The sequence below is a fragment of the Otolemur garnettii genome, unplaced genomic scaffold (genome assembly GCF_000181295.1).
Source record: "Otolemur garnettii isolate 467f Iridium unplaced genomic scaffold, OtoGar3 scaffold00026, whole genome shotgun sequence".
Lineage (NCBI taxonomy): Eukaryota > Metazoa > Chordata > Mammalia > Primates > Galagidae > Otolemur > Otolemur garnettii.
Genome location: NW_003852421.1, coordinates 17,994,056 through 18,066,144, shown reverse-complemented (window position 1 = coordinate 18,066,144; position 72,089 = coordinate 17,994,056). Strand labels below are relative to the sequence as shown.

General features: G+C 37.7%; 1 protein-coding gene across 2 annotated transcripts; it reads left to right on the top strand.

The window, feature by feature from the left end:
- The first annotated feature begins 22,099 nt into the window (after positions 1-22,099).
- PRL (prolactin) lies at positions 22,100-31,392 on the top strand. Of its 2 annotated transcripts, none has more exons than XM_003788379.2 (5): positions 22,100-22,171; positions 24,628-24,812; positions 26,263-26,370; positions 28,509-28,688; positions 31,192-31,392. In XM_003788379.2, exons 1-5 carry the CDS (start codon positions 22,144-22,146, stop codon positions 31,381-31,383), a joined length of 693 nt encoding a protein of 230 aa, XP_003788427.1. In that variant the 5' UTR covers positions 22,100-22,143; the 3' UTR covers positions 31,384-31,392. The 2 variants fall into 2 exon arrangements, with proteins under 2 accessions (XP_003788427.1, XP_023368100.1); XM_023512332.1 differs by having other exon boundaries at positions 24,625-24,812.
- Positions 31,393-72,089: the final 40,697 nt, after the last annotated feature.

Below are 72,089 nucleotides of genomic sequence, written 5' to 3'. Positions count from 1 at the left end.
TTTTCCAGCTGACTGTTCCATTTACCCCTTCATAAGCAACCAATAGACTGATGTAGGATGACAATAAGATCTAGGACAACAGCAAGCATCAACCAATCACAACCAAGGAAATTTGTGACACGCTCATTATTTGCATAAGTAAACCAGAGTGAGAACCAAGGCAAGAATTTTCTCTATAAAAGACAAAACAGAGGCTCAGCGCATATGGCTCAAGTGGCTAAGGCACCAGCCACATACACCTAAAGTGGCGGTTTTGAATCCAGCTCACCGGCCAAACAACAATGATGGCTACAACCAAAAAAAAATAACCAGGCGTTGTGGTGGGCGCCTTTGGCCCCAGCTACTTGGGAGGTGGAGGCAGGAGACTCGCTTGAGCCCAGGAATTGGAGGTTGCTGTGAGCTGTGATGTCACAGCACTCTACCCAGGGGGACAGCTTGAGGCTCTGTCTCAAGAAAAAAAAAAAAAAAGACAAAACAGAACTTCTGGGTAGCACCTGTGGCTCAGTGGGTAGGGCGCCAACCCCATGTACCAAGGGTGGCGGGTTCAAACCCGGCCCCGCCAAACTGCAACCAAAATAAAATAGCTGGGCATTGTGGTGGGCACCTGTAGTCCCAGCTACTACAGAGACTGAGGAGAGAGAATTGCCTAAGCCAAAGAACTGGAGAGATTAAGATTTCTGTCCATCCTTGGAGTCAGATAACAGAGTTAGCCCTAACCAAAACATGGACTTGAGTGAGGAATCAATGACTCCTGAAATAAAAACAAGAGAAACTTGCTGTGAGCTGTGATACCACAGCACTTTAAAACAAAAAACCAAAAAACAAAACTTCTTTTGTTCTCTCAGAATGTACCTTTGTTTTTTACTGAAGAAAATGTTGCCCCAGTTTGCAAATTATTCTCTAGAATGCAATCTCTTTCTTTTTTTAAAAGAAAATCTTTTCCAATGAATATATTGACACTAGTACTTGATTCATAAGGTTTAGAGGGAAGGCCAAATGTGTTAACTTGAAAAACTAACTCGAATTTGTTTTTGTACTTTCTTGATAAAAAAAAAAAAAAAGAAATCATTGCCAGGCATGGTGGTTCATGCCTGTAATACTAGCACTTTGGGAGGCTGAGGCAGGTGGATTGCTTGAGCTCACTAGTTTGAGACCAGCCTGAACAAAAGAGAGACTCTGTCTCTACTAAAACTAGAAAAAAAACTGAAGCAAGAGGCTCACTTGAGCCCAAGAGTTGGAAGTTACTGTGAGCTATGATGCTAGGGCACTCTACCCAGGGGGACAGCTTGAGACTGTCTCAAAAAAAGAGAGAGAGACAAAATTTAAAAACTAACTAAATAAAAAGATTTAACACAAATAACTATATATATGGTTTTATATGTATATACATCCATGTTTGAATTGTGCTTAAATACATATATGTGTATATATGCACCACAATTTCAGAGCTAAATCTCTGAGTCAGGATTCTGAGGAGCTACCTAACTCTACAATGTGATTTTTTTTTAAAGTGCCTTTCTCAAAAAATCTATAGCAATCACTGATCAAACCCAATCAGCAGACAAAAGTATAGTAATGCCCAAGACAGAGTGTATTTGCTGCTGTTCATTAGATCAACTGAAGTTAATACTTCTGTCAAAACTCTTTTTTTTTTTTTTCCAAGACCAGAGTCTCAGTCTTTTACCCAGGCTAGATTGCTGTGGCATCACTGTAGCTCATAGCAATCTCAAACTCTTGGGCTCTACCTGCCTCAGCCTCCTGAGTAGCTGGACTACAGGCATCCACCACAATGCATGGATAATTTCTCTATTTTTAGTAGACCAAGTCTCACTCTTGCTCAGGCTGGTCTAGAACTCCAGAGCTCAAGCAATCCACCTGCCTTCGCCTCCCAGAGTGCTAGGATTACAGGGGTGAGCCGCCACACCCGGCCAAAACTCAAAAATATTTTTATAACACTTTATATGAGAAACAAGTGAAAATCTCTGTCTACTGGAAGAAAAATCTTAGAGAACTAATGACAGATAGGATGCAGGGATAAAAAGGGAAGAATGAGTAAAAGGCAAGCTCAAAGTCCGGAGCTCTTGTATATTCACTCAATAATGTTTAAACAGCTCTTTTCTTTTGTACCAGTAGCAAAATGATAGGAAAGAAAGCAGTCCAAGTTGATCTGCATTTTACACCGATCAGTTCCTGAGCAGTGTAAGAAGGAACCATTTCAGGGTTGAAATTTCATTTTTTAGGAGTTGGGAAGCACACTTCAGTCTATATGCTGCATCTGCAGCAATTATCTAAAAGTAAACTTAAAAGAACTTGATCCAAAAAAAAAAAAGAACTTGATCCAAATCTTTGGTGCATTCCTGAAATTTAAGTTGAAATGAAGTGCAGTTCTGGTAAGTATGATTCAGCCAGAGATTAGTCAGCTCCAGGATCAATTTAGACAAATATCTGAGAGTACCATATCTGGTCAACCTGGATTCTCCCCATTCTCTAAACGAATGACTGTTTAGTATCATTTAAAACCCACAATTCAAACAGTTTCATCTCAGTTCTTTATATTAATTTTGACATGTTAATACTGTCTAGTGTTGGAAAAAGCTTGCAAACAAGTAAATTTATCAGACATTAAGAGGCAAAATCGCTATTGCTCTGGAAAGAATAATATTGTCTTGACTTGCCTGATTTTTGACTTGATGTCTAACAGGTAACAACAAAATTAAGAAAAAGATCAGATGTCAAGATTCAACCTCTGGGTCTCTCTTTCTGAGTTTTAAATTCTGAACATGAGCACCACAATATTATAGTTCACTGTTACATTTTAGGAAAGAAACACAGAGGAGAAAAAAACAAAAGATTAGGCTAGCAAGCTGATTTTATCCAATCCTTCCATCAAAACACAGTAAATATTTACTTTCCAAGAATGTGTGTATGACACAGGTGTCAAGTAAGTACTGATATTAAACACTAAATGGTCAATGTACAAAATGACACACGCACATACCACTACATGTTCTAATATTATCATAAAGCATATTCAATATGCTAAAAAAATTGATCTGGTCTCCCCCAAAATTTTATAATTTAAAGATATAATCAGACTGTACCTCAGATAGTAAGAGACAGCCAAAAAAATCGAACCTCAGCAAATATTGTAACTAAGAATGGAAAAAAAAATAAAGCCTATCAATACAAAAGAGTTTTCTAGGAATATACGGATCTAAAAGGTTAATCTCTACATTATCTTTGTGTTTCTCATTTTACATTCTCCGCTAAAATGCTACTCCTCCAATAAACTGTAAATAATTTGCATTCCAAAGCGTGGGGTGTAAGAAAATTCGCCACTCTCGTAACTGAAGTGTGCAAGATTATCACAGGTGCAGGCAATTAATAAGCAGATTGTCCTACACCCAGAGTCCTTGGGGACCCGTCGGAAAGCAGTAAAGAGACATTCGAGATCTCAGCTCAGTTACAAATAGAATTAAGCAGAGAAAACTTATGCACCCTGTTCTCATTTTCTCCATTTTCTTTTGAAATTGAGAACACACATAGGATTCACTTTGAAGTGAGGGCTGCCTGAATATGATATTATTGATTTCCATAACATGTTTTTGCTCTGTGATGCGGATGTGCATTTTTCAAACATATTAAGCAAGGCTTTGATCTGATTTGTTCCACCAGAACACTGTAGAGAGGCTGAAAACCATTTCTATATAAGGGTTTGCTGTGCTGAGGCGAAGATTGCTGTAGCTTGAAAGAGGTTGGAAATATCCCATCTGAAAGCTCTTTTCAGTCTTCCTCAGCCTAAACATTTTACTCAGAGGAGTCAAAGGTCACCAACTGTCAAAACAAAACCAAAATTACACAGCGCTCCTGCAAGGGAGCTAAGCAGAGTGGAAACTCAAGAGTTCAGAAACTGGACTCCTTAATGCAGCATGTAACGAACAGTAAAACTGCCCTTTAAAAGTAACAGGTATATTATACTAAATCCTACTGATTTTTATAAGCTGTCGAATACATTTAAAAGACTAGCCTCTTAGGGATCAACAGAGAGACAGAATCAAACTTTCCTAGAAGGAGGCGTGGGGGATCTGTCCAAACCCCAAAGGGGGAACTGTCAGAGCAACTGGCCTGCACGCTCCAAAGCACCATCTGGTGCTTTCGGGTTTCATGAACCTGAAGGTTCATAAATCTTCCTTTAAAGTTTCCAATTTCAAAAAGAGATGGGATTTTTTGTGGAAATGAGGAGTGGGGGAAATTTTAGCCACTGACTGAAAAACCCTAACACCCTTTTAGGCTTTCTTGCTCCTTGAGGTGCGGGCAACCAGACAGTCACCAGAAAGCTCAAAGCACAACATTACCTGAGGCCTACCTCGCTGCAGAGAGAAGACCTGATTGTTTTTCAGCTGGGTCTCATCACGGTGTAGGGAGGTTCTAAGGGTTTAAACATTCAGGGACGGTTTAAACAGAGTGTTTAGCTGTTCATTCTTCAGTAAGGACTGATGCAAATAATTTTTTTTTAATTTAACAAAAACATCCAGCTTTTAAATTATGTTCAACATTGCTCAGAAAAAACAAATTACAAAATGGCTTCTCTGAGGTCTACCTAAATGGAGGTCACTTCAGCTTTTTGTAAGCCAGCTTGATCCTGGAGCTCTTCATACACAGATGTGATTGATTCTCTCTCTCCTCTGTCTGCCCAAGGGAAGGGGGAGTGGACAAGCAGGAAGGGGACAGAGAATTGGAAGGAAGCCGGGAAGAACAGAGACCAACCGGTACACACAATGTGGATAACTGACTTGTTTCATGAATGAAGACCTGTGTATCTACACAGCGTGCTTTCCATTTGTGTCCATCCAACCAGAGCAGAGTCTGAAAAATGAGGGGCTTTGATTTTGCTATGAAAAGGAATGAATTTGAAAAGGAAACTATCCTAAGCAGACACATCTACCATATATTGCTTAGCGATTGAAATACAGAAACATCATGGTATTCTATGTTAGTGTATCCATCTTGTCTCTGTGTCGTCCTTCATTTAACATTAGAATAACTTCACCCTCCTCTCAGATTCATTCTTTCCTGACCTAAGCCTATGAGCGAAAAATCTCCTTAGGCATCACGAGGTTCTTGGAAAGATCAAATAACAGACAGCATGGATACGAAAGTGCCTTGTAAACTGTGAAGGTTTATAATAATTTTGATTTTAATGATTGATTCCTGTGCACACAAGGTAGAGTGATAAAATTCATACGATTGCTTACCTTCCAAAAATTAGATCCAATCTCATTTAGTAATGACCTTCAAGTATATAGAGAATTATTAGAATAAGTAGACTGACAAATTGTGGAAAACAAGGGGAAAAAGCCATATAGAATGAGTTCAAACTTCAAGGTGTGTATAATAAGAAATTCCAGCAGTCTGCTTTGCTGAGCACTGGAGTGGATGAATCATTCAAAAAGACTGTGGTCTGATCTTCCCAAGAACTGTAGAAGGGCAGAATGGTCACCGTTTGATGTGGTTCATACTTTGGGACTAAGCAAAAGAAATCAGAGAGATTAGGTCACCCCAGTTGTATTTTCCAGCTCCAAAATGGTCAAAGGATTATTTTTTCTGAAAACCTTATGTGAATTCTTTATAACCTTAATGTATAGTCCACATTAAGGTAGTAATACATTTCCTACTACTGGCATATTATTTTTAAATTCCATCTATTATGCTGTCAAACAATAAAGTTATTTTTTAAACAAAAGATGCACCACACAATAAACAGAAACTTTCATGGCAGCCATTAAAGATGAAACTTCTGTTTACAAGACACCCTAAGGGGTTCAAAACTATATTAGAGAGATGCTAATAATAAGACAAGAGCAAGGTTATCTGTTTTTATTTGTAGTTCCCCAAAGCCTTTAGAATATGAGATACCCAAGAAAAAAATATTCCTGCCAAATCAAAAACTTTCATCTTTTCAGTGACTGGCTGTCATAAATGCAATCACAGCCCTGGCAGACTGGAGTTAAGGGCATCGTTAGTAGGAGATCCCTCAGCTACACTTTCTGTACATATGTATGTGTATACTTGGGCATTTTTATTTATATATGTATTTTTTCAGAGAACAAAGGGAACATTACAATTCTCTTCTTGATTTTGAGTTTTTGTGATGTGGTATTTTTACTTCTCTCATTCAAATTTTACTCGGAAAAGAAGAAAATCTGGGTAACAATGACTGGTCGCTTTGTACACAGGAAAGTGGGAGCCTCTCTTTCAGTTCCATGTCAATAGCTTTATTGTGGGCCATGTGTGTGTGTGTGTGTGTGTAAGTAACACACATCTACATGCATGTAACCTCCACCACTACTCAAGAAGCTTGACAAAGTCTTATACACCACCTGCCTAGTCCCAACAGGAGAAGCCCCTAAGCTTGGCAAACAAAACCCTTTCTCAGTATTTTGTCAGGCTTTTTGATCTCCTCAAAAACACAAGGGAGAGGCAAGGCTGGGTGCAGTGGCTCACACCTGTAATCCCAGGACTCTGGGAGGCCAAGGCCAGTGGATGTCCTGAGCAAAAGCAAGACACGTTTCTACTGGAAATAGAAAATCTAGTGTGGTGCTATTGTCAGCACTACTTAGGAGGTTGAGGCAAGAGGATCATTTGAGCCCAAGAGTTTGAGGTTGCTGTGAGCTATGACATCATAGCACTCTACCCAGGACAACAGAGTGAGAGTCTGCCTCAAAAAAAATCATAAAAAAAAAAACCACAAATGACAGAGAGAAAGAGAGAGAGGGGTTTTATTTCACACAAACTGTTCAAAATCATAAGGAACTTGGAGACTTCTGAGGATCAGTCATTCAGTAATACCAATGACCTTTTTTTTTTTTTTAGTCACCCTCACTTTGTCACCCTCAATAGAGTGTGGTGGCATCACAGGTCACAACAACCTCCAGTTCTTGGGCTTAGGCAATTCTCTTGCCTCAGCTTCCTGAGTAGATGGGACTATAGGCACCCGCCACACCACCTGGCTTTTTTTTTGTTGCAGTTTGTCTGGGGTTGGGTTTGAACCTGCCACCTTCAGTATATGGGGCCAGTGCCCCACTCACTGAGCCATAGGTGCCACCCATACCAATGACCATTTTTATGCATGCTGGACCATTGATTGGTCATGAAAGAGATAGCACCTACCAAGATTTGGAAAGACAAAAAATAGGGTCTAACTTAAACCAAAGCAGATTTCCAGGGAAGGATTTTTTATTCACTCTTATTCACCACTAACTACTTAAAACATGAATCTTTTAACTTAAATGATACTTAAACCATCTTACAGCTTCTCCATTCTGTCTCTCAGAAGATATTGCCAGAACAAGTTCTTTATTTCCTACACAGATACCAACACTAATATAGCTAATGTCACAAATAATGAACAGAAAAAGAACAAGAATTTTGATAAGTCTGAAGATTAAATCCCAGACAGGAGGCATGGAGAGCTCTTCCTTCCAAAGCAGCAAAGGACTTTGCTGCCTGCCTGCCACTGCTTTCTTGCATTTTGACCCATTGATTTGGTGATGCAGCCAGCAGTGTACCTCCTTCAGTCAGGAGGAGTACCCCATAGTGAACTGTAAGATAGGCCCCAGAGTAGCCAAATGAAACAATAACCAATAATCATTTATTAATGTGACAAATGGAAAGCAAAGTAATTTCAACATTTAACAACTAATTGTTCTCTAGGTTTTGTTTCAAAACTGAACCAAATAAGTAGTCATAAATAATAAACTAGGAAAATTCAATAATATGGGAGTAGATATATAATCATGAAAAGAATGATAGCAAATGGATTATAAGATGCTGGAGGCATTTATTAATACTGTTATGTTCTTATTTCTTCTAATTCTCCAGTCCATCAGATTAATGATATATCATGAAGATTAATACCAAAATAGAATCAGATGATACTGAAATTATAGTGCATAGAGAAAGACAAAGACAGAATATGAGAAGCAAGAAAGGAAATCAGAGAGAGACAGCAGTAAGATCAAGATGAGAGATGAGAACAGCACCGACTAAAGAAAGAACAGTTATCAATGTTGCTTATGAGGCTGAGAACAAGCCAGACACTAAAAAGGAGTGAAGAACAAGGTTAGGGTGTATAACAGAAACTGCACCAGAAGAAAAAGTAAGATCAGAAAATGTATAGTGAAGCTGAAAGGCAAAATTTAGATGAGTAACATAAGCTGAGTAGGGACAGAGATACTGAAATTCAGGAGCAGAGGTAGATCTGAGACCCATTAAACTCATGAGTATCAAGAAAACCAAAGTACAAAAGGTGAACTGTAAGTAAACCCTCAGTAGGCTTATTAGTATGATCAAAAGAACAAGAGGAAACAAAGAGATGAGCTGGTGCAAATGGTCAGAAATAGAGGATACTCAAAAGCAGGGGACTTGGTGGACCAGAGAACAGAAGAGGTTCCAACACCCAAAGGAGAGTCTCAGAAGAACTCTATACACTCCTTTTGGATTTACCACAATTTTAACACTCTTCACTATGGCACCTAAAGGCAGGCAGGAATTAAATCTTGCTGTTACTGAATCAAAAACAACAGTATTTTTTCAGTGTATTTGTCTCTTTGAACTTAAAAATCATGCATACTTATCCAATAATTATTGAGGTCTTCTGTTTATAGTCTGGATAACCCACTGAGTCCCTCTTGGGTGATAATATTAGATATTCAGGTATATAATCTAGTCATAAAATAACATTTTCATGAAACAAAATTATACTTCTACTCATCTACCATTAAATGATTGACAACATTAGGATTTGAGATATTCTGCTATCCTAAGAGTCATATATAAATTCTAATTCAGTTAAAACTCAAAGTGTTATATGGGAAGATTATCATGCCTCTTTGCTTGCCACAATAAGCTCTTATCTTAGTATGTCAAGAGATATAATCACATATTTCCATAAGTCAGTCTTTCTTGTTCAAGGCCATTTCTTTTGGTTTTATCACCTAATTATAAATAGCAATATTGTTCTTAAATACCATGCCAATTCTCAGTTGACTAAGAGTAAGGAAAACCTGTAAGGTGCTGATATCTTATCCCTAATTTAATTACTACTCTTCTAATAAATTAAAAAGCAATCACATTCAGGATGATATCTCTTTCATTCATCAGTCTTTGCCCAGGTAAATTCTTGCTCACTTAAGTCTTGAATTCTGTTTATTTTTTAAGTCACTAGCTACATTATTCTTCCAAATTCTCAACATCTTTCTTCCCATTTTAGGGGCAAAAAAAAAAAATCAAGGTTTATTAAAACCTCGTGACAGCTTGAAAACTAGAAGCAGCCTTGGCAAGCAAGCCTAAGCAAGACTTATTTTTTAAAATTCCCTTTTCAGAGATATTTTTAAAGCAAGGATAGATAAAACTAATAAGAATAGTAAATACTTCAGATAGAAAAGGAAATAGGCTGTCCTCTGGTATCCTTTTTATAAAAAGGAAAATGAGTAAATGGCTCAGGAAAAATATCAGAAATTATTTTTTACCCAACTGCAACACATTTTATCACTTTATAGGAAATAGATCAGTTTAGCTTGCAATTGTGGGAACTATAACTATGGGAATGTTTGTATTGTTCAACATAGGATACCAAAATATTTCTGGTTTGTAAGATTTCAGAGGAGGATTTATCATCATTCTAAAATTTACATGGTCTTCAATTTCCTACTATACTCTAACTTTCTACTGATCACATAATGAAGTCTGGGAAAAGAAGTGGGTGGGGAGAGAGAGAAAGGGAAAGACAGAAAAAGGGAGAGAGGAAGAAATGAGTAAAGGAGAAAGGAGATTGGAAGGAAGAAGCAAAGAAAGAAGGAAGCAGGAGAGCAAGAAAGAGAGGGTGAAAGGGGAAAAAAACAAAGGGAAACTAGCAAAAGCCTACTTGAACATAAAGAAGAGTAACACCAAAATCAGATAATTTCTGGAGTACAGTTACTATTCACAGAAAGCAATGGTAGGGGTGATTTACCTCTGTTGTATGGCTTTTAGCCTGAAGGAAGCAGTAACACTATGCTGAGTGGCTAAAACATGGCTAGAAACTTCAGAGTTATTCTGGGCAATTATAGCCACTGGAAAAGAGAGTTTAATAAAGAAAAGAAGAGGAGCTGAAAATTCTGTGTATAAACACAGTGCACGTTTCTGGCTGACAACTGTGTAGGAGCAGACTCCAAGCAGCACAGCAAAGGGTTAAAGAACTCAACTGAGATTCCCACCCAAGAAAAGAAGTTTGAAGTTTGAGATGTGATAATTGTCAATGAAAACAAGCAAATGAGTATCAATGCTCTTCAGTAGGCTCTAATAAAATCTAATCACAATCTTTCCTTTACAATAACAAGAGTGCAATCCAAAATTATTTAACATATGAGGGAACAGGAAAAAGTAACTCATTATTAAAAGAAAAGACAATTAACATACTTCAACCTTGAAATGTTCAGAGATATTAGACTGAGGTATCTCCTGGAGAAAGGAATTTTAAAACAAATATCATAATTATGATCAAATGATATGAAGAAAAGATGCTCATAATGAATGTAAAGGTAGGAATCGCATCAGTGAAACAGAATGTAAAAGAACAAAACAAAAATTTCCATGATTTTAAAATTCATAGAAAGAGCTTAGTAATAGAATGGGAATACCAGAATAAAGATTTGGTAAATTTGAAGATAGGATAATGAAAATTATTCAATCTGAAGAACAAAGAAAATTGAAGGAAAATATAAAGCCAATAACAAAATAACAAAAATATAAATATAAAGCCAATAACAAGATATTACAAAAAGAGAGGGAATTAAAAGAGCAAAAGTTCAAATAAGTAGTAAAAAAAAAGTTACAAAATTAGAGAAAATAAGTGCATAGATATAATCTCAATAAAACTCAAGCAATAAATTCAAAGACAAGTATGCCCAAAAACATAATGGTCAGACTATTTGAAACTAAAAATAGAAAAACTCTCTGAATACATAAAGAAGGAAACGATCTATTACCCTTAAAGGAATCATGGTAGGTTACAACTAACTTCTCATCTAAAATTATGGATGTCAGAAGCCATTGGAATAATATATCTGAAATGCTGAAGAGAAAAAATACGAACTAAGAATTTTATATCTAGCAAAGCTATCATTCAAAAACAAAGACAAAATATATCTTAGATTTTTAAAACTGAGACTTTTTGTAAGTAAACCTGTAATATAAGAAATGGTAAAGAAAGGTTTTCAGCCTAATAGAAAATGATACCGGGGTAAACTTAAACCTGTAAAAAAGAATGGAGAACACCAGAAATGGTAAATATGCAAGACCATTTTCTCTTTTAAGTTCTATACAATACACATGACCTGTGTAGTGCAACAGTAACGTTGTTTTGTGAGTTCATAACATATGTACACGTACTACATATGATAACTGCAGTACAGGTATAAAGAAGGCAGAGAAGTAAATGGACCAATATAGTGGCAAAGTTTTTATATTTTATGTGAAATAGAGCATTATTAATATTAACTAGCCTGGGAAAATTACAGGTATATATTATAAACTCTCAAACAACTACTAAAAATTTTAAAACATTTCAAATACATTAATACTCATTTTCAAGACAGTAACTCTCACCTCAATCAAATTCAAATAAATGAATAAATTTCATTCCAATAGAGTAATGTTGGCATTGTGCTCTTAATGGAATCCTTTGGGATTATTTCTTTTCAGTATATTCATGGTGTTATTTCTCTGTTATTTATTATAATAGTTCAAGGGGATCTGTAAAGTGCTGATTTATTCACAAGTGTCACTGGACCACCACCGCCCCCAATTTCATTTCCATTCTTATGAGAATTTTCTGTCACTGTTTCATATGACAGCATATACAAAAACATTTATCATAAAATCGTTTATATTGGTATGAGGAGCAGATGCGACCTAGCAGAATAGATAACTACAATGTGAATGCATCTACTGAAGTATTATAGAGGAGTTAGAAACAGCAAACTAGGTGTGCACATGGCAACATGAAGGCATCCTCTACAAATAACTGAGTGAAGAAAATCAAGACCAAAATCAGATTGAGATCCCTAATGGATTTGAGGTAAATTAAAAATGCACATACACTCAAAAACAATCTCAGAAGAGCACACATGAACAAATTTTTATGAATGTATGAGAATGTTTGTTTACAGAAAAAGGAGAGGAAATGGACTTCAGAAGGGAATAAGAATAGATGATGATAGGAATAAGGGAAGAAGGAAAAAAGGAGATTAATTTTGCACAATACAGTAATTATCATGTACCATAGATATAATGAATGAATAACCCTACCTCTGTACCTAAGATCCACCCAAAAGAGAAAATAAAAAAGAAAAATATTGAATTTCTTTAATGATCTCTTCCTCCTGTTCTGGGTATCTAGAGATATATTTCCACACTAGTTTTATCCTGACTAATGGAGAAATTTAATGAAAAACTCATCGAATAATGCTGCAATGATTCTTTGCAATTAAAATTCAAAGCATTAACAGAATATTTATTATGTCCACTATAGGTGTAGAGTTAAATTTTCAACATCTACACACAAATTAAACCAAACGAAAAAGGCCTTAAAGAATTCAATTTGTACCATTGACTAATAACCTAAGCCAGAGGTTGACAAACTATAGTTGGCAAGCCAAAGGCAGCCCTTCAAAAGTTTTGTCCCTAAGCTTAGAGTAGTAATTATTTGTATGTTTTTAAATGTTACATTTTAAGTAGTTGTAAGTACCTACATACTACTCTTAATTTCACCTCTAGGCTAGCAAAGACTAAATATTTATAATCTAACCCCTGAACTAGAAAGAAGTTGAGCACCCAAGGGACTGTAACTAACTGGTCAACATATGGAGGTGGTCCACATAAGGAATTAGGTCTACTGTAATGATACATACATGTGGTGCATGTACAGTCTGTGAAAATTAGATCAACTTAAGGAGGTAGTCAATGTAGGGAAGTGATCAACTATGGTGGTTCCATGTAATTAATTTTTCCCTTTGGGTCCCAGATTATAAGAAATGGTTTTGGAAACAGTTTGGGGACCAAAAGAAAAATCTTCCACTGTCTGGCAACCCCCTGAAGTAGAATAGGAGGAATTGCAACTCCTGTTTAAAAAAATATTAATTAGATTATAGATACTATGTATCAAAGGTCATTTGCATAATAATTGTAGAAATAAAGAATGATAATATTAGCACTGCAATATAAGGATTATTGTAGATTATGTTGTTCAAGGTGGATAGGACAAATCTTCCATTCCATAATTTTCTTACCATGTGATGATGACACCTCTCCCAAGAAGAGATGGGGTCAATTTTGTCCCTTGAATTTGGGCATGTTAGTGATTATGAAGGAAATGATGTTATGTAATTCCCAACGCTGGTTCATAAAAGGTGGTAAAGTTTCTATCCACTCTTCTTGGCTTGGTGGCTCTTGGAATTACTCTCTATCTGTGAGCAAGCCCAGAAGGTATGGAGAGCAAAGAATAGGGAGTTCTGCTGGACGAGCTGAACTCCCAGATGACAGCCAATATCAACTACCAGCCAACTAAGAGCCAAGGCCTCCCACAGGCCTTTAGTCTTGCCTACCATTTGGCTGCCATGTACATGAAAGATCCCAAGCAAGAACCCTGAAAGATAATAGCATCTCCATCATTGTTGTCTTAGGCCACTACACTCTAGAGTCATTTTGGGTTTTTTTTCCATCAAAACAATTAATTATTGTCTTTTTATTGAAGATTAAAAAAATAGTCTGAACACTTATTTATTTTTTTCATTTTTTTTGTTAAATCATAGCTGTGTACATTAATGCAGTCATGGGGTACAATATGCTGGGTTTATATACAATCTGAAATATTCTTATCAAACTGGTTAACATAGTCTTCACAGCATTTTCTTAGTTATTATGTTAAGATATATACTCTACACTCTTACATGTGAAAGATAAATTTCACATGTACCTTGTAAGATGCACCATAAGTGTGGTCCCACCAATTACTCTCCTTCCACCCATCCTTCCTCTCTCTTGCCCTTTCCTCTTGGGCTATAATTGGGCTATAACTTTCATATGAAAGCTATAAATTGGTTTCATAGTAGGGTTGAGTACAAGTTTCATAGTAGGGTTGAGTACACTGGATATTTTTTCTTCCATTCTTGAGATATTTTGCCAAGAAGAATACGTTCCAGCTCCATCCATGTAAACATGAAAGAGGTAAAGTCTCCATCTTTCTTTAAGGCTGCATAATATTCCATGGTGTACATATACCACAATTTATTAATCTATTCATGGGTCGATGGGCACTTGGGCTTCTTCCATGACTTAGCAATTATGAATTGGGCTGCAATAACTATTCTGGTACAAATACATTTGTTGTAATGTGATTTTTGGTCTTCTGGATATATACCTAGTAGAGGAATTGCAGGATTGAATGGCAGTTCTATATTTTATATACTATCAAATCAGGACTGTGCAGAGAGGCTGCTGTTGCAGAAGAATAAATACTTGACCTATCAGGTTTCATAATACCTTGCCAGGATGTCACTGGAAGTTTCTAGCCATATCTGAATTACACAGCTTCATGAGCAGAAGGAAATGTGGAGGAATCAGGAATTTCCACAAACCATAACTAATCATATCATCAAATTTCTTAATAAAGTAACTATTATGTCATCATCATGTAGTATAGCCCATGTTAAACCAGAAATAAAGCAAATAATATAATTCAAACCTTCCTTCTCTTGTGCAATAATTGGTATTTAAGTCCACATAACACCTTACCAAACAGTAAGTGTAAGTAAGACATACAGTGTGTTTTGAAGAATAAGCATATTTCTTCATTCAAAATATTAGTATTTACTTTCACATAACCTTTTCTAAAAAGATAAGGCTTAAGATATAAACTTGTAAATTGGGATTATAATGAAAATAAAACTATTTTAATGTCATCTTTATGAACTCTGCTAAAATGCCCGTCCAAAAAGAGAGTATACATAGTAAAGACCTTCATAACATTATAAAATGATATTTTTTTATTTTACATCTGAGATGATAAAGTTTCTTATGCTTGAAATGACATTGAAGTAAACTGCAGGGAAAGACAATTTAGATCTTTTTTTTTGGACAAGGACAAACCCGTGACATTTTCACAAAGCCTTTGGTCTTAACCTTGGAAATCTGGCTGCTTAGGATAAAGGCAGAGAAAATGAGCAGGAAAGCCCTAAAGGTGGGATGCTGTTATTAAATGCAAATATATTCATTAAGGAATTGGCCAAACAAGAAGGTATATTCCACTTTTAATGAATTTTTTAAACATACAAATATTCTGCAGGTGTGTATTTTAACTTAACCTTTGAAGCAGTAGCTATCATTGGAAATGGGCCATGTGATAAGATGCTACCTGAAATTTAGGTTTTTACCTTTTGTTTTATATGCTTGTTACATAAAATTTTTAAGTCCATCAAAAGCTGCCTTATTTTCACTTTCTTATCTCCAATCTTCCTGTAGTCACTGACATGACCCTGGCATCATTTGGGGGATTTTTTATTTTGAGTTATATTTCTCAAAATAGCTCACGTAATGGAAATACTGTAAGTAGTTTGTTGAAAGAGACATCTTCTAAAAATTTTCAAATACTGATAAAGAATTAAAGTATATTTTGCATGTAGTAAATTTTTGTGATGCCCGGTGAGATTGCGACAACTACCTGAGTAATTAGGAACTGACATATACATACAACTACCAGCCCCCAGCACGCACACAGTGTCAGGAAAGTGACTTGTAAAATTTTTTGAATTAAAATATTCAGGCAACACTGATAAATTCTACACATCAGTGTACCTGTTAAAGGATTCTGATCAGAGCACCAAGAAAAAGATTTTCATTCTTCTAATCATCATTGTTTAGGTAATTTAGGAATTTGAAAAGTAAAAATTATTGAGGAGTTCACTAACAATTGCTTAGGACCTACAAATCCCACCAAATAATTTGGTTTCTTTAATTTACTTATAAATTAAATTTACAAATTATAAAGTTTATTTATAATTTTTTATTTATTTGATTAATTTGCATACCAATAAATAAAAATATAAAAGGTCCTGAACAAAAGTAGGATACAGATCTACACAAACAAAAGTCATGAATACTTAAAACTTCTGCCTTGACATTTGGGAGTAAAGTTCTCTTTATATTGGATCATAGAATAATTATTTATTTGTTAAATTTTGTTTATGTAGACAAGAGTTTAGAAGATAGCTCTTCACATACTTATTTTTTATTTTATTTTATTTATTTTTTTTTTTTGAAACGGAGCCTCAAGCTATCCCCCTGGCTAGAGTGCCATGGCATCACGCTCACAACAACCTCCAACTCCTGGGCTCAAGTGAGTCTCCTGCCTCAGCCTCCCAAGTAGCTGGGACTACAGGCACCCACCACAATGCCTGGCCATTTTTTGGTTGCAGCCATCACTGTTGTTTGGAGGGCCCGGGCTGGGGATTCGAACCCACCACCCCAGGTGTATGTGGCTGGCGCCTTAGCCGCTTGAGCCACAGGCGCCGAGCCCACATACTTATCTTAAAAAATATTCTTAAATGGGCTTGGTGCCTATAGTTCAGTGAGTAGGGCGCCGGCCACATAAACCAAAGGTGGTGGGTTCAAGCCTGGCCCAGGCCTGCTAAACAATGACAATTGCAACCAAAAAACAGCTGGTCATTGTGGCAGGCACCTATAGTCCCAGCTACTTGGTAGGCTAAGGCAAAAGAATTGCTTAAGCCCAAGAGTTTGAGGTTGCTATGAGCTGTGATGCCATAGCACTCTACCAAGGGTGACATGGCGAGACTTTGTATCAAAAAAAAAAAAAAAATTCTTAAATGATAAAATACGTATTCTTCTATATTTTATATGGCCTTAATGAGAAAGATTTTTATACACCAAACATGAAAACTTTCTCATAATTTCATAGCTATTTCCTAAATATCTACCATGTTTGGTAGATACCATGGACGTTACCTCTGCTTTCAAATGTAGCTGAAAGTAAAGGCTATCTCTTATTCTGCAGTTATTACCAGAAACCTATACCTTATATTCATTCTCTTTCTCTTTGAAATCAATGCCCTTTTTCTAGAAGAAATACCCTATTTCTTATCTATTAAGCTAAACTTATAAAGTATGAGCACAAAATGGCCTGTAGAAGGGAGAACATTCAAATGTCACATCACCTATAAGGGTAATAATAGTATTGCTTCCTTCAAGTGGTCGACAGATAACCTTTTATCTTTTTTTAATTTACAAGAATTCTTTGACTTTCATTCCACTAATGATATAGAAGTGACAAGTGAAAAAGTTAAATGAAGATTTTATGACATATGCAAGACTCATATTAGTGAAATAATTCTTAGAGAACGAAATGGCAGATAAATCAAAGACCAATTTGAATAAGAAAAAAAATTAATAGCTTCTCATTCTTTGTCTACTTCATTCATTAAGAAATAGTCTAACAAACGTATTGTTTTTATAACATGATTTAGAATCACACTTAAATTCTCTTTGACAATGGCAATGTTTCCTCAAAGGCCCCAAATTCCTTAAAACATTCCATTTCTCTCTCTTCTGTCTTTGAGAATCAAATTACCTTGACATTTTTCCTTGAAATAATAATGTGTTTCTCAGTGTGCCTTCAAGGTCACACCTTCATCTCCTCACCAAGACTTGCCATCAGCTGCGTAAGTTCAGTGGGCACAATAGGATGAGCATAGAAGGCAAGCATAAATATTACCAGAATGGCCGGCAAAAGAGCTATAATACCCGTTCTTACAATAATTAAATATGCTTATCTCATTTTCTTCATTTCCAAAACATGACATTTGGTGAAACATACCCCATGATTCCTCTGACTCTCAAATACTGCAATTTAGAAGAATGAGAGATTTCCCAGAAGTTGACCTTTAGATGGATTAATCGTCTTGATGGATAAACAGATTGAAACTGAATTTGACATAGGCAGGAGAAAATGGAAGAGACACTATTATAAAAACTCAGGTCAAGCTAACCTGGAGAGCGTAGGAAAGAAAATTTCATGGAGTTAAGAAAAAACAATGGCAACGGACCAACTGGTTGAATGTGATGCAAAGGAGACAAAAGAAAAGGAAGTAAGCCCACATCTAAGTGTGGGTGGCTGAGGAGTTATTAGTCTGAAAGAAAATAAAAAGAATCGTTAAGAATTGTCTTCAATAATCCAATAAATTGTACCTGGAGACATATATGTTGAAATGCCCAGTAGGTGGGTGGCAGCTCAGAAGAGAAGTTAAGGGAAGATACAGTCAGGATAATCTTCATGGGCATGTCAGTAAGGTCAGGACATTGACTACTCCAGCCAAAGGGGAAAGAATGCTGTATCAGGCTGAATGCCTAAAAAGTAAGCCCAGGTGAGAACTCGAGGACTGATTTAGAGTCAGCAATTAAATAATCATCAGTGGCCACTGACAGAATGCAAAACAAGCTGAACTTAACTCATCTATTCTTATTGCTATGTGTTCTATTTTTTTAAGAAAACATTTCCTTTATGGCCAAGTATAATGTCGTTCATGGCACATATTTGTAAGATGCTTGAAATACAGGCACGCATATTATCCTCTTCTTCTTGTGTTTTGGTTAATTTCCCCTTAAATTTTCCTAACAGATGGTTTACGTTTTTTATCTTATTACTGAACACAAAAAGACTGCTGACAGCCTTATCTCCATTGCGGATTACATACAAGATCACACGGTACTGCACTTAACGCTTTACCTATTAACACGTTTGTTACTCCAGCGATGTTAAATAATTTCCTTGACGTGGTTTTCAGGCACTTCATTGTAGATCAGGGTTTCTTGACAGCAGCACTGCTGACATCTGGATGGTGGGATATTGTACCATATTCCAACATGAGGACTGCGCTGTATGTTGTCAAATGTCCAGCAGTGTATCCGGTTTCTCCCTACCAGAGGCCAGGAGCACTCCCACCTTCAGTATGACAATCAAAACTGTCTTCAGGCATTGGCAAATATCCCCTGGGAGGCAAACCCCACTAACTGCCAGCCTTGTGAACACAGCTCTTCTAGGCTGGTGGTATCCAGGACACATCATCCCAAATATGGCATTTTGGTGTTTTGAGAAAACCGCTGAAGCAGGTCACTCTGCTGCTGTGATTGGCTAAAATTCAGCTACTTTAACAAAAATCTGCTCTTCCTTAGGTTACAGTTCACTCACAAAGTAAGTTAGGTTGCAATTCGATACACATGGAGGGAGCTCTAGGACAAAATTAACTTAATGATACCCATGAATTTGATTGAAATATTAGGGTATAATTAAATCTCTACATTTTGCTCTCCTGAAAACAATGCCATTGCAGAAAAGCCCTTTCCTCCACCATTTCTTTCCATTTTCTAATATTTTATATTGAAAACAACATATGTTCTTCTGATCGTTTAGCCCAAGTCTTGGAAGAAGACTACTTGGAATTTCTAAATCCACAAACAATGTACCTGTCATCATTTGCAAATTTCATTTTATTAAAGATAATTCACTCCTACTATACTATGCATTGAAAACCCCTTTTGACACATTTATTCTGAGGATTATTTTTTTAACTCTTAATTTCTTTCACTCTTCAATACCTCCAACCATATCTTGCATTGCATTAGATCCTTTTAAGTTACGTGAATCATTTTAAATACATTTTGCATCATACACGACAGAAAAAATTTATTCTAAACTTAAAAATAGATGAGATAATACAAAGAAAAGACAAGTTTGGGTCCTAATTAGAAATGGAGTTCTTCAGAAAAGATGGCAAACTTATTCATTAGTTTCAGGTACTAAAAATAGCATGGGGCTTAGGCATCATTCGAACTATTTATTCAGCTACTTGACAGAAATCCATCATCAGCTCTTAGCTTAATCACAAGCCCTCATACCAAAAATGGTGAACACATAAAATTTTGTAAATAAAAGCAGACAGGTCCATTCTTTGCAAACTTTTTTATTGCTATAAATTAAGGAAAGGCACTGTCTGATAAAGAGAAAGGCCTGCAAAAGAGCTCATATAAAACTCAAGGTGACAGAGGGTGATATACACAGCAGTTAGAAAAAAATAAAACTATGACTTTTTGCATAAAATATGCCTTTTGCATTATTTAGATATTGCAATATCTTGTTCACAGGAAACACGGGGCTGTAGAGCAGCCAGGAAGCACACAATAAATTTATGAAAAACATGTACCTCTTTGCAGTCAAATAGATCGATTGGCCTCCACTGAATAAACACTGCTTAGGTTTCTTTAGATTACTCTTATCCTGGCCATCTACAAAAGTTGCAGCACCTTTACATTTTAAGATTAAGCTGTCATTGTCAGTTCTGATGGCATATTTCCTCATTCTTAAATTTCAGGGAAAGGAGGGGAACGTAGGGCTGTGTTAATTTCTCTACCATCTGGCTCTTTTTCCCTAATAATTCAGATTTTCACCATACAGGGGGAAAATGGATACCTAGTATGAGTGTGTTGAATTCTAACCCAGCTTTTAGATTGATAGGGCCTATGAATCATCACATTTGATGTTTATGAATCAAAATCTAGGATTGTCGAAGCTAAGGCAATTAGGAAGATAGCTTTTCAGTGAAGTTAGTCTCTGTTAAGATTTTTAGGTCCTCATAAGAGTACTTAGTCGGATAATTGCTAAAGCACATACATGGCACTAGCAGTCATGGAAAAAGTAAATGCCATTGAGAGGATATTTTTTTAATTCTGTCAATAAGTAAAGTAAGACAGTAAATTGGAAAGTAAAGGTCACAGGCTGCTTTAGATGCATGGACCTAGAAATTAAGAAAGTTGTCAACAACTTAGTGATTATTCATTATAATTATTTTATTAAGGAGATCTCTAAAAGGCAAATGGAACTATTGAGCCCATAAAAGATGAATTTCTGTCACCTAGTCCCAGAGTGGCTCAAGGTCAGAGAAGGTAGAATCATCATAAGTTAATAAAACTTGCTCACTCGTATCCTTGAGGAGAGTAGAAATGATTGGCTGGAATTTCGGTTTATTACATTGTGTGGACCAGGATGAGTGTGAGTGTGTGTGTATGTGTGTGTGTGCCTTGAAAAACTACTATATTGCTTTCCCAAAATAAAGTCTCTTAAAAGAGAAGCGATTATCTCGTTTGTCCTAGACATGGGTGCACTGCCATCTTTGTCAGATGATTCATTCCTTCGCGTCCCTCACATCTCTTCTGATTCCCCTGGGAGTCATAATCCTTCCTGCATCTAACTCATCCATAGAAGAATTACCTCTTTCCTATCCTTTATATTGCCTCACCAAACTATTGTTTCTTAATTTATGAACTGCAGTTTGTAATATGCTATTAATACATTGCAAAATCAAAAGAAATAAACAGATGAAAATGCACATTATAAAACCAAGTACCATACAGCTATGCCGTTTTTTAAAGGACAAAACAGAATGTATATAAGTGAGAAATAAAATGAGAGAAATTTGATGAGAATGTAACAGGGAACTGAAAAATCTTAATTTTCCCATTGCTTATTCTATACTTCCTGCCATTTAGTGTGTAAATTTTGAAACATTTACCTAGCAATCTTGACTCAGAAATATGACAATTGATAATACATGGTACTGTTACCTAAGTGAAACATAATGCTATATATTTAGGAATCTACCAAGAACTAAAGGTAAACTTTAAAGTTCAATGACTTTTGCAGTGTTAACAGATCCTCTAACACGAACTAGTCTCCAGGTCTCACCTTCATCATTTTTCTCATTTCCTTTTGGTCTAATTAATCAAAATCCTTGCTAGAATGTTCATTTCTGGCCAGTATGTCTTCCTGAATATGAATAAGAAATAAAATACCATTTGATGTTTGAAATTATGGGAGTAATCTCAATGACGAAAATAGACGACCAGGAAGAGAAGAGAATGCCCAGTTCAATATATTCATAAAGATGTCAAAGGTTTATAAACCCAGCATGTGGGAAAGAGAGAGCTGTAGGACTTCCAGATCTCCCGTGGGGAAGTGTGTTTCCTGCGACGGTCACCACCATGGACAGCAAAGGAGCGCGGCTGAAAGGTACGTGCCGCAACTCACCAAGTCGTTGGCTTCCCCAACACTCACTCCTAGCGAGGGATTAATGTGAAATTTTAGCAAATAATAAGAGGTTTCTGGTGTACAGAATTTAGAATTTATGATTTATCTAATCATTGCTCTAGAAAGTAAGGAAAACAAGGGTGCGAAAGGACAGCACAGTGTTTCTCGGGTGGGGGAATCCTGGTTCTCCCGGAGATGAATGGCAATGTCTGGAGACTTCTTGGATTATCTTATAATAATTGAGTCAGGGGAGACAAGAATGTGCTCCTGGTATCAAATAGGTAGAGGGCGAGATGCTGCTGAACATCCTACAATACACAGGACGGTCCCCAGAACACAGAATTATCCAGATCAGTGGTTCTCAACCTTCCCAATGCCACAGCCCTACAATATAGTTCCTGTGGGTCGCAACTCACAGGGTGAGAACCGCTGATCCAGATCAAAATGCCAATATTGCCCAGATTGAGAAACTTTGAACTAGAATAAGACCGGAAGAGTATAAGTTCAATGTGTCCAACTCCAGAAACTAACCTTTCCTGGTTCCCAAGCCTCTTATGTGGATTGATCACTCTGAATCAACCTGAAGAAACTTGCAATCTGAAGCTGTAAGATAGGCTGTGATAACAGAACTGTCTCTTCCATCACTTTGTCAATTTTGTTCAAGCCAATTGACATTTCAAAAGGAAAAATAGGCTGACTGCTAATAACTAATCACCTTTACTTTCCTAGTTGACATTTGCAAGAAAAATAAATTAGTAACAACCATAAAATTTGTTTTATGAAACACAGAACAAAAACATTTGTCTATTTTATCTCACTGTGGACTGTGAAAATTCCTCAGATGATAAATGTGCAGATAAATGTACTCAGAGTTAAAAAACATCCATCCAGCTATGAATTTCCTAAAGCCGCTCTTCCTATTTCTCTGTCTGCCAAGGGCATTTTTTTTAAGCATGTAGATAAACTATCCATTTGGCTACATGAAATAAATGCAACATGCATAAAATACAGATACAGAAGTATCATGTTTTGGTAAATTAAAAATCTGTAATAGGAATTATCTTAGTGCATTAACATTTTTTATTTTGCAGCTAAAGGGTTTAGTTACTTGCAACTCTAAATTTTGTTAGGTATTTTTAGGTGTTTAGGTTTAGGTATTTTTTTCACAAATTAACCTTCAGCAACTGTCTAGCTGTATCTTGAATATGTCCACTTGTATTTATCCAAGGTTCTGTGGCACTTAGTTTTCTGATTCATGCATCTTTACACCACAGACCCGTTTAGAGTAGTGTGACTGAAGTTAAAAACTGAATTTAATTTGATAGCTGCATCTTGTTTCTTTCCTTTTCAAAGTAGAAATTAGTGATATCATAGGTCTGCATCTCTCTATCTGCTAAGATAGCCAATTGCTGACAACACCGTCTCTGATCATTGTTGAAGTTTTTAAAGTATTTTCGTCAGAGCAGGAAAAGTGGATAAAATTCAAGCTTCCTAGGGACTCTGTTATCATGTAGTCAAAAGCAAAGTATTGTTCTTTACAAGTGATAACAACGAGTTCTGCACACTCTGAGCCGTCACGGCCACTGATGTGTCCCTGCCACACAGATGCAAACTAAGAGCCCACAGGTGTGTGATATGACCAAGGAGATGCAAAGACCATGGGTTTTGGCATCCTGCCTTTCTCTCCTGCTAATGATATGAGCTGGAGAAAATCACCTAACCTTCCTAAGCCATCTATGTCATCAATATAATTTGATGATAATTCCAAAGTCCAGTTTATCTGACAGCATTATTATGAAGCTAAATTTTGGGGGAAAAATTAAGCTTTTGGCTAAGTGTGGACGAAATGCATCATATTATCACGATGAGTTAGCTGATCCAAGCTAAGCATCATTTTGGTGTTAGATTTCTCTTCCTAGTTAGTATTAGCAATCAAGCAATCATGTGTTTATTCCCATCAGGCATAAAGATAAATCAAACAGATCAACTGTGTTGTTCCTGTCATCTCATTGTCTAAAGTGTAAATATCAGACACTGAATTAAAACATTACAAACTCCTGAAGAACTTGACTTCTGAAAAATCTGCAGGAGCTCCCAGGACATTCAGCTACCTTAAGAGAATGACCTAAACACCCTGGCTCAGAATTAATTTTAGCTCCAAATGTTTGCAAAGTACAGAAGCACTTCTGGGAGCCACACAAAAATACAGGCAGTAACCCACTTCTCAACCTATGTGTCTGTGCAAATATAATTATATATCTAAATTTACACAGTGAAGGGTGTTGATTCTTCACCACCACCACCCCCCCCACTGTTACACTACCACATTACACAGTTGAGGACAGGGGAGAGAGATAAGGCTTCCCCTGCAGGGGTGCTTTTGATAACCTCAGCAGAATAGATCATCTCCAGAGTGGCTGGTGTTCTTGTTTCAGGAGGGTCCCTTCTGCTGCTGCTTCTGCTGCTGGTGTCAAACCTTCTCCTGTGCAAGAGTGTGGCCTCCCTGCCAATCTGTCCCAGTGGGGCTGTCAACTGCCAGGTGTCCCTTCGAGAACTGTTTGACCGTGCTGTCATCCTGTCCCACTACATCCATAACCTGTCCTCAGAGATGTTCAACGAATTTGTGAGTACCACAATTCTTGCTTCTTGCCCTGCACACGCCTTCTCACAAATCACCGGGCTAGCCTACACTTCAAAGCAGAAAAGCTCCTGAGCCAAATTTTAAATACTTGCACCTTAATAGGCAAAAGAAGCAACAGCGAATACAATGCAGAATGAGCAGAAAGAGATTATTTTGTGATATCTCAAAGATTCTCAAAGAATGTAATGATTTTTAGATTTTTCCTTAATTCACTTTATTATTATTATTTTTTAAATTTAGACAGAGACATAAAGGACTTTTCAGTGGGGCTGAGAGAAAGGAAGAAGGTTGATTTCCTATTCTTGCATGTAGAGGTCAGGCTTTGCAGGCATCCTCACTCAGTAGTACACCACAGAATCCCCAAAATGCAAATTGCATTGCAGTGAACTGAGTGGATTAAACAGTTAAACTAAGCTAAATCCATGTCGGGGGGACAGAAAAAATAATGACAGCTTTTCTGAACCCCCAAATGCAATAAATTATTTTCCAAATATTTCCAGCATATAGATTTATCATGACAGTAAGGGGCCGGATTAGAATCGGAAGTAAATACTCTTTTTCTGATGAAGATATTTTGAAAGTCATATGTTAACTCTTCTAGGTCAGTCGAGGAACAGGCACTGGACTAGCACTTCAGTGAATGGAAAGGCCTCCATAGAGAATATGGCTCAATGTTTGTAACAAATACACATGAACAGAGTTCCTTTCACTCATTAGTTTCCTTCATCCTCCATTTTTGGCCCTCTTCGGTCTTCCATATCTTCCTAGTAATTCCTTTAAACTTTTCTAACTTTTGCTGAAGATTAGTTCATTTCTCTGTCAATGTGTTACCTAATCTTTCATCTGCTCTTCTCCTCAGTTCATTGCTTCACATTTCCCCAGATTTTGTGCCCTGTGCTTCTGACTTATTTTTTCACAATCAAAAAAATTATATTCTCTCTCTATGATGAACTCAGTAAGGTAGAGGTGGGTAGACTCAGAGATTAGGCAAAGAAAAGTTATAATGCATATTACTGGAAGCATGTCAGTTGGGAGCAACAGTAAACAAGAGATTAACTACATATGCACTGTGGCATTTGGCTCAAATACTGGAGAAAGATGATACTTAACAAAACATTTCATGTTTCATATTTTGGCTATTTTTAGTATTTGCTTTCCAAATATTAACTTGGGTGAAGAATGAAAGTAAACAAGGGAATCATAAAGAAGGGAAAAGGTTGAGATTTAGAAAAGTTAAATTGAAAAAATAAAGTGAGTTTATAGAAATAAGGGAAAGGAAAGGAGGCAAAGGGATTATTTTCTTAATTTCTACTTTTTTAGCTCTAACTTTACAAAATACATATGTACCAAATGTATTGCTATTCTGGCCCTGGTTTCCTTTATTCCTGGCACGAACAACCCCAACTAACTGAATTTGCTTCATCATCTCCAGGATAAACGGTATGCCCAGGGCCGGGGGTTCATTACCAAGGCCATCAACAGCTGCCACACTTCTTCCCTGTCTACCCCCGAAGACAAAGAGCAAGCCCAACAGATCCATGTGAGTCTTTTAGCCAGGTTTTTCACCAAAACAATTGAGGCAGTCTACTGTTATTATCCTGCTCTTGGTTATGGGTGGTGTTGTAATAGCGAATGGTAATTGCAATTGCAGAGAAAAAGGAAGGCAGAACAAGCAAAGCAAAGTACATTACAAATAAATGCTAAGTAAAGAGTGTAGTCACACACTCAATAGCAGATTCATAAACTGTCCGGGCAGATGAATTATTTCTGTCTTGTACCTGGGATTGTATCTATTACACTGTATGGACGTTTGAACTGGATTGGACTTCCATGGATAAACACGCATCATGTGGGTGTGAGAAAAGCAAATGCAGTTTCTCTATTCTATGTGACTAGTGACTCCTACCCCAGGAATGTTTTGCGGTACTGACCCCTGCACTATTTGTGCCACCTGCTCTGGACTTCCCAGGCTCTCCTGTGGTTCCCCTTCCTCTTGTCTGGTACCTACTTCTTCACACTTCACTGATTTCTCTGCCATCGCCTCCTTCTTAACCAAAAGTCGGGCCCCTAAAACTGACCCTGTAAAACACTATATTTTGCTTTTCACCATGGCCACTATTGCCTCTGTTCTGATGATGACGAAGTCTATGTATCTAGCCTCAGTCATGTATCACAGCTCCAACCTTTTATTGTTATAATCTCTCCCTTCTGATTCTCTGCTGCCATAGCCCCAGTCTTAACCTAATTTAAAATAAACCTTTTCTACATATATGCCCCCCACAGATACAAAGTGATTTTTGTTTATAGTGTTAATGGTACCAGCATTCTGTTTGCTATGCTTATTCATAGTAGTTATTATAATTATGGTAATAATACGAGAAGAAAGATGGGGAGGAAGAGGAAATCACATTTATTGAGAGCTGCAGATTAAGTGTTCCTAATGTGAAATCCAAAATGGCCCAAATTTGAAATTTCTGGGCACTGATGTGATATTCAAAAGAAATGCTCAGTGAAGCATTTTGGACTTGGGATTTTCCGAGTAGGGATACTTGATCTGTACTACATTGCCATAGTCTTACAAACTGCATAAAACACTTTATGTGCATTACTATCCTTAATCCTCACAAAAATCCTGTAACACAAGATACCATTGTGATGCTCACTGCGATAAAGAAACTGAGACTCGGAGAAGTTATGGAAGGTGCAGCAGCCACGTGGCTAGGCAGCAGTGAATCTGGGCTCCATCCAATTCTAAGCCTTCACTCTAAATCGCTTTGCTACAATGCTCCCAGCAAAACGACACTGACATTCCCTCCACAGCCTGCAGCTCTCTCTAGCTTTGCTTCATATCCTAGTACATGTTTCCATTGCAGAGTCCATTCATTTCTCTGCTACTCCTCATTTTCATCACCACTAGACTAGTTCACAGACATCCACATGGCAAGCCTTTTAAATCACAGGTAATCAGCTACTTGGAGCCTCGCGTACAATCCTGGGAGTAAGCATAAACGAGGCGGCTAAAACTCCACTGTGAACTCCACTGATGCTCTTATTAAATATAACATCGTTCCATGGATTCACCTGCATGTGCCAATAGACTAGACTGTTCTGCTTGCAGATGGGGTGAAGGATTGCACAGGTTGGGGAAAGCATGTTTGTGAATACCATGTTAAACTGCAAATCACAAAGGACTATAGGAATGAGCAATTGAATTCATGAATATGCATAAACTCTTGGGTAAAAATTATTTGGGCCCCTTGCCATTGACAGTGGTGGAATCTATCCTGCCTGAGGCAGGTACTGTAGACACCTATTGAGTTCCTGCAAAACTTTAGTTTCTCTCCAGGGACAAGCAAAGAAATCAAATAAAAAAGATCTCACTGCATGGACAGAGGACAGAATTTCAAGGGGAAAACAAAATTCTTCATGCTATCAATTAGAATTCTCACCAGAAAAGTTAGTTATTGCACTAAGCCAGGTGTTTCTGTTTCAGCTAAACGTAGATCCCTAGTTTAAATTTTGCATTCCTACAACTTCTATCACCTATAAAAAATTGTAAATTTACATAGGACTAATAAAGAAGTATTGTTAGCCCAGGCTTTCTGAGCAAAAACCACATGTCACTAACCCTGTTGTGTTTGGCTCATACGAATGCACTTGTGCTCCATGGTTTCTTAGCACGAGGACCTTCTGAACCTGGTACTCAGAGTGCTGCGCTCCTGGAACGACCCTCTGTATCATCTAGTCACGGAAGTGCGCAGCATGCAAGAAGCCCCAGACGCCATCCTCTCCAGAGCTATAGAGATCGAGGAACAAAACAAACGCCTGCTGGAGGGCATGGAGAAGATAGTTGGCCAGGTGAGCAGCCTTCTTCGTTTTTCTCATTAATGGAACAGGGGACTTCTGTGGGAGGAAATCTCTCATGTTGCAAGAAGGCAATTCAGACATTCTGTACTCTATGCTGCTGCTGAACAAAGAAAGAGCCCAGGCATTCATAGGGATCGATTCTGAGCTCGATGAATCTTAGACTTTTACTGTGATATCTAACAGCCGCAGCTTTCCCCACACGGTACACAAATCCACCAAAGACTTGCCCCTTCATGGGGACAGGTAGCTAAAAATCCACAAGAAGAAAACCAAAGAATAGAGTCTGTAAGAAAAAAATGTTTTCTCTTATGTATCCCAGGACACCTGCTCTTGAAATTCTGGTCAGATTCTTTCCCTCTCTCGCCTTGCTATAGGGTAAGAGTGGGAAGGGAGAAAGGAGAAAATCAGTATCAGATCCATCCATACCCCATTCCTCACACCCTGATCTATTACACGGAGTTGTCAGGGAGGAGAGGAGATTGAAAAGATGAGGCCAAAGCATCAATGCACACAGATTGCATTGATTCTGGAGGGAGTCCACAAGCACTAGATTTTAAGGGGTTACAAACGAAGGAGGTGTATCTTTGGGGGAATGTTCTATATATTTGTAATCTTATTTTGTTTGGGGCTCCAAAATCAGAACTCCGGTCATTGCATTTAATCTCCCCAAATAATTGGTCATGTTTGGATTGCATTACTATTTTACAATGTATGTCTCCATTCAGCTGGGGATAATGTCAACATTAGGGAGATAACATCTAAATAGCTTTCTGAAATTCTCAGAAATAATGTTTCATCTAAAGAAAACTCCATGATTATAGGAATAATAACAGAAGCAATTTTACATTTCTCTTCTCGTGCACTAAGTACGAGTTATCATGTGTCATTTTTTATCATTTTCGTGGTAGAAGAACGTACCTAACACAAATGCAAAGCACATTTTAACATTGGATCATATGAAATAAAAGCCTTGATTTTCAAGTTATTTTCTTCATTACTATAATCCTGCTTGCTGAGGTTGCTAGTTTGTTCCATAATACTTCATTTTCTGTTTTTCCCCTATCATTTATGTATTATTGCTCATATCATTGTCCCTTGCACAGTAAATTTTGTCTTTAAGGCTCTAACACTAAAAATAAAATATATAGAAACCTAAAGCAAGAAAACAAATACACATGTGTGTGCATTCTCTCTGTGTGTGTGTCTCACACACATGCACTCACATACACACACTTCTTAAATTCCAATAGGGGATCTCAGATTTAAAAAATATTCTCACTCTGTAGGAAAAAGTTCAGCCAGCAGAACAGTGCCTACAATTATTCCAGATTTGTACCCAGTAGCTTTCCAAACGAACTGACATCCCTGCAAGTTGCCAAGATGGTAACTTGCATGTGAAAAAGGAAACACAACTATAGACTAGGATGAAGGAGGGAAGGGAAGGGAAAGCGGAAGGGAGGGGTTTGGGTCGATAGAGGGAGGGTTGGGAGGGGGACCACACCTATGGAGCATATTGCAAGTACAAGTTGGATCTATCAGGTGTAAAGCATAAATGTCTTACTCCTGTAATTGGGTAAATGAGGTGAAGGCTATGTTGTTTAGTAGGATGTAAGCATTCCAATTTGTACAAATAATCAACACATTGAATCCTATAATGGCATAAATGTACCTATGATAAATGTATGAATGGCAAAATAAAGATGGCAACTCAGTCTCCAAGTCCTCCGGGGCTAAGTGGGAAAATACACAGGACTCTTCTTCTCATGCTATGTGGCCTTTTCCAGTTATCACAGATGTGTCCCCACCCCTGCCACAAAGCCTTCCCCACCTAGGGGCTGCTGCCAGAATCCCCTCCTTATAGCTGCTATTTCCAGCACCTCCTACCCTAGTGACCTCAAAAGAAATTTCCTCATAGAAATTTGGGAGGGTTCCTGTCCTGGGTGGAATGAACGTTTCCTGACTCCTCTCAGTCACGGTCACCTGTAGAACTCTAAGATTCTTAGAATTCTCATTTCTAAGATCTTCAGTACAAACAAGATATGGGAAGAAAATTCAGCTCCAAGCAGGAAAATGATAAATGGTGAACTGTCAGGAGAAATGATGTACAAATGACACACAGGGACAAGACTCAGGACGTGAAATAGTTCCTCAACAGAGAGAACCAAAGCTAGCTTCTCTGATGTCCCTTGGTCAAATCCACATCTGTCTATATTCAGATAGCAGCTTCCTGGCTCTCCATCTATCCACTCCTACAAAAACAGACTTTGTCAGTGATGGCATACATACAGAAAACTTATACATGCATTCTGCTTCTATTTTTTAGATTCATGAATTTCTGGGGCACCGGCCCAAATTCAGAAAAATCGTTTTGCTTTTAGCTTAACATTTTACATTCTTAATCTTTCCAAAATCTTGATTCAACAATCAGGAATAATGAGGATATACAAATATTAACAATGTAAATACTAAGTCCCTATTTTTTTTTGCTAATTAGGTTCATCCTGGAATCAGAGAAAACGAGGTCTACTCTGTCTGGTCAGGACTACCAGCCTTGCAGATGGCTGATGAAGATTCTCGCCTTTTTGCCTTTTATAACCTTCTCCACTGCCTACGCAGGGATTCACATAAGATTGACAACTATCTCAAGCTCCTGAAGTGCCGGATCATCTATGACAGCAAGTGCTAAGCCCATGCCCACTCCCTCTGTGGCTGAGATGGTTCTCAACGATCCAGCCCATAGCAAGCTTCTTTTACTTTTATTGCTTTTTAATGCACGCTTGGGTGTAATGGGTTTTCTCTTAAAAATAAAAACTTAACTTGTTAGAGATGTTAAAATCTAAAATGCTGATTTGTCTACTTTTTAAAAATCTTCATTTACTAGAAAATCAAAAGACAATCTATCACTCCCATTGGGAAGTTCCTATCAAAATCTGTCACAAATAACAGAAACTGGCTTGCAATTAAGACAACAGCTTACTTTAAAATCACAGTAGATTATTGTGGGTCAAGTTATTAGAATCAAAGAGTTAGAATAGTAACCATGCTAATCATGATGTAAAAAAGATTGAATTCTCAGGGTTCTTCTTAATGAAAGCCACCTACAGGCAGCCAACTTTCACAGTGTTAAGACAGACAACCAAAAGACTATGCAACACAATGCTCCTATAGCATGGTCTTTACTGAACAGTCTAAGATTTGTTAGGATTCAAGAGGAAATGACTTTATCTTCCTCCAATTGCTGTCTCCTATCACACTACTGAATGCCCATCTCCTTAGCATCACGCTGGACACATGTCATGTGTTCTAGTCACCCTGGGTGTAACCAGTTGGGTTCAGTCAATTTTTAACACAATCTCATATTTAAATTACTTAATGCTTCCCTCTTCCCTGTGTTGGCTCAGGGGACCTAATGGAGAAAGCAGGTATAGTCAGTTCCTTCTGTGGTTCTCCCTCCACCTGCTGCATCTTTATTCCTCTGGGTGTGCTAGAAGGAGATAGAGGATTCAGAGAGATGGAAGAGTTCTGACATTGCTGACTTATGTGGTGCAGGACTAAACTTGAATTTCTTCTCAGTATGGGGTATTGCTACTGTGGGGCTCTTGTTATTTTCCAGGACCCCCCTATGGGGACATCTCATTGTACAGTTCCTTTCCCAAGAGAAATGCTCCAGCTTGATTTTCCTTTTCACCTGACATCTCTAGGGTACCTAGGATTCTCCACAGCCTCCACTGTTGTCCGCCTCATCCTGCAGCCACACTGTTGAAGAAAACTGGCCCATGGTTAGCCATCTGCCAACACACCCACAGGAAACCCATCCATCATAACCTCTCCAAGCGATGGAGTGGCAATAATACTAGATCACACTGACCTCTTCCTGGGGTCTCTCCCAATTCTCTTCTCCTGTTCACATGGACACAGAGTAGCTTAGAAAGCTGGATTCGTTAGCAGACATTCACCTGAGGAACATGATGTCATTCTTTCCTTATTTTAAATCCAGTGAGCAGTTCTCTCTGCCAATACTTATCTTAGAGAGTCAACCTCATAAACATCTCTGCGAAACTACTGAACTGTAACCCCCTCCTCAAATACCTAGTCTACCATTTAATGAGTCTGCAGAGAGGTCACTGCATGAGAGTAGCTGGGATCTCCTCATTAGCTCTCATTAGGAGCAATGTTTGTCCCAGGTTGTTTTTTTAGGGCAGTTTTGAGACATTAGCAGGGATTTCTAGACAAGAGACATAAGATCCATCCCATTCAAACTACCAGTATCCCATTCAACATACTGATAGACAAGAAATAAAAAAGGTGGAGTGTGGGGTTGAATAAAGAGGAAGGGAGAGAGAAAAGAAAGAAAAGACAAGAAGGAAAATGAATAAAAACCTGAGTCTTGGAGGATAAGATGCTATTAGAATATTGTACTTAGTGAAGACCTAAGTCTACCTGAATTTTTATACCCTGAATGTACAGTCCCCAACCTCCCGGCTATCTGTCCATGGCCTGTTAGTAACTAGGCTGCACAGCAGGAGGTGAACTAACAACCAGTGAAGCTTCATCCATGTTTATAGCTGCTCCCCATTGCTCACATCCCCACCTGAGCTCCACCTCCTGTCAGATCTCTCTGCCCCATGGAAAAATTGTCTTCCATGAAACTGGTCCCTGGTACCAAAAAGGTTGGGGACCATCACCCTAAAAGCAAATATTATCTCATTTTTCCCCTTTTATTTCCTTTTTCTTTTCCCTCTTCCCTTTATGAAATTTTCATTTGCATTACTGGCATTCTTGCCCTTTCCAATTGAGTTGCTATAGCTCTAGAGATGAGCAGAACTTGGCACTTCTTCAGATCTGAATTCAAGGCAACTTTCTACCTCTTTTCAAAGAACTTTTCCCAATGTCTTTCCTCTTAGCCAGGGTTATTTTTAGCTGAGTCCTGCCCCTGACTCTAGCTATGATGGCCCAAAGCTTTCAGAACACAACAGAATATTCCACCTCCAAACCAATCTATCATTCCACTGGAATGCATGCAAAATGTCAGCTTGCTTATATTTCAGCCTTCTTCTTATAAAAGGGAAGAGAGGGTGGGGGAAACCTGCATACACTTTATTTCTGAGTCATTTATTGCTTAAAATACCTAAACCTATTACATAACCCACTTAATTTCTTTCTCCCCAATTTCTAGATATTTCCAACAGACAGCATGGTATTTATTAGGGATGAAATTTGGTGATAAATGAGCAATGCAATTATATGAAATGTAAGCTAACCACTAGCCTACATGCAAGTTCTTCTCTCTTGTGGAGCTTTTCTTCCAAGCACAAATAGAAGACTTCTGATAAATCACCAAGGGAGTGACAGTAAACGGGCTCTCCCTGCTTGACTGTGACATATGAACTGAATAATATAGTTTTTGGACAAGGTTGAGTAGAGTCATAGGTGTTCTGTACAGTCACCAAACATTGTGGTAAAGAGAATATTTGGGAAAATATAACAATCCCTCCCCCTTCCAACCAGAGCTAGTCTATTTTTGTGTTGTTCTACGGATTTCCATGTACGATTACATGTGAAGAAATGCCCCCACTATAGCAAGAACAACAGCAGTTGAAATTTATTGGTCTCATAAAGTAGTCATTACATGGAATGGGTACTATAAGGATGAAGAGAGAAGAAAACTCTCTCTTCCAGGAGTTCACTTCCAAAGTGTGAAGAAAAATCAGGATTACATCAACATGTCAATGACTCTGCTACACAGTCAGGAGAAGTCAGCATAACAGGTGATGCTAAACAAAGTGCTCAGTAACTCAGAGATCAGCTCACAGATATCTGGACACGAGAACAGAAAGTTTGTCTGGACTGGCGCAATTGCAATGACTTTGTGATGGAGTTTTGAAGGCTTGCTGGCATAACTGATAGGCAAAAATCGGAAGACAGCATATCCGCCTATTAATTTAGAATCATTTTATAATGTAGGAATTTATTCCATCCTCAGGAAAAGAAACTGAGATGATAATACATATAGCATTATGAGATATCAGTAAATAATCAAGTTTGGCCAAAACATAAGACATGTTCATTTTTAACAGACATTTAATGACTCCCATTATTATGTACTACACACATTATTGTACGGTAATTACTGGGAAAAATCTGGTAAGGATTGTTTATTTATTATGGAAAATTAGTGCCAATCTGTAGTTTGTACTTATCTTACTAGGCAATAGGAAACCGGTAAGTTTTGGTGCGAAAGAGCAATATGTCTAGAATTGCAACAGAAATATTAATCTAGTTTGAGGGGTTCTAGGAATATAGGACAAGTAGAGGAAGAAAGATAGGTCCAGAAATATGTTGACATATCATAATGATGCTCTAACAGAAAATCAAAGCAGGCCTACCAAGAGAAAGGTAGCCAAGGTTATGAGATGTTATACAGGAACATTGACAGGCCTTGACTGTATGGAGAGAGTGAGAAAGACAGACGGGACAAAGTGCCTGGCCAAGGCAAACGATTTTAAAAGGCAGGGTAGGACCCAGTAAGGGCAGCAATTGCCAGTTTTCCTCCACGAAGCCATGCCAACATGTGCTCTCTTACATACCAGATCCGGTTTCGTCCTGTCCAGCCAGGTATCTTCCCCTCTGCTCCACTTCAAAAATGGTTCTTTCTCTGAGGTTCTAAGATTGATGTGTGTTCTTTAAAATCATCCCAATATAAATATTCTGAACACTCTATCCCTCCTTAGTTGAAATAAAAGATTTTATAAATTATTTTAGGATAAAATCCCTTGAATTAAGTACCTAGTTTATGGCAAATTTGAAAATCTTCTATTGCCTGAAGCACTAATCTCTAAACTATTTTTATTTTATAGCACCCTACCAGTGCTCCAAATCATATAATTTTAAAACTTTATAAATGTGTTGCTATTATATTCAGGCATTTAAAATATGCACAAAAAATAAATGGTTACTGAAATAAAAATAAATAGAATTAGAAGTTCTAATATTTTCTTCCCAAAAGAATAAAGACATTTACTTTCAAGACCTCTGAACTAGCAAATTCTGCAGCCACACACATAACTTGTACCACACTTGTTTAGTTATCATAATGAAATAATTTATTTTACATACAATTTAAATCAAAGCTCTCATAATGCCACATGGGGCTAGAAATAAAATTATATGTGAATAGCTCTCTTCATATGCATATATAAAATTTTGTAAGCTCTATTAAGTAATTACCATTAGCCCTTTTATTATTCCATCATCCATTCATGCACTGTTAAATAATAATCCAAATTTTACACAACCGATTCCTTTTCTTTAAGGGTTTAATTCTCAAACCACTGAAAGCAAAGAAATGACCTTCAAAAATAAATGAAGTAAGTGTGGTTATCATTACATATATTCATGAATAGAAAATTAATGGAGAAATACACAAAGCTCAAATTTAGAAGAAATAGAAAATATACTCATTCACAGATATACACGCTGTTGAGAGTGGTTGCTCAGCTTCCCATGGCTTCCAAAGAAACAGGGCTCCCGTCTTCCATCTGCTTCTGCCTGTTGAGTCCTTTTCACTTTCCCCCACATCTTCCTTCATTAAAATGTCTTTCCTGGGTTTAAAATAGCCCTTGGACTTCCAATCTAGACAAGATGACATAGGCCAGTTTGTACCCACTTCTCACCCTGAAAATAGCAAGAGGCAACTAAAGGAGGGAGCTGATTGTTGGTAAGGAGAAACTGAGCAGGACTGGGACCCAGGGACTGGCGGAGCAACACAGCAACACCCAAAAGACCATGGGGACCCAGACCTAGTATTTTCTTCCAGCCTACCACCAAAAGGCAACACAGGTAGGGCTAGAACTCCCTGACTGAGCCAGAGCCCCTCAGAAAACACAAGTTGAGTCAGGAAGGCTCACCAAGGAGAATGGAGGAGGGGGAGCACTCTTGTCCCAGCAGAAAGAGGCCAAGGCCGCCACACAGCACCTGTTGATTTGCCACACAAGCAGCTTTGCCTTAGAGCCTCTTTGCCATCCTGAGCTTTTGACAGCCCTTCATAAGATGCCTGTAAGGACATTCCACCATCACAAGAAACCTGGGAAATACTCTGTCCATCAAGGACCTACTAGGAAAGTTCCACTGGCCTGAAACTCCCTTCTGTGCTGGGGCCATAGGATGGTGGCTGAAACCAGGAGATAAAAACCAGCAAGAGCAGGCAGCAGACCCTTAAAGTCTCTTTGTCCTGTGGGCCCTAATCCTCTCCTCCTCTGCCCATACATTCTGGGGCAGCTGTGGGCACCAACTGATCTCACCACAAGTTCTGACCAGAGAAGGCCTAATTTTACCTTCTCTCACCCAGAGACACCCAGTGACCCAGTCTAGAGAAATTTCTTCAGCAGGAGACCAGTGTGAGCTCAAGCAGCATCAGATAAATCAAACAGACCAAAATAACAAGGCAAAGGCTTTGAAAATTAAGTTGTCATTGGAACCGCAACCCACAAAATAGGCCAGGAACTGCATGGTAAATCTAAATGGGAATGAGTTCCTGCTAAAATAAAAGATTGAGATAGGATCTCAGAGCCTTCTAACATCAGACAAAATGTTCAGGCAACAATTAAAAATGACTTATGCTAAGAACAGAGAAAATTACGAGAAAAGAAAACCAACTGATGCCAACACCAAAATTATTCCAACATCACAATTATCTGACAAGGGTTTTTAAGCAGTCATCATAAAAAAAGCACCTCAACATAAATTACAAATTCTCTTAAAATAAAATGAAATCATCTCATTAAAGAATTAGAAGTTACAAAAAAGAACCAAGCAGAAATTATAGACATGAAAAAAATACAATAACAAAGAGAAAACCTTGCTAGATGGGTAATCAAACAGTGGAGATGACAGAGCATAGAATCAGTGAACTTCAGGACAGATCAATAGAATTCATTCAATCCCAACAACAGAGGGAATACAGACTGAGGGAAATGAACAGAGCCTCAGGGACCTGTGGGACAGCAATAAAAGATTCAACAATTACCTCATCATATTCCAAAATGAAAAGAGGAGAAAGAGACTACAGCTGTAAGACTAGTCCAAGAACTAATGTCTCAAAACTTTCTAAATTTGGAAAAAGACACAAAGCCACAGATTCAAAAAGTTCAACATCCCAGGTAGGATAAACCCAAAGAAATCCACACCAAGACACAACATCATTAAATTTCAGGAAACGAAAGACAAAGAAAGAAAAGTGTTTTGAAAGCAGCCAAGGAGAAATGATGGACTATTAAGGGAAAATAAATTCAAGTGTCAGTGAGTTTTGCTTCTGAATCCATGGAGGCAATGCGGAAGTGGCAAGTGCTGAAAAGAAAAGAATCGTCCATCACAAACTCTGTATCTGGTTAAACTCCCCTTCAGAAATGGAGGGAAATGAAAGCATTCCTCTTTTTTTTTTTTTTTTGTAAGACAGCGTCTCCCTCTGTTTCTCTGGGTAGAGTGCCATGGCATCATAGTTCACAGCAACCTCAAACTCCTGATCAATCCTCTTGATTCAGCCTCCCAAGCAGCCGGGATTACAGGTGCCTGCCACTACACCCTGCTATTTCTATTTTTAGTAGAGATGAGGTCTTGTTCTTGCTCAGACTAATCTCAAACTCTTGAGCTCAAGCTATCCTCCTGCCTCGGCCTCCCTGAGTACTAGCATTACAAGTTTGAACTACCATGCCCGAACTATAAAAGCATTCTTAAATGAAGGAAAAACTAGAGGAATCTGTCCCTAGCAGATCTAGTCTTAAAGATTGTACAGATAAATTCTTCAAATAGGAAGGAAAAATAATAAATCTTTGATAATCAAGAAGAAATAAAGAATAATGGAAAGAGCAGAGATACGAGGGTATATAATAGACTATCCTTTTCTTCCTGAGTGACATATACTTTGAAAGTAAAATTGCAATGAAGACATAAATCCCCCGAGCAGCATAGAGGTAAGAATTCAACTCTAGATACTGACCAAATAAAGGCACCACTCTTGCCATGGCACCTTTTGGAAATTGCAAAACTCAAAACTGAATAGTTCAGCTGTTCCTAACAGATGTCATTAATTTTATTCATATTTTATAGTAGTTATATTCCTGTGCTTTAATTACCAAATAAATTCTGCTATGTGACCATCAAAGTTCCACAGCTCCCTGGATTTCTGTGCTGCGTGACTGATACCCAGTGCCCTCTCAGGCTATCCAGTTACCAGCGAAGATCCTTTAGGCAGGCTCATGTATTATCTAGCAACTCAGCCGAATATCACATAACGTATGTCAATATTTCTGCTTATATGTCCTAAATGTATTTTCAAACTACTTTTATTTGGAAGCTGAAGTGACTATCAGACAACACTGCGGAAATATCTTCTTTCCTCTGGGCTTTATGCCCATGTTTATAGATGTCCTTCCATAATCGAACATGGAGGGGAAAATGTACTTTTTATGGTAGTAATTTTTTTTCTCTTTCCCCCCATTTATTCAGCTGGGAAGAGGAAATGAAAAAAATATGAGCAATGGAGTTGAACGTACTATAAACTCCATCTATTTTTGGCAGGCGGCAGACCTCTGACTGCCTTTACAGTGGTGCGGAACAAACTCACCACTTGTATTTGCTTTTTGCTTACACTAGGTTTCTTAGCGCATATTTCTTTAAAGTGACAACAAAGTGCACAAGGACAATTTAGAGAATAATGCAGATGCCAACAGAAGGGTGAACCCAAACTTGTCAATTAATGTGTCTATAATTTTTCAGCCTTTTTTTTTTTCAACCGGCTAAGTTAGTCTTGAGTAAAATCTTAGAGGCTTTCAAATCCCCTGTGCTGTCCCATCCCAAAGTCAGAAGGAAAAACATAATGGGAGCATTCAGGGCAGTCAGCTGGGGCTCTGACCAAGAAGAAGGTGTTGTTAAGGAGCAAAAAAAGGAACTCGAAGGAAGTCAGTTCTTGGCCCCTAAAAAAAGGTAGGTATTTGAATGAAAATTGGAAGAAATTGTTCAGACTTCTTTCTATACGTGTATCTATTTGGCACCCAGATTGTTTACTCAATTATCAACTTCGATATTAGTCCAGTTAAGATGGAAAATAGTGAATAGAGCTTTTACTAGAAAAAATATTCCTTTTGAGGCCCTAAAGAGAAGAGTGAGATGGAGACCCAAGGATGTACAGAAGACACCATCCGTTTCACAGGATGGACGGGATCCAGGCCAGTGCTCAGGGGCATGCTCAAAGGATGCACCTCCTCTGTTCACACCTTGCAACCAAATTGGGCCAGAACTCATGGGAGCACCAATATGTGTAACTTTTCAGCTTCAAGAACAGTGAAATAAACTTCTGCGAACTGACATTTGAACCTAACAACTAGCTATGCTCAGCGCTGCATCTGTGGTAAATGAGTTTAAAATGGCTTTAAAATTAACTTGGAGAACTAGATCTTTTCTAGGGAGGAGACTTCCAATATAAAGGCAAACAGAGAAAGGAGAAAAAAAAAAAAGAAAGAAAGAAAATTATCCCAGGTAAACCTATCAAGTTGGAGAAAGAGGTTAAAATTTTAAATTAATTTGAGACACCAAAGTGTATATTTTGGGTAAAATAATTGTAATGTTACAGAGCAATGCTATTGCAAAACCCTTATGCCACATAGTAATTTAATGTGCATAACTTTGTTTGAGTTTAGGTAACCCATTATTTTATTTATTGGTAGGTAGTAAGGCTAGAGAACTGAGGCTTGGATAAATAAGTTGTTCCAATGAGTTAATCAATGAGTTAATGTGTTATTTCAATGAGTTAATTTAAAGTATGATTTACTCTTTAAATTTCAACCATAACATGCTGATCGCTCATGATGGCAAATCATTGATTGCCTTATTTGTTAATTTAAAAATATTTGGTGACTACCCCAAAATTACCTCCTTCAGTTATTTATGAACTCATTCATGTGTTTATTATCCACTTCCACTAACCAAAGAGTAAGTTCCAAGGAGGCAGACACTTTATATCATTCATAACTGCACCTCCAGGGCCTAGAACAGTGGGACATACAGAGTAGTTGATAAGGAAATGAATGAATGATGTGATAAATTAATTTTCCTATATGCATCTTATTCAAAAAGCATAAATGCTAAGGCTACTAATGGAATCTTTGAGTCCATGGCTAATCTATTGGTTAAAATAAAATCATTTTCAATAATAGTCCATATCACAATTTTACTATGGGTAAATGCTCTAATTACTTCCAAATATCTTCTAGTTATCAGTAAATCATTAGCTTATAAATTCCCAGCAAATGTAGTAACTATCTTAGGCACTACCAAAAAAAATTCAGGTTCAATAATACTTTGTAAATATAATTCTATAAGGCAAATACCAAGGAAAATAATTCTAAGCCATCTGGTTGATAGTTAAAGGCCAACACTATTTAATAGTAGAAAGCTCTTGGCCTGAGAGTCAAGAAAGCAAGATTCTAGTCTAAACATTTACTTACCAGTTTTGGGAACTTAGGTCAGCCATTTGACCCCTATGAGCTAAAGCATCATCTGTAAAATGTCAGGATTTAATACGATTTCTAAGACCTATTCTAGTTTTAAAAGTCTATCAGAGCAATACATTGTTAGCTAGCGGGAAAGTGCATAAATACATGGTAAGAATAGATAACACATGCACAGTAGTTCTCGCTAAGTGCCAGATGGTCCTAATGCTGATGATCACACCACATCTTCACAGACATGTCCATGAGGAGTTCTGTCCTCTTCAGATTAGAGAAAGGGAAACTGAGGCCTAAAAAGTCAGAAGACTTGCTCCGGGCCTAAAAGGCAGACTTGTCCAGCTAAAGACCCGGAGTGATCCTCTTGCCAGAATTCCTCTATGCTGAGTCTTTGGTCTTGAGATTCAAAGAATGAAACCACAGACCAGGCGGATAAGCAACAGGACAGAGGTTATTGACAGAAAGATTGTAAGCATGATGAGCAAAAGAGGGTGAACAGAACTCCAGCAGTGGAAGGGGGACTCCAAGAGGGAAGCCCTTGCCCCAGTTGTCAGTCTAGGGTGTTTAAATGTGCTTTTTCCTACCTTGTGGCAAGGAGTCTTGGGGAAGCATGTCCCAGTTGGCCAGAAGTCTGCTGGCAGAAAATAACCCTACAATAATCCTAAAATTAGCGCAGGAATGCTATCCTTGCAGTTTTTGCCTCAGGCAAGGAATTAGGGTATTTGTTCCCTACTCAAGGAGGAACAGCCCAGAACCTTTCAAGGGTGGCCTGTTTGTGTCTAGAGATGAGGGGGTCTGATTTCTGAGCTCACTTAGACCCAGAGAATTGGAGGGCCGACCTCTGTATCAATCTCCCTTCTGTTTTTCAGCCTCCTGGCTCATCTTTCCTGTGGACATCTCTGACTCATCTCTGGATTTCTCTCCAGACCCTGAAAAGACAAATTTATTCCCATCTAAGAGCCTTTGTAGGACCCATTTCCCTCTGCCCAAAGGGATCCTTCTCTAGGTCTTTGCCTGGCTGGCTCTCTCTCATCTTTTCAAAGATCAGAGGCCTGTCTTGACCTCTCTAACCAAAGTCAAAACTACATGTGGCCACCCTGCTATATCTTCATTGCATTAACAATGAGCTGAAATTATCTCCTTTGTTTTTCAGTCCATTCACATATTTATTACCTGCCACCCCTGATTAGAGCATAAGTTCCACAGGACATAGATGTTGTATTGCTCACTACAGGATCTCCAGTCTCTAGGACCATACAGGATACAGAGTTATTACTGATTGCAGGAGCAAATGGATGAGTGAATGAATGATAACCTAATAGAAATGATTTTCCTATATTCATCTTAGTTATACAAAAAAATGTGAATACTAAAGGAACTCACGGTAGATATTGAATTTCTGATGTGCCATTTAAGTAAGAAATATTTTCAGACAAAGGAGAAATGAATTTACTGACAATATTTAGTACCAGCATTTCTCAGAATTTCTGCTTTACTGTCAACTCCTATCAAAATAATTATGTAAACATTTCATTTTTTATTATTAAATAAGTGTGTTCATTTCAGAGAAGAGTTCAGATCTTTTACTAAATCACCCTCGATACTGGGTGACAATATGAGTCATCAAAAACATTAAGCTCACAGAATCTAATACTTCCAAGAAGCCTTAAATTTTATATTAAAATTTATGTGCTTCAAGTGCATAGCACAAGTGATGTGCAGAAACAGAATCAGCAGCAACTATGTTTCATGTCCTCCCTGGGGAAGGTGGTAAAATGCCATTTTATCAGCACAGAAAAAGCCTGTGCAGAGAGCAGTGAGCAAATCATGAGTGAGGTCTGTCTACATGCAGGGGCAGCTTAAAGAACACAGGTGTCCCTGGACTCGGAGGACGTGTAACAGTGAAAGGTCAAGGGTTTCATTGCTCTCAAAACTCTCACGCTCACTTCCATAGATTATTTAAAGTAGCTTTAAAAATCTATACGATGTGGACAGAAAAGGAAAATACAATAAAGGAAAGGTAAAATAAAAACTGGGAATATAATACATGGAGTCAAGAAAAAATGACAATAGAAGAAACCCACTGAGGCCAAGATGGAAGTGGACACCCGAGCTGCCTGTGGAGCCAGTCCCACTAGAAGAAGCTTCATCCGATCGTCACTGCATTATGTGGCATCCAGTGCAAAGAGGGTCTTAGGGGACAGAGTCAGAAAGCCCAGGACTCAGGACGGCCCTACGGGTACATTGTTCATATCCCAGATGAGGGAGTAAAACATGGCCCTGCTGTTCCTATCTCTGAAATCTATGAGAATCTCCTCTCATGGGTCCTCATCAAGATGACACTGGGTAAGGGTGACAAACACAACAGAATTCTTACACTCATTGTATGTCCTAAGGCTGTTTCTTACAAAGTCATTCACTGTAGGGAGGGGCATTGAACCAAAGAAGCAATTTAAGACATAATACAGGTGTGCAAATTAAATCGCACCTGAACTTTATGGACACCCTCTATAATATATTGTTGTATATGTAAAGATTTGGTATACATATGTACTTATCATATTCATGTATTAATTTACATATATTATTGTAATGATATTACAACAGGCAATTTTAAATATGTGCTAATACTTTAAAAATAGACTCTCTAAACTCTTCATCAATAGAAATATCACCACAGACATTGTTCTTTGTGGTATTCTTTTAATGGGCAATATTGCAAGGATTTCTTTCTGGAATTAGTGTCAATAATTATCTCTTAAGTCCATTTTTAAACATATAAACTGTGAACTATAGAAATGTCCATTTTATAATTTCTTGGTTGATTGCTAGAAACCTTAATATATAGCAAGTATATAGATTTTTAGTACTTAATATCTTTATTGTTATTTGTCATGTTTAAATTACTTAATTTACTTTCAGTGATGTTATATTAGATTGTTTTGGTATGTTTTAGATCTGCTTTAAATCTACAATAGTAAAATAGATTTGCCTGAAACCTATTTTCTTTGAGGAACCTGAACATGGTTACTCAATCCTATGCTGCACATGAAAATTAATTAATTTTAATTAGATTAAAATGTATAACACATTGATATACATTGTAATCTAGTTAGTCTAAGATTTGGAGGGAGAGAAAATAAATATATTATAAACACTTATTGCTTTAGAACAGATTTGAAGATGAGAACCTAATTGTGAAATATTATTAAAAGTTTAAAAATAAAATGAAATTGATCTCTCTCTGGATATTGTTTTTTTGCTGTCATTGTTTTACCTAAGACTATCAGAGAGAAATCTAATTATAAAATGAAACTAAATTCGAAATTTTTAATACAAATATAAAGTGGATAAGCATAATACAGGACTTTCAGCGTTCTTTATAAAATTTGGATCTTTTGTGAAAGTACTTACTGTTAATATCTTAAATTTTTTCCCTATGTCATGCAGAAATTATTTTCTCCAGTGCCATATCCCAAAATGTCCATTAACAAATTTTCATAATATTACAGTATGTTATGGCAGCCACTGGAACACAGTAGAACAAACTTAATGAGAATATGAGTATGATGATATTTTTGTAAGTCTTACAATATTTGGTAACTTACACTGCTCCAATTTATGCATCATTTGAGTAGGAATTGGAATAGTTTGAATAGAACTATTTACATAAATGTAATAGCAATAGCTTGAATAAAAATGTTAAAGTAAGTTCCTTAAGTTCCCATCCTAAAATTTCCATTGTATCAATATTTTAAAGGTGTTTGGGGTAGGTAACATTAATATTCTCTTCAAACATGTTGCACAGCAAATAACATGTAATAAGGGTGGCACCTGTGGCTCAAAGGAGTAGGGTGCCGGCCCCATATACCAGAGGTGGCAGGTTCAAACCCAGCCCCGGCCAAAACAGACAAACAAATGAAAAACAAATAAATAACATGCAATGTTCTGTGTGCTCTTTCTATTACACAAAGTACTCTCCTACTATTATAGTAAGATCATATTTTTTTACTTCTACTAAATATTTTTCATAAAATTTTCTTTTCATACATGTTGAATATATGCAGCTATGTAAAACTTTTCAATTCAGAAAATAAGGTACAAAAGAAGAAAATCTTTTGAGTGGAATTGCCTCTCAGATTGAAAAAATAAAATGAGCAGCCAACAGTTCACAAAGCAAAGAGGTGACACATGTGGAATTGCCAAATTTTCTTACTCAACTCTTTATTATTTAAATGCATTGAATTATCGAGGATGTGGACATTTGCATTGCTAGTCACTATTCAATCATCTTGGAAAAAATAGAAACCAGTAAAGAAGGAAAAAGTAAGGAGTATGAAGAGGTGACATGAGGGATGAAACTAACCCATTAAGGACACCTTCTGTAACTGCTCGGGAGCAACTGTGGGGTCTTTTTAATGTAATGTCCTCTGATGACTAATAGCTGACATGGAAATATTTTCTTCATTAGTAAAACCACTCCTTAAATAGAAAACTAAGGTATTCTCTGTTTTTTTGAGGTTTCAAGAGTTAGGATGTGATTTTAATGAGACAAATTCCACCATCACGTAAGGTTATATTTCGTTCAATACACAAAAAATTAAATGTCTGCCTCAGTTTCTTTCCCACCAAAATCTTCTATGGTTTTTGTCTGTTTGCTTGTTCCTTTTGAACCCTATCCTTAAACAAGAACAATATGTGGGAGAGGGTGGGAACCAAGATGTTATTAGGAAATCCTATGATAATTTGAGCCCATGAAGTGAATTTGGTCTCTCTGAGCCCAGTCATCAGCAAACATGCACCTTCTGTAAATGTTATTTGTCAGGCCTCAGAAAGTGAAGTTAGCAAGTGGCATAGAAAGGAAAGGGACTCGTGGAGCCTCACTTAATTCAGGGATTCCAAATGTGTAGATGAAAAAGGCATTATTGTATTTCATTATAATCACTGCCAGCAAAATCAGGTATGAAAATAATAGACTTGTGCTATTGGAATGAATATAACTTTGGCTATATGTGATAATTTTATCATCACCTGAAAAACTATATACTTTTGCTTAGTACTTAAACTAGTTACTTGAAAATACATGAACATGGTACATAATTTATTGGCCTATGCAATGACCCAAGAACCGCCTCTAAAATTAAAAAAACAAAGAATTAAAGATAAAAATAGATATCAGAAAGAAAATGTGCATCTTCAAACAAGAGCAAAAATGAAAAATCAAGTAAACTGGAACTTTACAGAAATTTATCAAATCTCCACAATTCCAATTATTTCCATATTTTCAACTCCATGACTAGACAGTTTTATGATCTCAATAATAAATCCTCAATCTGTCTTTTCTTGATGCAGGAAGACAAGTAAAGAAATGAAAAACAACAAAACAAGTCTAGAGATGGAAAAATGTTAGTCATCTCAGACTTGAGAAATGATGGATGAAACCTTGGGAAAAGATACCCGCCAAAGAAGGAAGAAAAGAGCAGGTGTGCTGAAACTGGGCTTTAAAAGACACGCACATATAGAAAAGTGGAATAAAACAGCAGGGAGGGAAGGAGCAATCCAGACAGCAGACAAACCAGAATCAATACCACAAAAGCCAATTGTCTCAAGGAGCAGGGTACCGTCAACATCGAAATCTACAGCAGTGTTATGGAGAGTGAACACTGAACAAAGGCCATTGTATATGGTATATGGCTGATGTTTATTACTGAGACTGTAACATCTCAGTGATGCTATGCAGTGATCGTAATGATATAAAGCAGACACATACATCTGATATTGACCACCCATTCAGGAATTGTGGTAGTAGAAGAAACAAAAATGTTAGGGCAGTAGCTATATTCAAACAAAAACACATCACTGTGAGATATTATCCGCATTTCTCCTCAGTTAGGGGAACACCTACCTTTGCCCTGCATTCATTGTTTAATTATTTATTTAGTTGCTATTCTAAATATAATTTTCTGTATTACTTAAAAATATGCAATGAGGGAAGGCACCTGTGGCTCAAAGGAGTAGAGCGCCGGCCTCATATGCTGGAGGTGGCGGGTTCAAAACCAGCCCCAACCAAAAACGGCAAAAAAATTATATATATATATATATATGCAACGAGATTCATTTTATACTAAATGTAGTATAAAATCCAAAACAATGGGATATTTAAAAAAAGAAATAGAAATTGAGTTACTTTCATTTGAAAGCAATTCAATGAGTCTATCATTTAGTTAATACCTAGCAAAGGTACCTGCTAATTAGTCTTCATAATTAATTATATAATGCTTTCTAAAATACTGTTAGCATTTTCTTTTTAAAACTCAACTCAAGAGGGCAGCACCTGTGGCTCAAGGAGTAGGGCACTGGCCCCATATACCGGAGGTGGTGGGTTCAAACCTGGCCCCAGCCAAAGAACTGCAAAAAAAAAAAAAAAAAAACTAAACTCAAGAGTTATATATATTCCCTCTAAATTGTGTAATATATTCAAAATGGAATCAAAAAAATTAAACTACAAATAAAATACAAAGGAGATCAACATTATACTGGAAAGGCATTCTGAAACACAGTTAATAACATCCGCACTGCATTTAGAAATAAGGTTCATAAGAAATAGACCCAACATATGTCTATCTTTAGACCCCGCTGGTATTCCTGTTATATAACTCTATGGCTTCTAATTTCTCCTTATAGGAGCTTCAATTTTAAAAGAGCACAGAATTTGGGTGACTGGCCATTTACTGACTTTTTAAAAAGGAATAGTCACATTATTGCTGTAAGTATACACTGACATATAGAAACTACAAGACAAATATATATTATTCTGTTTATTATGGAGTGTTGGGGGAGGAACATGATGGTAAAATAAGGCATTGAAAAAGGTAAACTATCGGTTGTTACAGGAAAAGGTAAATTATAGTTGCCCATGACATTTGTTGCTAATTATAACAATCATCTTCCTAGACAACAGGAGGATAATGACACTCAATCAAGAGCAAGTGCTCACAATTTCCTCCCAGGATCCACGGCCCCATCTCATTCAGCTCCTGTGTCCTCCTCCAAGTGGGAATCAGATTGTTCTTTCTTGAATCAATTCCAAATCATTCCTTAACCCTTTCCTCTAGTACATTTATCAAGGAGCTCCTTGTTTGAGGATTGAGCCATCTGTGAGCAATCTAACGGTGGGGGTGAAAAAGGACAAATGTACAGAAAAAAATAAGAAAATGGACCAATTTAAACACAAAAGATGCACGTGATGAATAAAAGCAAATTTTAAAATCAGAAAATGATAAATGTGCCCTTTTAGTAAATAAAACACAATAAAAGTATATTTATGTTTTAACATGCTGTGCTGAATAATTCTTAAGGCACAACATATAAGAGAATATCTGACCTTGGTCTTTAACTTAAAATAAGTCCAAAGCCACCAATTTTTGTGCTAAGTTTTAATCTTTAAAAAACCCTATGAACAAAATTATCGAAAACTATACAAATAACACTCTAAATAACATTGTTCTCAATTTTTTAGTACAATTTTTACAAACATTTGTATGCATGTGAAATATGTACTCGATTTTTATGTGCCTTTTTAAATAAAGGTAACTCTGAAAGTATATAAGTAAATATATAAGAGTTTCAATATCATACTACTTGAAATTGTAAATGCATGAACTCAGAAAAAACTGTGTGCCCCTGTTTTTAGTTTGTAAAATATAGTCATAATGGACACTGACTATAGATATCAATGCCACAAATATATGGCAAATGCTGACCAGAGATTCTTATTATTCAGTATGCTGAAGGAGGTTAAAATTACATTAGGTATAATTTTGAGAAGACACTAAAAAGAAATTTGATAAGTCGGAAGAAATCTGCAAACAGAATTAAAGGATTTAGCTTGAACTATAGCAATGAAAGCAACAGTCGTGACCATTACTGCTATCACCTTCTTGCTTGCCATCACTGTCAGGGTCATCATCAGTATTTACAGAATCCCTGCATAGAATTTGATATCATTGACAATGCCCCTAGCCTGGATAATGCACTGGGAATTTTCAAGTAAGACTATATGTGGAGGCAGGGGGAGATCTATATTTTGTGGGATCCAAAGCTTATACATTTAGAAGATTGCACTTTAAGAAAAAAAAAAAGGCAAATTATGGATACAAAATTAAGTATAAAAATGAACATTTATTTGGAATGAAAAAGTAAATCATAACATATTTCAATGTATAAATTCTCATATACACTATAAACATTATCAACTCAAGAAAAATAAACATATTTATTAAAAACCTGTCAGATTCATCTCTACATTACGTTTTTCCTACAGTTTTTGGCCTCGACTTCTTTTATCATTTTTTCAATGACAATTTTTTAAATATTTTCTGTAAAGAAACTACATGTAAAATGTAGCTCTACCTTGAGCATGGTTAATTAAAATTTTCTTTCTGTTATTGATCATTTAGCATTTTTTAGCTTTTTGCTAAATAATGTATTATTACTAATTTCTTTAAAACTTTTGTGGATACCTTAGAAAACCTCTATTAAATTTTTGTAGAATTAAGTGGAGAATTTAGAACAATTTTCCATGAACAAGTTTCAGCTCTCTGTATTTATTTATTTTGAACCTTATTTTTTCTCCTCCATTATCCACACAGGTCCACACTCAGTACCACAGAATATGTTCACATGGCCTTGATACTTCTTAACCAGATACTGGTGAGAGGAGCAGGCTGCAGAATTTATTTCAGAAGCCATTCCTACACCAGGATGTCTGGCAGTCTCAACAACACTTATACATGAAAGTGACAACAAGTTTAAGAAGGTAAGATCCAAAACTAATACTAGAAAATCTCTTTTTTTTTTTTTTTTGCAGTTTTTGGCTGGGGCTGGGTTTGAACCCACCACCTCCAGCATATGGGGCCGGCACCCTATTCCTTTTAGCCACAGGTGCCACCCAGAAAATCTGTTGTATTTTTATAGACTAACAATGAACATTTTAGAAGTTTAAAATTAAAAGAAGCAATATCATTTATACAAGCATCAAAAATATGAAATATTTCTGTATAAATCTGACAAAAGATATGCAAGATCTGTACACTGAGATATATAAAACTATCCCAGTGAACTCAAACTAAATATATCCCTAGTTCAGCTTCTTCTTATGTGATCCCTAAACTACTATTTGACATGAGGAAACATTTGAGGGATGATGAATACATTGATTGTCTTGATTATATGTTTTGGGTGTATACATGTGTCAAAACATCAAACTATATACTCTAAATATGTGCAGTTTCTTGTATGTTAATTATACTTCAATATGTTTTTTTCAAATATAATGTACCAGAGTCTAATCCTGAGACAGAAAGTACACAGTAATTTGAACAAAGAGGGTTTGCTATAAAGAACAATTAACCATAATGAGAGATAATGGTAAAGATATAAACAAAACCTCTAACAAAAAGTCTTAAGTTTGAGGGAGAATAGTTAAGGAAGAGAAAATTTCAAAGGTGCTCTCTTCAAGTCTGAATTAAGACCTTACTGGAAAGTTGTGCAGAGAAGTTCACTGGATTGTTTGAGCCAGAACTAGTCCACAGGTGTTGGGCAAGCAGGAAAAACAAATAAATAAATGAAATCTCACAACGTTACAGGTAAAACAAAGCAGGCAAATGAGAGTGGAGAAGGAGTCAGGGTGTTGGGAGTTCACCATCAGTCAGGTGGTGTACAGTCAGGGGCATGCAGTGCCTATGCCAGGATTGTGGAAAACAACAGTATGGGGTGCAGATGAGCCAAGGTTAGTGGGAGGTTGTGCAAAAAAGTTGGGTGGTAGATGCATGCTGACCCAATAGGGCACAGCAACACCTGAAATATACAGCATCTACGTCATCAACAAGGAAAAGGTGTTTATTTTTCACCAGATTTGCTCATCATTTTACTGGAGGTTCAAGCTAACATAATAAGACAAGAAAAATAAAATAGAATAAAAAGCATCTACATTTGAACTAAACTACTAGTAACTAAACTATGGTTTAGTTACTGTAAGTTGACCACCCAAAGGGCTATAACAAACTGATCAAATGTGCAGAGGTGGTCAACATAAGGAATGAGGCCTACTGTACATTGAGTACATGTGGTTCATGTCTAGTCTATGAAAATTAGGTAAACTTAGGGAGTGATCAATGTTGAGACGTGGTCTACTATGAAGGTTCTACTGTATAATTATTTACAGATTACATGATCATCTGTATAGAAAATACAATGAAATTTACCTCCCCAAAACTACTAGAATTAGAACTTGAGTTTAAGAAGGTAAGATCCAAAACTAATACTAGAAAATCTGTTGTATTTTTATAGACTAACAATGAACAATTAGAAGTTAAAAGAAGCAATATCATTTATACAAGCATCAAAAATATGAAATATTTTGGTATAAATCTGACAAAAAATATGTAAGATCTATACACTGAGATATACAAAACGACAAAGCCTTGCAAAGATAAATTTCAAAAGACCTAAACAGATGAGAAATTCATTGTGCTCATGGATTAGAAAACTCTGTACCACTGAGATATCAATTCTTCCCAAATTGATCTAGAGATTCAGCCGGGCATGGTGGCTCACACCTGTAATTCTAGCACTCTGGGAGGCTGAGGCAGGTGGACTGCTTGAGCTCAGGAGTTTGAGACCAGCCTGAGAAAGAGTGAAGCCCCATCTTTAAAAACAGCCACACACTGTGGCTGGTGCCTATAGTCCCAGCCACTTGGGAAGCTAGGCAAGAGAATCACTTGAGCCCAAGGGTTTGAGGTTGCTGTGAGCTCTGACACCACAGTACTCTACTGACTGTGACAAAGTGAAGCTCTCTCTCTCTCAAAAAAAAAAAAAAAATTTCACTGCAATTCCAATAAAAATCTCTGCAGGCTTTCTCATAAAGTTGGCAAGTTGATTTTAAAATTTACATGAAAATTCAGAAGACCTAAGATAGTCAAAAGTAGCTTAAGGGGAAAAAGAACAACTTTGGAGGACTATCTAATTCTAAGGCTTCTTATAAACTACGGCAATCAAGACAATGTAGCATTGGCATAAAGAAAGATAACTGTATCAATGAATCGCAATAGTGATTTCAGAGACAAATCCACACATTATGTGGCCAATTGATTTTTGGCAAAGTTTCAAGGAGAGAAGGAATAGTTTTTCAACAAATGGTGCTGGAATAATTGGGTATCACAATAGTTTTCAACAAATGGTGTTGGAATAATTGGATATCCACAATAGGTTTTCAACAAATGCTGCTGGGATAATTGGGTATCCATATTGCCAAATAAAAATATTAACTTTGATCTATACTTTGTCCCACATACAAATTTTCAAAGGAGTTACAACAAGAAACAAGGAAACTTTGTGGGAAGGTGATCTTAGGGGTATTAACTTGGTTTTGGTGAGGGTTTGTATGTATACATGTGCATGTGTATTAAAACTTAGCAAATATACTTCAAATATGTGAAATCTGTGTGTCTACTAGGCTTCAAGAAAACTGTTTTAAAAAAAATGCATTTACCAGTGCTTATCAATTACTGGTGTCTTTCAATAAATGCACATATACGTATATGTGCTCATAAGAGAGAACAGCTACATCTTATCACCGCTTGCTGGCTCTCATCACAAGTTTACACCAGGGCTTTATCAAAGATGAGATACTTCTAGGTGTGGAAATAGTGTTCCAAATGAGAAGGCACTGTTTTGTGGAAATCAAAAAGAGATTCTGTATAGTTGGGCTTCCTTTCCATGTGGCTTGGCTTCACTTACCTGGAGAGAATAACAGAGCTCACTGGCCACCAGAGAATTTCTATCCTTGCCACAAATGCCCACACAGTTGTTCTGGATGAGGATTAGCTGGGACCTTGACACAGGTTTCTGAAATATGACCTTTCATAATTTGATATGTGCTACAAGAATATGTGAAATGGTTGAATAGATCAGACTATAAACTGAAAGGGATTTTAGATAGAACTTAATCTAAACCTCTGATGTTACATGTTAAAAAACATCCCCAAGAGGGATCAAATGACTTTCCAAGTCTTGGTTATGGCAGCATCAGAAGTAGAATCCTAGGTTTCTTGTGATTAAAATCCTGTGCCTTTTCCCCAGTGTCTAGCCTAGCACCCTTCCCCTCTTTGGGTATTTCTCCCCATAAACACTGTACTGATTAATCATTTCCTTATATAAAAGCATCTTCTTCTTACATTTTGCATTATTTAAGTACATTTTTGTTTAACTATAATGAAAAATATTCCTGCAGTCTTTTGTTAAACCCATCTGCAAACTCCAGATTTAACCTTTTTGAAAATTAGCTGTTTAATTTATACACACTCAGGACAATGTCTCTGATTTTGTGCCTCTCTTCCTATAACTCATTTTTCATTATCCATGGTGAAAACAATTGTTTCTGTCCTTCACCTAGAATAATTGTTTTGAAACTCTCTTTTAAAACAAAAGTACCAGGCTAAGAGTAGTTACTGTAACAATAGACTTTTTAAATACAAGAACAATATGCAAAATCCCTGGGACCTCTTAATTGTATTACTGCAATCCAGAATGCAAAATTAGTTTAATTTTTTTATTTAAATATTCATTTTTTTCTTTCAAAAGTATCTTATATTCACTGAAGAAAATGTAGAAAGAGGAAAGCTTTAAAAAGATTAAAATTACCCATGTGTTCACCAACCAGATATAGCCACTATTAATATTTGGCATTTTTAAATTTTAGAAATAAATAGACATCTAATATCTAATTAGACATCTAATATCTAATATCTAAAGATATTTAATTAACAAGCTATAGACATAGATACAAAGATAGAAATCAAATTATATATAAAGTTCAACGAACATTACAATCCTTTCCCCTTCACTAAAATTCTTTGCAATATCCTTCTTAAGTGATATACATTATTCAACCACATTGCCATACCATTATTCAATTCTTTATCCATTGAGGAACATGTATGCAATTTTTAAGCTTTCTATTATAAATAATGTGAAGACAATTCTATGCGTATCAATCTTTATTAGCATTTCTGTTTTTTTTTTCATAGGATATGTTCTTGGAAAGGCCACGTTGTTAAATTTGAAAGTTTAACAGATGATCATATAAGCTAATCAAAGCTTAAGGTTCTTTTTTTAAAGACTATGTGCCACATATACTTTTCAAAATAAGAATGGAATGCATATGAAATGTCTTTTTCCATGCATAGGCAGCTAGCAGCAATAGCAGCTATCTAATTTTAAACATTTTGCTTTATTTCCCTTTATAGTAATAGTGGAATAATATTTGCACACAGAAATTCCCAGTGTCTGGACATTATGGTGGATTTGAAACTGAAAAAAAATTGTCATGGCCTAAAAGACTAGCTCCTAGAAGATCCATTTAAGATAAACTTTTAATAAAGGCCCCAGCACACGGTATCACCATGGTGATAAAAGGAAGCTGGGAATACCTCTAATGGAATATATGTTGAATAAAAAAAATAGGTTGATGGCACAGTAGAAGAGGTTCAGCCACAGAAAGGATCAGAAGCAAAAGCAGAGGGTTTCTCTGATGAAAGAAATAAAGAATCATAGAGGTTTTAGATTCAGATTAAACCCTGTAAATGTCACATTTAGTTTTCTTTCACAGTTTGTGTCTACTCATCAGACCCTTGTGCGAGCTCATCAGAATTCAGAGGACACTGTCTTAGCAATCAGTGGGCAAATCTCAAAAACAAGGGAAACAAAACCACGCTTGCCGAGAATGCTTCTTACAAGGCAAGCAAGCGGTGTGGCTTTGTTGTTACTGAATGCTAAATCCACTGAGGCAAAAGGATAGAAATGGGTGAGCCCGGATTCTTCACCTCAAGCTGTTGGCTACACTCTGACATTCTCAAGGTATAATGAGACCACTGCCTAAGAAGATGGAACAAAAGAGGGCTTTACGGGAGAATAATGATTCTCTCCCCCTGCTCATTCCTGGGGTTGAGGATCTGTGTGGACGTTGTTTAAGCATAATTAGTTTAGAGAAAATGTTCATTATCATGTGTTCTCTCCTGAGAAGTAAAGACAGAACAGGAGGATGGAAAGAACATGGGCCAGGTGCTGGGCGGCCTCACTTTGTAGAAATGTGTGATCAGCACAAACATATTTGATTTCTTGGATTCTTTGTTTCTGATCTGTCAAATGAGGCTAATATCTCAGAGTTTTTGTGAGATTAAAGATTCCAACAGAGCACTTCGTACACAATAAATGCCTGCTAAATTACGCTGGTATTTGGAGTACTGTTTATGAATTAGCTTAAGAAACACGAGGTATCGCCAAAGTGCTATGAATTTATATTCATATGATACGAAGTACATCAAAATCTGAAACATTAGAGTCATTGTAGGGGGGGAAATTTTGAGATTTGTCACTGCCCTTTAATTTTTCATCAATATTTCAATTAATTTTGCTTCAAATACATTTTGCCAGTGTATCTGTGAACTTTCAGATTGAGAAGTCTGCTATAATTGACATTTTGAACCTTGGAATGTGCTATCCAAGAAATGTATTTCCTCACTAGGAAAATAAATGTCCAGATTTCTGTTCAAGATGATGGACTAAACCAGCATTTCACACAGAGTCATCCAAGGATCTTGTTAAAATGCAGATTCCTATTCAGTGGGTCTGGGAGTGGTCCTGAGATTTTTGCCTTTCTAATAATCTCTGAATGATGCCAGTGCAGCTAGCCTGTACCACACTTGGAGGCAACGGACAAAATCAGTAATTCTCAACTGGGATTGATTTTTTTCTCCCCAGGGGACATTTGGCAGTATCTGGGGACATTTTTGGTTGTCATGACTTCAGGGACATACTGCTAGCATCTAATAGGTAAAGGACTGGGACGCTTCTAATCATTCTCCAGTGTATAGGACAGCTCCCAGCACGAAAGATTATTGGGCCAAAAATGTCAATAATACCCAAAATAGCAATGGTTCTGAGGTTGAAACACCCTGAAGTAAACAAGTCTAAGAATCTTCCCCCACTTCATGTAAACGCACACCAGTAAAGGGTAAAACGCAGGGTAGACATAAAATTCGTGTGGAATTTAAAATAGTTTAATACAGTGAATTGCCCACGAACTTTACGTCCACCCTGTTTGTATTCTTTTATTCGTACCTGGATTCAGAAGTCATAAAGAAATAGAAAGAAATTGAGGGAGAGTAGAAACAACATTAAAAACACGTGTTCACTGTGCGATCTATGCATGTAACAAAAGTGTACATGTATCCCCCAAATTTGTACAAATTAAAACAAATGCAATTGCATATTTCATACCTAAAGCAAGAAACCACAAAGGAAACGGTAGAAACCACACAGCCAGGACGGGTCACCCAACCAGACACACCCCACAGGGACAAAGCTACAGTTCTGGCAAGCGGATTCATAGTTTGAAGCATAAGGAGAGCAGTGATGTTTTAAGTGGAAGCATTAGGCATGAAGTCCCCAAAGCTGTCTGTCCTGGGTAGACAAGACTAAGTGCCTGGAGAAAACGGAACACAGTAGCTTCTTAGCTTCTGTCCCTATTACATGTAGAGAAGACCAAACTCAAACTCCGTGAGGATGGCTCTGTAATCCAGGGCACAAGCACATTGTTTCAAATCGCCTTTTTCTAAACAGATATTCTTCTCTACTGACATTTGATAAATGATTATATTTTGCAAACTCAGTTTTGATTGAAAGGATGAAACTGGTCGATATGATTTTTTTATAGATTTTTTTTCCTGAATGTCCAAGTTCATCAAGGAGCTAATTTTTATAAGCTGCCTTGAAGATTTCACAAAGTTTTTTTTTTTCCTTTTTTAAGCAAAAACCTAATCCACACCAGCTGTGTTCATAAATTAATTCACCCACTTGGGCAATCATTTATGGAACAAAGTCATTTATCTTAGGGCAAGAGAAAGGTAAAAAACAAAGGTTATGGATTTTTAGATTGGAAACCAATTAAAATTATACAGAAAATTATCATTTTAAACTGGCCAAAGTTTCCTAGAATGAAAAATTAACTAGTCTCCTAAATGCAAAATTAATATTGGTGGACACCTGAGTGGCCCCTTCCCCTAGGGGAGATTTGTATGATATCCTGGGACTTCCAAGGCATCCAAATATGGCCGTCTAAAACCTCAACACCAAGCTCCTTGTTCAGTTTTCCTATTAGAAACACAGTCCTTATGTTTGATGTTTGATGGGATCAGAGGAATAAAAATGAACTAATCCACACATGTCCTAGAGGATAGTGGACATCCTCCACTGCCAACCTCTTGGAGGAAGATATACTTTTTGATTTTTACTTAAGATCAAAAACATTTTTACAGAGTCTCAAACAAAAAGAAGAAAAGTAATGAAATTCAGAAATCTGGGGATGAGTGATAATCTTATTTTTGCGTGTGTGTTAAAACCAAAGTTTGAAGATTATATCTATATACATTAACTTGAATAAGGGGTCAGAAAATATAAAAATGTTATTATCTCCTTCCCACGTTCTGACCTTTCTTCAACTTCCAAGTCAGTTAATCAGTATTACTAAGCACATACAATGTTGCATAATGGGACCAGGTCTGTAACCAAATGTTAGATGGGAAAAGGCCTAAATTCCTTTTAAATGACAGAATGAAGTTTCATGCTGTGAATCATCTGTGATGATTTTTATTTTTCAATCTATTGAGAAAAAGGGAGAGAGTAAAAAGCTCAGGGCAGCTGGGTCTTCTTCACTTTGTCCTGTGATGGTCAGGTAGAAATAGCCTTATTTTAAAATATTTTATGGTTAGTAACAGTTGGGGGAAGGCTTTGAAATTTATTGAACTCTCACAACAGAGGAGACAAAGAGTAGATCTCAACACTGTTAAAAGTAAATGGGTTTGTTTGTTTATTTGTTTTGCCACACAACACTGTTTTGTTTTATAAGAATTGATCAATTTCAAATCTAACCACAGAGTTTTGGGCTTGTCCAGAACCTCCTGACACAAGCAGGAACACTTCCTTAAGAAGGAAAACTCTCTCAGTCCCCTGTTAAATCTGTTTGTCTCTCTACCCATCCACACCTAGCTCTCCCATAATTAAATCGAGAGACTGAAATCAGGCGATCTACAAATTCTTAATGAATTCCTTAAGTGGTCTTTGCAGGAGAATGTGGGCCTTTTAAAAGAAAACAATTACGGTAAGGAAGGCTGCCTCCCCCGAATTCACAAGCTGGGAGCTAAAGCAGGTTTAAAGCAGTGTGTCAACACCAACCATTGTTCCTATTAGGGGACAATTTTCATGATATTTTTTAAGAATGTAAAATAAGGTTAGTTGGAACATGCAATTCTAATCTCTTTCAGAGCTTATCACTCCTCAAACATTCAATAGCCACCCTTAATACCATTACCTCTGAGACAACATTTGAGTAGGCCCCTGCAATCTAACAACAAGAGACCCGGGAGAAAGACTGTGGTTTAAAAGCCTGGTTAAAGATTAACACAAACAGTAATAAGAAGGTTCTTAGGAAGGAATCAGGACAGCTGCAGCTGAATCCTTGCTACCTGCTGAGGGTTGCTAAGCAACTTGGGTCTACCACTGCCCCAAGGGTGTTTTACTTTACAATTAGGATTTTTGAAGGGGAAGCAGGGGAAGAGGGAGGGGGGACTCCTAGTGAAACCGATGTAGAACCACATATATCCATACATGTTGTGTTATTTTTTTTTTTTTAAAGAGGGAAACAGTGTCACTTGGTCCTTTCAAAGGTAGAACACTCACTATAAAGCAGATTTTTTTTTTGTATGTAACTGACAAAAATGTAACAATAACATGGAGTTTTAAAAGTGACATTTTGACTCTAAGGGAGGAATTATTTGCAATTTGTTTTGAACAGAAGCTTAGTTCATGTCAGTGGTGAACCTCCAGACAATCATTAGTTTAAACTGCCTGCTATGTGTTTAAAAATTTCAGTCAATTTGGAGCTGATCTGAATTGCAAATGTGATGGTAATAAGCCATTAGGGAGCTGCATGTCTCTTTTTTGCACTTACAACCCTCTGCTTTAAGGAGCTCCAACTACACACTGAAATATGAAAATATCATTTTAATCATGCGCATTGTGGACAAACACAGAAATGCTGGAGACTCAGAAGTGGGAAAGTGGCATTCAGAGGCTAAGCAGGGGGAGCTGTGACAAGAATGAAGAGACGCATACAACATTTACTTTAAATTATATACAGTAGTAAGATTTTCCAAAAACAAATATTCAGTTTTGTTTGTAATGCAACTCGAATCTCCAAGCCCAACATCTGGATAACATTTATTTTCTTTGGATTTTGGAATTAGAGTTAGCCAAACCCTTTATGAGGTCACTTGGGAAATCAAGAGAACTGCTTCGAGGGTCAGATTTCAGCTTGCAGTGCAAATAATGAGTTTTTAAGGGTGCTTATCAATAAAAAATTTTCTTTAAGTGGCCTATTTCGGTTTTCTAGACTATCGTGTGTTTCAGTGGTCTCAAAAACATCAGTGTCAAGAAATGTTTTATTTTCTCAATGAAGACTCAGATTGGAAGCTTTGATATTAGCAAGAAGTAATTTGCCATAAATGATAATGCAAAAGTCTCTCTCTCCCCATAGATGTTTCTGCTGTCCTTTACATATTTAACTGAATAAAAGAAAAGGAATTGGGAATAAGAAGAGGCAGGTTCCCTGTATTTTCAGTGGATAAACTATATTTTCTCCATTCAATAGCCACCCTCAATACCATTATCTCCATAACAACAAGTATTTTGTTGAACATTTGATTTCAAAGCTAGGCAGAACCATTGTATGGAAGGGCTGACAACCAACCAGTCCACAGATCTTATCAAATCATTTAGTATTTCTCTTTTAGTTTCTGTACTACACACATCTCTTCCCCATTAAATTCACTAAAGTTTAACACTTGGCTTTGTTTCCGCTGCGTTCATAGGACCCCAGAAGCATAATTTCTGCCACTTGCCAGAATCCTTGGGAAATATGGAAACTTATGAGTAATGCATTCATGACATGTTTTCTCTCAACAAATTAAATATTTGCTAAGATAAAGTATAACATCATTGGTAAATATAGCACAAAATGATAGAATTTGAGTCCCCAAGGAAAATCTGAGTTAGAATTTAACTCCAGGGGGCCTTAGTCATGCACAAGGTCAGGGCTTTGGCCAATCCCAATGTTTGTTTATTTCCTGGAGAATGAAAGATGAGGGCATGAACTCTGTGATGTCAGTTGTATTGGTGTAAAGGGAGCCTCCCAAGTGTCAGCTTTTAGACCGTGTCTGGGCTCCAAACGCTTTTTAAAAATAATAAATTTTTAAAAAGAAAGAAAAATATTCTCAAAAATACCAGCTCTTCTTTTTCACACCACATTGCTACACTTGATTTTAAATTACTCCCCTCCAAATTAAGATTATCCCAGGGAGAGGCTCTGGCTATGCAGAAGCCCGAAGCATGAAGGTGAGATGGAGCCGATCACATCCATGAACGAGGAAGGTGAACTGTGCGAGGCACAGGACTTTTCCTTGCCTCCGGCATCTTCCCTTTCTTTATGCATTCATTCTCTCCCTTTGCAAATATTTACTGAGGCCCCTCTGTGCGTGCAGGATTGTAGTACGCACTGCAGAAATACAAAGATGAATGAGATGATTGATTCTGCACACCAGGAATTTACTAAGAGAAACAAAGCCTTGACATAACCAAATAGGATGCAAGATGGAGGAGGAAAGTGTCTAAAGAGGTGCAGAAAGGTCTAGGAGGTAGGTGTCCAATGAGGCCCATGTGGTGACGGTGCTGAAAACTGTGACTTTGAAATCAGAAAGATCCAAGGCCCTGTTCTCTGGATTTCAATGATATCGAGCCACCGGCATAACCTTCTATGTCTCAGTTTCCCCATCTAAAAAGAATTGCTCAACAGACCTCTCATATATTTCCCTCGTCAGCTTCCTGTCTTCTTCATAAAGCTGTTTTAAATTTTCTCAACTCTCTTGAAACCTCTGACTTACTATTTTATCCTCCCTCACAGTAGATGACCTCAATTCCTGTCCTCCAGAGAAAATGGAATCCATCAGTCGGAAACCCACTCGACTTCCTGCCCCCAGCCCCCACACCTGAGGGGGTGAAACCTGCCACTCACTCATAGACACTCACTGTATTGATTACGTCCTTGCTCCTTCCCTGCAAAGTCAACTCCTCCTCTTTGCTGACTGGGGCTCATTGGCGCTTAAAATTGGGCAAGTGTTTACTATTTTAAAAACAGCCCAACACACAAACTTTCCTTAATACTCTCTTTCTTTAGATCTCAGGCTGTCTGCTCTGCCCTCAATGGTTGCTGCCAGTAAGTCCCCTGTAGCCGTTTAAATTAAACTTAATTAAAATTAAAGAAAATTCAAAACTCAGTTCCTCAGTGGCACTAGTCACATCTCAAATAGCTAATGGCAGCCATAGAGCAAAATACAGGGTCAGATTGCAAATCCAGGGAGTCTACAACCAAAGCCTGCTATTATTATTCCGTTATAGGCCGGGAGCCTTGGCACACATCTGTAATTCAAAAACTCTGGGAGGCCAAGGTGGGTGGATTGCTTGAGCTCAGGGGTTCAAGATTAGCCTGAGCCAAATGAGACCCTGTCTCTACTAAAAATAGCCAGACATTGTGGTGGTGGGCACTTGTAGTCCCAGCTACTCAGGAGACTGAGGCAAGAAGATCACTTGAGCCCAAGAGTTTGAGGTTGCTGTGAGCTATGATGCCATGGAACTCAACCAAGGGCCACAAATTAAGACTCTGTCTCAAAAAAAAAAAAATTACTATCCCCTTCCCTATATCACATATCTGTTGTATATCAGGTGCTGAGATGTGTCTGTGTAAAGATGGAGACCTGACAAATAGGCAAGTGTTAAACATACATACATTTATACATTGAATAAACACTACCCATCTGATCCTTACAAAGTTTTGTAGTGAGCCTCATGTTACCACAACATCTATGAAGATCCAAGCCTCTGCCTTACCTAGAGGCCCGCAGATGGAATCTGAACTAGGGCCCAGGTCTTCTAGAATGTGTACAAAAAAATTGCCTTGTCCTCTGAATATCTCGATCCACTTCTCAACATTTGAAATGTAATACCAAGGCTCATACCCACCTTTAATGGAATCAGATGGACATTAAATTAGAGGAACAAAGCTTTAAGAAAATACAAGGGCACACCCCTCCATCCCATAAAATTAAATTAAACTGCAACTAAATTCACAGACAATGACTAACTCAGATGCAAATCAATCAAAGCTGACCGAAGGATTTATGTTTCCAGTCTGGTCCAGCTCATAAAACATGGCTTGGTGGTTTTGAGCCTGGTACCAGGAGGCTCCCTACTGTTTGTGTGGACAAGTTGAGTGCTCACAGCAAATCAAAGAAAGGGCCAGCCTGCTACCTTTAATGCTGCAGCACTCCCAAGACCTCAGCTTCTAGATGAATCTATATACAGAGAGGGCAGTGATCAATATTATAACTGTTTTGCACACTGAAGCACACTGTGACAGGTTGAGCATAAGAACACATTTTTCAACATGTAGTATGTGAAGTGGCTAAGCCCCTGTTTGTCCAGGGTAGCATGTGGGCTGGTCTTGTCCTGACAATGACCCTCTTGGAGACTTGCTTACTGCCTCTGCCTGGAGAGCTGGTGGAGGCTCAGCAGAGGCTCCCAAACCCAGTCTCAGATACCCTGTGCATCCAGATAGCAGCCTCACTACCCCGGTTGTCTCCAGCTGGGCTTCACGGCAACCCACAAAGTAATCTCTTTGCCATCACCCACATCTCAGCTCCTTGTAGTGGGGCCAGACTCAGATGCATATTTCTGAAGCCAAAAGCGCCACAACCTACAATATCCATTAAAAATAATTTAATTAAATTAATTTGTGAAGACATACTCAGCCCAGGTTACTGTAGCCAGGAGAAGCTTACTTGTTTCTTCCCATGACCACATTTCTGCCCTATCTTTCCCAGACTTTACATGTTTTAGCTTTGTCTACTCCACAGACTCAGACCTTCTGAATTAGCCCTTCTATAGGGGATTAATCAGTTCCAAGAGTGTGGGCAGTGGGAATCTGGAACTGTCATCCACAAAGGCAGTGCCACACATAATGAAGTAATATGATGCTGGAATTTTAAAAGTATATTTATCCACATCACACCTATTGGAATGGCTACTATCAAAAAATAATAATAACAGGAAAGAATAAGTACTCACGTGGATGTAGAAAACTGGGATGCTTTTTCCTTGTTGGTAGAAATGTAAAACTCTACATTCACTGTGGGAAACAGAGCAGTTCCCCAGAACATTAGAAAGGAATAACCATAGGATCCAGCAATTCCACCTCTGGAAAGGGGAATATATCCACAAGAATGAAAAACAGGGTCTTGGAGAAATACTGGCAGACTCAGGTTCCCAGCAGCACTATTGATAATAGCCAGGCGGTAGAAGTAAACTAAGGGTCCCTCAAAAGGTGAGTGAATACACAACATTTTACATACAATGGAATATTATTCAGTCCTAAAAAGGAAGGGGATTCTAACATATGTCACAATGTGGATGGACATCAAGACACGATGCTGAGTGAAATAAAGCCAGTCCCCAAAGGACAGACGCAGTGTGCTTCCACTGATATGAGGCAGCTAGAACAGTCAAATTCAGAGAGACAGAAGGGGGAATGATGGTTTCCAAGGGTTGTCCTAAGGGCACATGGGGAGGTATTTTGTTATGGGTACCAGGTTTCAGTTTTACAAGATAAAAAGTGTTCTGGAGACAGATGGTGGTGATACAATGTGAATATGCTTAGTGCCTCTGATTTGTATGCTTAAAAATGGTGAAGATTATACATTTCATTTTATATGTACTTCACCACAATTGTATGCTCATGAACATACATAATTGTGTTATTTACTTACATAGTTACATATATAGCATGTTGAATATACATATATGTGTGTGGGCACATGTGTGTGTTTAGAGAGAGAAAGAGAGACTCCTTAGTTAATGCCCAGCACTGGGTCAAGCATTTTATATGAGTTGCTTCCTGTCATTTTCACAATAACCCTGACAGATGCCACTATTGTCACCATTTTTCAGATGTGGAAACTGAAGCTTCGAGTGATTAAATGATTTGTTTGAGGCTACATAAATAGGAAGTGACAGCCTTGGATGCAAACCAAGGTCCTCTTGCAATAACACTCATAGCAGTTACCATTATAGTCTATCGCTCTGTGGCCTCAACTGCTTGGTGCCACCCAATGTCACCTCATTAGACGGAGCTACCCAAGACCTTCAGTCGTTCAGATTGGTTGGTCTGTCCTTCTGGACTAGTAGCATGGCATTTACAATTATTATTTTCTGTCTTTCAAAGATCTTAGTTTATGTAGATCATGACAATTCAGATCTATAATCTATTTTTGGATGTTGTGAGTGTTCATAATGATCGTTTACTGAGGATACGCTATGTGCTAGTTTTGCCTGAGTTGCTTTGGGTATTTGCTTCAGTACCTGCCACAGTCTTACATGGTAGCATTCCTATTACCATTTACAAGCTAAACGTGCTGAGGCTTTGTGAAATAACTGGGTCACACAACTGGTAAATCTGAAGGGTTGAATCTCAATTTGTTGACATTCAAAGTGCATTTCACCGAGTTATAGTCTTCCCTGTCGTCCAACATTCAGTGGACACATAAGCAACTTAGTCTCTCAGTCTTTAAATTGGGCCTTGGCTGAAGTATCCTTTCATGTATTAACACAGCCTGGGTATCTTTAACACAACATGGATGTTTCTTAGATATCCTCTCAAAGATAATGTTTTCACCAGTTCTCTCGCCAGTAGAGTTAAGAGGCTGGACCCATGAACTCTCGATTGTGATGTTTTCCAAATTTGCTACTCCCTTATGCAATGGCATTAAGAAGAGAAGGCTCATAAGAAAGACTGAGAAAGGAGACTGCAGAGCATAATTCCGAGAGGCAGTAAGTTTCCTTACAACTTTAATGTCTTTCTATGGCCTAACAGGTCTTTCCTTAGAAGTTCAGCCTCTTAATATTACTTTTTAAATAACATACCCTTGACAGCATTTATTATTAATGATCGTCTATGAGTTATGAAGGGTAAAATCATGTGAATGGAATCCAAAAGTCAAACAACAGTCTCTCAGAAGCAGTTGAACCTGCTCCAACTGCAGCATAATTTGGGGAATGAGCTAAAGAGTAATGACGAAGAAAATACTTTGCTGGAGCTAGTGATTTAATCTCTAAGAATTGCCACCACAAATGTAAACGGAGCAGGAGAGAGGAAAAATGGCCATTGTATTAAGAAGTGCCTGTGGTTAATCCCACAATAGGTCAGATGTATGTGGAACTCTGAATTTTTTAAATCAGATGGATTCTGAAGGCTTGGAAGCACGTACGTTTCTTCACATCAAGCTCCCTGCGATCCTCAGGATTGGCAAACGCAGGTTAGTGAAGGTCTCAGATGTGCTGAACTCCCATCAGACTTTCCAGGGTGGGTAACAGTCAGTGATTTTCATCTTAATCCTGAGGCCACAGTGTGTTCACGTTGGAAATCTACTCCATATGTTCATGATATTATTTCACAGAAGTCCTTAAAAGGTTTCTTCATGAGAATTCTGTGAGATTTCCAAACCTCCTTGGCCTCCTAGGATTGGTTTGTCCTAACTATTAAAACTAAAACTAGGAATATCATTAGTTAAAAACAGTGGCCCTTACTGAGAAGCAAGTCCACGCCAGGCACTTTTACATGCATTATTTCATCTAATTCTCACGACCAGACAGCGAGCTGATGGAACTATACCTGTTTCAGACCGTGAGGCACAGATGAATAACAACTTCCTCGAATGGGTCCAGCTGGCTTACAGCCTCTGCCGTGCATTGACCCTAAGTGGATCTGACTCCAGCGCTCATAGCCTTTCACTATATCACACTGCTTCTGAACCTGGTTTCTGTTTAGATTTAAGAAATGATAGGTATTCTGTTCAAGTATAGACCATGCCCTTGCTTAAACAGAGGCGAGGAAATGAAGCCCGGTTACCTGGCCTATTCCCCAGCTGACCTCCAGCCAGAGTGATGTCATAATGTCATTATCCTCTGGAAGAAAGTACTCTTTATACCGGTCTTTAACACTATAAACTAGTCTTCCTGGAATTTAAAGGAAAAAGGCAAGCCATTTGAATTTATACCCATGAGTTTGTTTTTATGCCCCTTACTTTTACCCCTTTCCTTCAAACTGAACTTGTCAAACTGTTTTCTCAAGTGTTCAGAGCGTTGCCACCTATTTAGTCCCTTCTAGAATATAAATTCTAAACTGTTTTTCTGTGGAATGGGAAAGTGCTCATTATGCTAACATTTGGAAAATTTGAAATTAAAATGGAAAGATGATGCCAAATAATCAAAAAGGCAGGAGAAAAATCCTCGGAGCCAAGATGACTTACCCTGACTCACCAGCTCCATGGCTATATTCTCCTTGAAGTTTCTCTGTTACCTCATACCTTAGGAAGATGCAAGCTCTGGCTCAATCCTAGAAGATGCTAACCAAGTCAACTTTAAGTCTCTGTATAATAAAATACAATATCCCCAGTAAATCTGAAAATAAAAGAATTAAAAATAAAAAAGTATAAAGACTAAAAGAAGCAAACAATGATTTTGATGCATCTCCTCTGTGCCAGGTACCCTGTCAGGCGTTTTTACTTACTATCCCTTTGTCATTATAACTTAATGAAGTGAGTTTTATTCTCATTTCATCAATGAGCCATCTGAGACCTTAGTATCTGAGGTAATATATCTCGCCCAAGGTCACGCAAGAAGTAAATGGAAAACCTAGAATCGAAACTAAGCCCTAACTCCAAAACCCATTCCTTTTTCATTTTATTAAACTGTTACCTTGAATTTTAAAATACCTGTGGAAATAGTCACTAAGCTACATTTAGCTAATAAATGTTGTGGGGGAATTCTTATAGAGTCATAAATACAGCATGAGAATTTGCCAAGTAAACACACTTTTAATGATGGTAACCAAAGCACACAGTCATCTAAACAGGTGAGGCGATCGTTATATTTCTCCCCTGTTTAAACAAAGTTTCCATTTATTTAAGAAATATAACATGGCAGGATGTATGTTAGGAAAAGATAAGACATGCCTCTGAGCTACCAGCTGAGGGGGTGAAGGCAGAGCCCCATGATGTGAGGGGAAAGACAGTGATGTAAAATGTGTTTTATCTCAAAGGAGCATATGCCTGAGGTCTTTTCATTGGAAGCATGAAAGTCCGTGGGGAAAAAAATTACAGAGTCTTTTCCTTATTTTCCTTATCAACACCAAATGATTTATCTTACTTGCCTTATGTTTTAGACCATAAATAGAAAATGGTATAAAACAGAAAATAGAAAATGTGACTAAAATCACTGCACACAATTCCAAACAACTATTTCAAGTAAGTTAGTCAAATATCATCTATTGACTCACTTTGATGCCATTAATATTAAAATGAGTAACATCACACAGTTCATTTGATTCGGTTATCACTGAAGTAACATACACTGACATAACGATTTTGTATTTTTCCTCTGCAAGAAAGAACTGTCAATTGAAAAAATAAAAGCATATAAACAAAACTGACTGCATAAGAAAATAGGTGGCCCCAGACTGTACGAGAACTCTCAAACTCACATTCCTGGTGCCATTCATGTCCCCGTATGCCTGTTCAGCAGTTTCAGCTCCTCAAGTTTTTTCTTTTTCCAAAAGATATTACTAGTGGGACTTGGTGTAAAAATCTACCCCAGGGCCATTATCATAGCATCATGGTAGATTCACTCCCAAATCCTTGATTCTCTCATCCACAGAATGTGCTGCTCTCGGTTCCCTTATGTAAGTGAACTCCTAACTAGGACTTTCACCCTTATCCTGGTATTTGCCAGCTTAGCTCAAGCTGGTCACCCCCAAACAGGATCAAACAACAGGCTCTGTCTCGGTAAGTCACCGCCCTTCTTCTCGTCCACCCCATGCTAGGTTTGTTTGCTCTTCTTCCTCACCAGTCTTCTATCACCAGACAACTTTGGCTCCTCTTGGTTACTTCTTTTGTCCAACTGGAGTCTGCTCAACCCCCTTAGACATGGTGTACAGCAGGTGACTTGAGTTGTTAGCGTTCCCGCCCAGCAGAGCTGAGTTACTGCTGTCAGCTGGCTGTACTGCAAGCTATCACTTGGAAACTCCTACCATGGGATTTAATGAGGATGTCTCCAAAGTGGGTGTCTTGTGGATAGTCCATTTTCTGTTGCTTATAGCAGAATGCTTGAAACTGAGTACTTTAGAAAGAAACATTTATTTCTCATAGTTGCACAAATTGAGAAGTCCAACGTCAAGGGACTGTGAGGGCCTTTGGTGAGGACCTTCTTGCTGGCGGGAACTCTGCAGAGTCCAGACGGGGCGCAGTACATTACAGGCAAGAGAGCTCAACCTATACAGATGCCTAGCTTAGGCATCTCTTCCTCTCTTATAAAGCCATCAGTCCCATCCTCATGATAACCTACCAATCTATTAAGCCATAAATCCATAAATTAACAGCAGAACCCTCATGACCAAATCATCTCACAACCACTCCCTTTTATTTATTTATTTATTTTGAGACAGAATCATACTCTTTATCTGGGTAGAATGCTATGGCATCATAGCTCACAGCAACCTCAAACTCCTGGGCTCAAACGATTCTCTTGCCTCAGCTCCCCAAGTACCTGGGACTACAGGCACCCACCACAATGCCTGACTAGTTTTTCTGTTTTTAGTAGAGATAGGGTCTTCCTCTTGCTCAGGCTGGTCTCAAACTTTTAAACTCAAGTGATCCACCCGCCTTGGCCTCCCAGAGTGCTAAGATTACAGGCATGAGCCACTCTACCCAGCTGCCCAATCATCTCCTAAAGACCCTACCTCTAGGGAAGGCGCCTGTGGTTCAAAGGAATAGGGCGCCAGCCCCATATGCTAGACGTGGCGGGTTCAAACCCAGCCCCAGCAAAAAAAAAAAAAAAAAAAAAAACCCTACCTCTTATTACTGTGGCATTAGGGATATTTGACTTTCAGAGGGGATATTCAAACAACTGCCTGGAAAACTCAGATAATGTCTCTGGCACATACGAGCCTGAGCCAGTTACACTGTCATCTTCCTCTTTACTTGACTTTGGCTTGGGATTCAACTTGGCAGACTCTCCCCACTGATATCCCTTAGAGAACACACTGTGTTCTTTTATGTGGTTTTCTACTCTATGTCAATGTGATGCCAGGTTTTTCATATGGATTTAATTTAAAACAATGCCAATTCATATTTATTCTTCAAAATATGCTTTTAATGTTACATATCAACTTACAGCAAAAAAATCTATCATATGGCTAAAATAATGATTGAGAAAAATATTAAAAGACATTGTTTCATTCTACCAGTACATACTTGTGTTTCTCAACATTGGGTGTGTACTACGAATTGGATCCCTTATGAGGGTTAAATTTATAGATGACTTAGCCTCATATTGTCCATGTCTCCTCCCAAAAGATCAAGCTTCCATTCAAGATTTTTCCATGATTCTGATGTAAAAGTAGTGAGCTTAATTTTGAGGCACTTGTCTAGATAATTAATAAATATCTCAACAATCACCATTGTTTGAGTAATTGAAAGAGTTACAATTTTAAACATGTATTGCAGTACCTATGAAATAGATCTATATTTCAACTGGAGTATGCCTTTTCCACTGGGACATAAGAATTCCAGCTGGTAGATGGACAAAAGGAATAAACATCCCTGTAAATAATAAGGATATTGTTATTAGGATCTGCTCTTAACTTAAAGCTTTCTGTAATAGTTGGATTAAACCATTTAGTTTTTCTTTTTTATGAGTACTGTTCCCTTATAGGTCATTGCCTGAGTTATACCGCACTCTCCCAGGTCCCAAAAATCAGGGATACATTCAAACTATCTTGAATGATGAATATAGATTGTAAGGCCATATGGGAAACAACAGAAATGATGAAAACGCTCTCTCCAACACATACCAAAGATTGGAGGCAGAGTGCTCTCTCTCATTTTTTAGGGTAGAATAGACTGTGCCTAGAGAGTAATTCTGAAATTCAGCATTGTGCTCCAGTCTGGAAAACAAAAATTATTCTAGGTACTTCATGTAGAAGGAACTTACTTCCTTTCACAAATGATGAAAAAGTAAAAAGACCAACAAGGGATGGTAAATACCTCTAAAAACAACAATGATCTGTTGTCACCCTGAGGGCTAAGAAGACAAAGAAAAAAGGTCATGTTGTTAGAATCCACAGAGCATGGCACTCTGGAGAGAAGGGGAAACTTGGTGGTCCTGCCTGGTGTGAAGCGGTGCTGTCAGATGAGATGCTCTTGGGTAAGAGCTGGAATCATGAAGGTGGCACAGCCCCAGTCGAAGACACCAACTAAGACAAGAAGAGAGAAAACAATATCCTGGCTCTTCCCTTCTTCCCCAGTCAGATCTCTCACCAGTGCCTTGCCTCTGCTTACCATAACCCGAACTGAGTGATACAGACCAATATTGGGGAAATATAGGAAATGGATCTGAGGGGAAGGAGGCAAATTTCAGCACACACAGCATCTGTGCCTCCCAGCTCCGTCACTCCATTATTCCCATATTCAGTATCTCTCTCTGTCTTTGTCTCTCACTTAGATTTCTTACTTCTAACTATATGTTATGAACTCAAACCCACGAAGAGAAAGGGCATGTTTGGGTTGGTTAGCCCTCCTCAATCTCAAGCAGTACTCTAAAGGAGAGTCCTCTAGCAATACAGTCTCTATACAACTCCCTTTGATTGTGCCACTGATCCAACAGCTGTACATTTCTTGGCAAAGTCACTGGGTGTGAAGTAAGACAACCATTACAAAAGAACACATCTGCAGCTAATTTTCTCAGGAAAGGGATATGTTAATTCTAGAAAGCATGACTGTTGCCCTGTGCAATTCCTCTTGACCAGGCTCATGCACCACTGCCCAGCTGCTTCAGGTGCTGGCTGCCAAAGGTTCACAGCTGCAAACTTTCCCAGAGGACCACCTCTGGCTGATAGAACCGAGGCCACTAAGATGTCTGAGATGCTATGCCTCAACCCCTGGGGTGAGCCATTGTCCATGACTGATTCACCCACATCCCCTTTCCTCTGTGTAGGACAAACTCTACCATAGGATTCACTCTCCAGATTCTACAACGGGAGCAATCTGAAGCTAGATGTTTTGTGAAACCACATCTTTGCTTTACCTGTTCCCCTGCCCTACCCAGTTCCCTTTATTTCCCTGGAGGATTCTCCTAAGAACACTCACCCAGTAAATCATTTGCCCAAGAATTTGCACGCCAGGCTTAGACCCTAGGGAATCTGACATGAGCAACTCACCTTCGCAGATACTGCTTTGTAGACTAAGGCTATGTTTTAAATATTTTTTGGTCTCTGCCATGAGATCTAACTTAATACCAGTCTTGTATTAGGTGTTTGCATAAATGTTTTCTGGTTCATCAGTTGGAATAGCTTCAATCAAAAAATCTGCAGGAGTAAAGACTAGTAATTTCAGTTTTAAAAACCCAGAGACCAAGAATGTAGATGCAAAATACAGAAACTGTACAATGGAAAAAGTGTGTTCATCTGCCTCAGCGGCTGATGTAAGTCACAGCTAGTTGAGAGCAGTGATTGCTATTAAACGTGAGTACTGCCAAAATGACAGGATCAAGTGTGTCATTTGGAAACTGCACATACACCCATAGAGAATGAGAGGAATATTGTCATTGAACACTGTCA

Bases quoted from the DNA above. Each gene is read 5' to 3' on its own strand.
- PRL (XM_023512332.1), top strand. From the start codon at position 22,144: ATGGACAGCAAAGGAGCGCGGCTGAAAG. The intron at 22,172-24,624 runs GTACGTGCCGCA...TTCTTGTTTCAG, and splicing joins CAAAGGAGCGCGGCTGAAAG to GAGGGTCCCTTCTGCTGCTG. The intron at 28,689-31,191 runs GTGAGCAGCCTT...TTTGCTAATTAG, and splicing joins TGGAGAAGATAGTTGGCCAG to GTTCATCCTGGAATCAGAGA.